We start from the raw sequence: 72,089 nt of genomic DNA, 5'->3' as shown, positions 1-72,089 counted from the left end.
ACCTCGCCGGACTTCTCCTCTTCACCGGCTTCTCCATCAGTGGAGCTATCACCTTGTCCGTCATTGGACCTATCTCCTGCCCCATCGGCTTCATCTTCGTGTCGCTCGACCTCCATTCCAACGTCCTGGTTTAGATATGACGACGTAGATTCAGCTGGTTCAACCTCGGGGCCGTCTTTGATTATATCTTCGAGAAGTTCTTCCTCTTCGAGGTTCCTGATATGTGGATCCTTAGTTCTGCAAAAAAACGGATTCTCTTAACCTTTGTACCAAAAAAGAATTATTCTATCAGGAACTCCGTTCCAAAACAACTTAAGTCCCGGGTCGTGGCTCCACCCGGGACTCCTAGATTTATGCATAGTATTCAAAGTAGGAGTAAAATAAAGTAGTATTCAATAAGCAAAACCAAATCGTTTGAGCATTCAATAAGCAAAACCAAATCGTAAAATAAAGTAGTATTCACATTAGCATGCATTCAATTATAAGCTAATACATCATCACTTTTGTCCATACATCGTCGAATATTATCACTAATACTCCTCGAATACTATCATACATATAGCATCACTGATACATCTAGAACCGTAGCGCCCGATGGGTATCGGCGCGGGCGGTGGACACCAAAAGAGAAGGAACCATCACAGGATCATAGCTCCAGTGAGATCCCCGAAGAACCTGCCAGGTATGCTCGAACATGCCCTCCAACGCAACCATGTAGCGACGGACGTGCTCATCCTCCTCGCTGACACGGTGACGTACCACCTCCGTGGTGTCCGGAAGCCTCGGCACCCTCACTGGCCCACGCGACCGCCACCAAACAAGGATCGGGTCAACGACGGGCTGGCTCCTCACCAACCTACGCCCCCCGGAAGGTAGCACCTCCCAATACCAGTCGGGCGGAGCCCAGTCCCGGACAGGGCCCCTCTCATCAAGCAGGTGTCGTCCGCCGAGTCGACGACGAGGATGCGGGATAGGCATCGTAAAATGAACTAAAAAAATAAACTAGTTCTATTAATTTTCTTGCTAAAAATAAACTATTAACACTTAAGCATATACAATAGCAAAATTAAACTCTTAACACTTAAGCATATACAATAGCAAAATTAAGCAATAATCTAAGAAACACTATTAACACTTAAGCATATACAATATACAATAGCAAAATTAAATGACAAATAAAATATATTTCTTCTTCTTGTAACCCTAAACTAATTTTTCCTCTTCTTCTACTTCTTCTTCTACTTCTACTTCTCCTCTTCTTGTAGTACTTCTCCTCTTCTCTTCTTCTACTTCTCCTCTCCTCCTCTTCTAATTTTTTCTCTTCTTCTACTTCTCCTCTTCTTCTATTTTTCCTCTTCTTCTCCTCTCCTCATCTTCTTATTCTCCTTTTTCTTCTTTTCTTCTCCTCCTCTTCTTATTTTCATTTTTCCTAATCTTATTTTCTTATTTTTGTTCATATTTCTTCTTCTTGTAACCCTAACCTAATTCTAAATATTACTAACCCTAATAATCTAGCACAAACCTAATAACAATAGGAATTAAATGAAAAAAAAATCTTTTTCTTTTTCTTCTTTTCTTCTCCTTTTTCTTATTTTCTTCTCCTTTTTCTTCCTTTTTCTCCTTTTTCTTCTTCTCTTCTCCTTTTTCTTCTTTTCTTCTACTGGCCAGAGTATTGGGGAGGAGGGGGCGGGGGGCTTACCGGCCGGAGGTGTCGACGGCGCGCGGCGAGGAGGGCGGTGCGCGGCGAGGAGGACGACGGCGGCGAGGAGGACGACGGCGACGGCGAGGAGGACGGCAGGCGGCGGCGAGCAGGACGTCGGGCAGCCTGACAGCGTCGTCGAGTTCGTCGATGTGCCGCGTCGGGCCGGAGAATGAGAGGAAGAAGAAGAGAAATGGACGATTTGGGTTGGAATTTTTCGAAGTCCCGCTTATATAGGTGGATCTTTAGTCCCGGTGCGTGGCTCGAACCGGGACTAAAGACCCCCTTTAGTCCCGGTTGGAGCCACGCCCCGGGACTAAAGGAAACGAGGGGCTTTAGTCCCACGGCGTGGCTCCAACCGGGACTAAAGGGGGTCTGTAGTCCCGGGGCGTGGCTCCACCCGGGACTAAAGCCCCTCCTCGGCTGTACGATAAGTTTAGTCCCACCTCGCCAAGCGAGGGGGACTAACACTTGTTTATAAGCCCCGTCGCAGCTTGTCCATCGAGCTCCTCTCTAAAGCAGGCTTACGGGCCTAAACTCACTGAAAATTGTAACTATATTAGAAATTATAGGGAAAATTCAATCTAAATTCAAATGAGAATTTAGATTGAATTTGCTCTATAATTTCGAATATAGTTTCAATTTTTTCTATTTTCACAATTAATAATTTTGACTATCCAAACTATTATCTATTTTGTTATTTTCAATTAAAAACTATGTTTATTAAAAATTCTTTTTGCATATTTGAGAATTTGACAAAACTATGATAATGAAAAGTGTTTCAAATTGAATAAATAATGCAAAACTATTTTTTATTTTCATAATTAATAATTTTGACTATCCAAACTATTATCTATTTTGTTATTTTCAATTAAAAACTATGTTTATTAAAAATTCTTTTTGCATATTTGAGAATTTGACAAAATTATGATAATGAAAAGTGTTTCAAATTGAATAAATAATGCAAAACTATTTTTTATTTTCATAACTAATAATTTTGACTCTCCAAACTATTATCTATTTTGTTATTTTCAATTAAAAACTATGTTTATTAAAAATTCTTTTTGCATATTTGAGAATTTGACAAAACTATGATAATGAAAAGTGTTTCAAATTGAATAAATAATGAAAAATTATTTTTTATTTAAATAATTAATAAGTTTGACTATCCAAACTATTATCAATTTTGTTATTTTCAATTAAAAACTATGTTTATTAAAAATTCTTTTTGCATATTTGAGAATTTGACAAAACTATGATAATGAAAAGTGTTTCAAATTGAATAAATAATGCAAAACTATTTTTTATTTTCATAATTAATAATTTTGACTATCCAAACTATTATCTCCCGAAGTAGTAGCGTTTCGAACGAGAACTCATCTCTTACAAAGGGATTTCATTTTTTTAACTTATTTGAACTACATACTTTTTGTGTGTTCAAAATGCACCATTCAAAGGCACATCACAAAATTTCAACAATTTCTGACTTCAGTTGGTATATTTCGTGCATTTACTTATTTTTTTGAGCTAGTTGACCCTGAAATTGAAAAGCACTACAAATGAACTCTGAAAATGTTGAAAGTTGGCATGCTATCATCATTTCACCCACATAGCATGTGTTCAAAAGTTGAGAGGGCTACGACAAAAACTGGATGCAGTTCGTGTACAAAACGGACAATCTTCCTCGAAGTAGCAGCGTTTCGAACGAGAACTCATCTCTTACAAAGGGATTTCATTTTTTAAACTTATTTGAACTCCATACTTTTTGTGTGTTCAAAATGCACCATTCAAAGGCACATCACAAAATTTCAACAATTTCTAACTTCATTTGGTATATTTCGTGCATTTACTTATTTTTTTTGAGCTAGTTGACCCTGAAATTGAAAAGCACTAAAAATGAACTCTGAAAGTTGGCATGCTATCATCATTTCACCCACATAGCAGGTGTTAAAAAGTTGAGAGGGCTACGACAAAAACTGGATGCAGTTCGTGTACAAAACGGACAATCTCTCTCGAAGTAGCAGCGTTTCGAACGAGAACTCATCTCTTACAAAGGGATTTCATTTTTTTGAACTTATTTGAACTCCAGATTTTTTGCGTGTTCAAAATGCAGCATTCTAAGAAACATCACAAAATTTCAACAATTTCTGACTTCATTTGGTATATTTCGTGCATTTACTTATTTTTTTGAGCTAGTTGACCCTGAAATTGAAAAGCACTACAAATGAACTCTGAAATGTTGAAAGTTGGCATGCTATCATCATTTCACCCACATAGCATGTGTTAAAAAGTTGAGAGGGCTACGACAAAAACTGGATGCAGTTCGTGTACAAAACGGACAATCTCTCTCGAAGTAGTAGCGTTTCGAACGAGAACTCATCTCTTACAAAGGGATTTCATTTTTTTGAACTTATTTGAACTCCATACTTTTTTTGTGTTCAAAATGCACCATTCAAAGGCACATCACAAAATTTCAACAATTTCTGACTTCATTTGGTATATTTCGTGCATTTACTTATTTTTTTGAGCTAGTTGACCCTGAAATTGAAAAGCACTACAAATGAACTCTGAAAATGTTGAAAGTTGGCATGTTATCATCATTTCACCCACATAGCAAGTGTTAAAAAGTTGAGAGGGCTACGACAAAAACTGGATGCAGTTCGTGTACAAAACGGACAATCTCTCTCGAAGTAGGAGCGTTTCGAACGAGAACTCATCTCTTACAAAGGGATTTCATTTTTTTGAACTTATTTGAACTCCATACTTTTTGTGTGTTCGGAATGCACCATTCAATGGCACATCACAAAATTTCAACAATTTCTGACTTCATTTGGTATATTTCGTGCATTTACTTATTTTTGTTGAGCTAGTTGACCCTGAAATTGAAAAGCACTACAAATGAACTCTGAAAATGTTAAAAGTTGGCATGCTATCATCATTTCACCCACATAGCATGTGTTAAAAACTTGAGAGGGCTACGAGAAAAACTGGATGCAGTTCGTGTACAAAACGGACAATCTCTCTCGAAGTAGCAGGGTTTCGAACGAGAACTCATCTCTTACAAAGGAATTTCATTTTTTTGAACTTATTTGAACTCCATACTTTTTGTGTGTTCGAAATGCACCATTCTAAGGCACGTCACAAAATTTCAACAATTTCTGACTTCATTTGGTATTCTTCATGCATTTACTTATTTTTTTTGAGCTAGTTGTCGTGGGTATAAGCCTGACAGTAGATGTGTAGGGTACGAAAAGGATGGGCAGAGCCATAGCTACGGCGAGGTTGTATGAGTTCAGGCCCCTATGCGGTGGAGGTAATAGCCCTACGTCTCAGTGCTCTCGGAGCTTGTTGTCGAGTGGAAATATGGAATACAATGAGTTGCCAACCCCTGCACCCGTGGGAGAGGGTGGCTTATATAGAGTGCGCTGCCCTCCACAACGGTTCGGTGCACAGGGGTGGAGTAGTGGCGAATAAATTCCTACGTTACAGGTAATGTACGTCTTAAATGCTAATAAAGGCGTGTGGAAACGTATGACCGTTTCCCCCCAGGGGGGTTACGATGCATAGAGTGGAATCCAGTCGGTTAGTTGATATACTCCGAATGCTCGTCTCCGACTGGATGGTCGAAGATCTGTTACCGAGTGGATGATGGGAACTTCTTAGTTTAGTCGGAACTGACTAAGGGCCTTGTCCCTTATGAAGGGTAGTCCTCGGGTAGGACCTATAGGACAGGCCTATGACCCTACCCTAAGACTATAACCCCATCATTAGTCCCCGAATGGATTGGGGTTGGAACGACGAAGCGATGCTTGAAGTTAGGATCCGACTGGTACGGATGTGACTTCGGCGTTGCTTGCCTCGATCCATTTTATCTTCTCTGACCAACGATCCGAGTGGAAGTATTTATGGAACAAACTGTCGAAAACCAAGTGCTTCTAGGGTATCTCTTGACGTGACCAGTCAACTGACAGCGGCGGATTTTCCGGGATCCTCAAATTTCAGTTACCGCGTGCTCAGCGGGGATGACGCCAGCGCACTCGAGTCGCGCCTGACGCCTCGATTCTCGCGCCTTCATCCTCTCCACTAATATCGCCGCAGTTGGTCGAGGGATAAGGTTTCGGGGCCACCTGCCAACGACCCAGTCGGAACCTTACTTAAATCCCAGTGGTGAGGGTTTTTCGTCACGCTCGCCGAATCTTTTGCCTTTGCTCGCCCCGTCCTTCTCGCCACCTCCAGCGCACCTAAACTCCTTCCTCCTTCTTCCCCTCTGCGGATCCGTAGCTTCCGCCATGACCAAGGGTCAGAACAGCAAGATGGAGGCGAGGAAGAAGAAGGGGAAGGCGGCGGCTCCTGCCCAGCGGCGGCAGCGACCGCTGCCGGCGGGGTGGATCCAAGGCGACTTCCTCCCCTCCACGTGACGGAGGGGGATCTGCTGCAGCTGGTGGAGCACGGGATGATCGTGCACAAGTCGTGGAGGCTGCCGGCGGAGAATGAGGTCGAGCCGGCGCCCCGGGAGGGGGAGCGCGTCCTGCTGCTCAGCCATGTCTATCGAGGTTTCTCTCTGCCCCCGCATCCTTTCTTCAAACGCATTATGAACCACTTCGGGGTGCAGCTTCACCACTTTCCCCCGAATGCTATAGCCCATCTCTCTGCTTTCATAGTTCTGTGCGAGTGCTTTATCGGCTGTCCTCGCCATTGGGGGCTGTTCAAGCATATATTCTCTACTAGATCCCAAACTATCAAACGACTCAGCCAGTCAGATGATAAAACACATCTTCTCCAGCTCTGCGGAGGCTTAGGTTTCCAGAAAAAGAGTCGGAGTAGTTATCCTGCCCTTAAGCTGAGTGAGTCGGTTAGGAACTGGCAGTCAACGTGGTTCTACTACCAAGACGTTGCCTGCCCGAATGCCTCGACAGGGTTGCCTCCCTTTAGCTTAGACCGACCCGCTCCGCCTAAGCAGCTTGCGCTCACGAAGGCGGAGAAGAACGACATCCAGCCTCTGGTCGATGCACTCGTAGATGTCGTCAGAAGGGGAGTCATCGGCATAGACTTGCTGGAGGTTTTCCTCGGTCGGCGCATCCAACCTCTGCAGGCTCGCGACCACGCCATGTGGCATTATACGGGGCCCGAAGATTCCACTCAGACCATCGTTGTGGGCGCGACTGAGGAGAAGGTGGCGTCGTGGGTGCTCCGGATCACAGGCACCTGCGAGAACCACAGAGGATCCCGGCGAGTGAAGCCTTTCTGCGCGGACAATCCTCCTCCGAATCAGGTTTGTGCCATTTGTCGAGTGCACGTAACTGTCTTAGTTTTATTGCTTGCTTGAATCTCTGTGTGACGTCTGATGTCGCCAACTGTATTTTGTGCAGAAGTGGACCAAGTGGTTTTCTCCCGTCTCGAACGGGAACCCGGCCGAGGAGGAGGAGGAAGGCAGCCAGGAAGGCAGCATGGAGAGCGCCGAGTATGTCTCCGACAGCGGGGAAACGGAGGAAGAGACTAGTGAGGAAGAGGAGGAAGACGGAGAGCAGGACTCGCCACCCCCGCAGCTAGAGCATCGGACCAAGCGCCGACATGAACCTGCAGTTCCCTCGGTCCCTCCGGCATCCTCGAGTGCTCCGCCCACTGCTCCCGTGGTCCCGAGTGCCCGGAGCACCAAGAGGGCCAGGGATGTTGCTGCTGAGCCTGCGGGTCAGCCTTCCAAGGCGGCCAAACCGAGTGGGTCTAAACCTCGGAAGGCTTTGCCGCGGATGAGGGTTACTGTTCCCGTCACCTCCACGTAAGTGCATTGATCTTCTAATTTCTTCTGATATCCGATTGGACTCCTGTTTATTGGTCGAATGAATTTCACTCGACAGAGTTGCTACCTCCGCCACCTCTCCGGCACGCCAGGAGGATGACCCCATGGACACGGACAACGTCGTCTCGTCCCAGCCAGGTGCGTTGTAGCGACTCCGAGAGTTTTATATTATCGCGTCGCGAATTCTATCTTAGGTCTTGCCTCTTTCTTTTTCTGAGATCTCACGCCGTTCGGTCTGTCAGGGGCGATTTGCGTGGACAAGGGTGACCAGGGGAGACCTGAGCAAGCTGCGGAGCCTGTTCTTGAGGCTGCTCCGCCATTTACTGCTCTCGCCGCAGACGTGTTGCCGACTGAGGCGGTGCCGCCGACTGAAATGGCGCTGGTGGCTGATGAACCGACTGGAGCGGGCCTTGGGATGCCTAAGGAGATTCCAACGATGCCAGGCTCGTCGAATATCGAGTTCAACGTCCAGCGCCTCCCGGAGGATCAGGTGGGAGCGGCCAAGGGGGCCATGGTGCAGGCGGAGCTGATGGCGGGAGAAGCCAAGAAGGCATACGACTCCATCGCATCTCTGTACCAGCGAAGCTTGGAGCTGCGGGATGATATCCGAGTAAGTGGGCTAGTAAGTATTTTCTTTTCTCTTGTAACCCACTGGGTGTTCTCGGATACCGTATGATGTTTGCAATGGGTTCACTCTGAGTGAACCCTGTGGGTGTAGTCCCCGAGACTTCTGTCGAGTGCTTGCACCAGCAGTTGTCTTTATACATATTGTATTTGACTTGGTCAGATCCGTAAATAATATGGTCGACTGCGAACAGTTGTGGCACTCGGGGTGCACTTACTGTAAGAGTCCCCGAGAGTAATTTTACTCAGGTCGGGTAGTATTAGCCTCGTAGGCGTAGGTGTTAACATGTATCTCAATAGGGCGGACCTGCTTGAGTTGCATGCCAGTGGGGTCACTCTCAGTGAACCCACTGGGTGTAGTCCCCGAGACCGCTGTCGGCTGCTTGCGTCGGCAGGGGTCTGAAGAACATAGACTTTTATTGTTGAATTGTCTGATTGTCTCTTGGTGCTGGCTGGCAGAAAACTTGTGAAACGGGGACAGCATATGAGACTCTCATGGCGGAGAAGATTCAGTTTGCCGGTGAGCTGGATGCGGCACTGCTTGCAATGGCTGGTATGAAGGAGGTTCTGGCGGAACGAGAGAAGCCGTTGGAGCAAGCTCGTGAAGCGAACAAAGTGCTGACTGAGGAAGTTGAGAAGATGGGGAAACAAAGGACTGCTCTGATGGGACAAATGGACGTGCTGAACAAACGGTGTATAGCCCAGGAGAAATACGTCAGTGACTGGGCTCGGCAGATGATGACGCGTCTGGCTGGTAAGTCCTGCTTTTTCCGAGTGCTTGTGGTATGTGCGTCACACTCGGCGCTTATTATTTGCTTGTCCTATTGTTGCAGATTTTTGCATTGACGCTGAAGCTGAAGCAGCTGACGTGGAGCGGTCGATTCGCGAGAACGTTCCACTCGGCGAGGACGCAATCGAGATCTGCTCCGAGCGCACATCCGCGTGGGCAAAGTTGGCCCTTTCATCGGTCGACTGAGAGAAGTCGTCGGCCGGATCGACAAGGAGCTTTGGCCTAAAGATGAGTCACGGGAGGAGATGGAAAACTTGATGACTCGACTGGAGGAGATCCCGAACCGAGTGCAGTCATGGAAGAAATCTGCGGCTCGTTGTGGTGCAGATGTTGCTCTGTCTCTGGTCCGAGTTCATTGCAAGGAGGTGTACGAGGAGAAGCTGAAAGCATTGAAGGTCGCCAACACGAAGAAACTTCGATTCGAGGAATTCATGGAAAGCTTCCTTGAGAGTGCCACCCGCATCGCCGACGGTATCGATCTGGACACGTTCGTAGAGCCCTCCATTCTTGGCGCTAATCCGGATGATGCGTAAGAAAACTTTATCCTCGGTATGCCGAGTGTCGATTTGTAAGGAACTTTGGCCACTGCTGTTGGCCGTCACATTCTTGGATCGGTGCGGGTAATCTTGATCCGCACCGAGTGAACTATCTTTGTTTGAACTTTTGAATCTGAATCAAATTGTTTGCTCTTGTGTTGCAATTTTGCCTCGAGTTTTTGTTTGGCGTTTCTTGGTGAAGCCAATGGCAAACATGCGTAGCATGTAAGTGTCAGTTGTCTTGACATCTGCATGAACCTCTGTGAGGGTCTTGCGGGGTCTCCGAGTGGATCTGTAGGGTACACTCGAAGGCAATAGAGTACTTAGGTGATTCATGATCGCAGCTAAGTCATCGAGTGCATCGGACAGGCCTCACTCGAAGCGAGTTGGTACTCATGTAATTGTCAGTAGTCTTGATATCCACATGAGCCTCAATGAGGGTCCGGTGAGTGTCCGAGTGGATCTGAAGGACACACTCGAAGGTCAAAAAATACTTGGTCGATACGGGATCGCAGCTATGTTGTCGAGTGCGACTATGAGGTCGCACTCGGTGTGATGTGTTAGTCATGTAGTTGTCAGTTGTGTTGACATCCACATGAGCCTCAATGAGGGTCTGCTACTCATGTATTTAGGCGATTCTGGATCGCAGCTAAGCCCCCGAGTGCACACTCGGAGAAAGTTGAAACTTAGGCGATTCTTGATCGCATCTAAGTCCCCGAGTGTGACGTGAAGTGCACACTCGAAGAAAGTTAATACTTAGGCGATTCTTGATCGCAGCTAAGTCCCCGAGTGTGACGTTAAGTGCACACTCGAAGAAGGTTAATACTTAGGCGATTCTTGGTCGCAGCTAAGTCCCCGAGTGCGACGTTAAGTGCACACTCGGAGAAAGTTAGAACTTAGGCAATTCTTGATCGCAGCTAAGCCCCCGAGTGCGACGTTAAGTGCACACTCGAAGAAAGTTAATACTTAGGCGATTCTTGATCGCAGCTAAGTCCCCGAGTGGGACGTTAAGTGCACACTCGAAGAAAGTTAATACTTAGGCGATTCTTGATCGCAGCTAAGTCCTCGAGTGCGACGTTAAGTGCACACTCGGAGAAAGTTAGAACTTAGGCGATTCTTGATCGACAGCTAAGCCCCCCGAGTGCGACGTTAAGTGCACACTCGAAGAAAGTTAATACTTAGGCGATTCTTGATGGCAGCTAAGTCCCCGAGTGCGACGTTTAGTGCACACTCGAAGAAAGTTAATACTTAGGCGATTCTTGATCGCAGCTAAGTCCCCGAGTGCGACGTGAAGTGCACACTCGAAGAAAGTTAATACTTAGGCGATTCTTGATCGCAGCTAAGTCCCCGAGTGCGACGTGAAGTGCACACTTGAAGAAAGTTAATACTTAGGCGATTCTTGATCGCAGCTAAGTCTCCGAGTGCGACGTTAAGTGCACACTCGGAGAAAGTTAGAACTTAGGCGATTCTGGATCGCAGCTAAGTTTTTTTTTGAGACCGGCGTCTGCGACCGCGGACGAATTTTGAATCTGCAAAAGCTCACTCTGCTTTATATTATTTCATCAATACTTGTTCTTTACATTGCTTCAGTCGACGGTCACGTGTAGAAGCGCTTCAGGAGATCTCCGTTCCATGCTCGCGGCTCGTCTATCTCCCTGTCGATGTTGTAGAGTCTGTATGTTCCGTTGTTCAGCACTTTGGAGATGATGAAGGGTCCTTCCCAGGCAGGAGCCAACTTGTGGAGTCTTTGCTGATCTACTCGGAGCACCAGGTCGCCTGCTTGGAACGTGCGACTCCTGACGTGGCGTGCATGAAAGCGCCATAGATCTTGTTGATAAATGGTTGAGCGAGTCAGCGCCATCTCGCGTTCCTCCTCTAGAAGGTCCACTCCATCTTGCCTTGCTTGTTCTGCTTCAGCTTCGGAGAAGAGTTCGACTCGTGGAGCATTGTGAAGCAAGTCACTCGGAAGGACCGCTTCTACCCCATAAACGAGGAAGAACGGTGATCGCCTTGTAGATCTGTTCGGGGTTGTGCGGAGACCCCAAAGCACTGAAGGTAACTCGATGACCCATGCGCCAGCGGCATGTCCCACCTCTCGCAGGAGTCGGGGCTTCAAACCTTGCAGAATAAGTCCATTCGCCCGCTCTGCTTGTCCATTGGATTGAGGATGTGCTACGAAAGCAAAATCCACTCGGATACCTTGGCTTGCACAGAAACCTTTGAATCTGTCCGAGTCGAAGTTTGTTCCGTTGTCCGTGATTATGCTGTGAGGCACACCGAATCTCGAGATGATGTCCCTGAAACACTTGATGGCTGTTAGGGCGTCGAGCTTCTTGATGGGCTTGGCTTCAATCCATTTTGTGAACTTGTCCACTGCCACCAACAGATGTGTGTATCCTCCGTGGCCTTTCCTGAATGGACCGACTGTATCTAATCCCCATACCGCAAACGGCCACACAAGAGGGATTGTCTTCAACGCAGATGTCGGCTTGTGGGACTTGTTGGAGTAGAACTGACAGCCCTCACATCGGTCGACCATATCTTTAGCCATCTCGTTTGCCTGCAGCCACAAGAAACCAGCCCTAAATGCCTTGGCGACGATTGCTCTCGAAGAGGCGTGATGACCGCAGGTCCCCGAGTGAATATCTTCCAGGATTAGCTGCCCCTCCTCTGGGGAGATGCATCATTGAAGAACGCCTGAAACGCTTTCCTTGTACAATTGGCCATCAATGACAGTGAATGACTTCGACCTGCGGACTATCTGCCTGGCCTGGACTTCGTCTTCTGGTAGTTCCTGCCTCAGGATATATGCAATGATCGGCACAGTCCAATCAGGGATGAAAGCAAGAATCTCCATGACCAGATCAACCACAACAGGTACATCGACTTCAGTCGGATCTGTTGAACTCTTTGGTTGTACTGGTTCCTCCGTGAAAGGATCTTCTTTAACTGAGGGAAGGTGAAGGTGCTCGAGGCAGACGTCACTCGGGACTGGTCTCCGAGTGGATCCGAGTTTTGCCAACACATCAGCTGCTTGGTTCTTCAGTCTCGGAACATGGTGAAGTTCTAGACCTTCAAACTTCTTCTCAAGCTTCCTCAATTCATTGCAATATGTGGTCATGGTGGGGTTCCTGACGTCCCACTCTTTCATCACTTGATTGACCACCCAATCTGAATCGCCGTAGACCATCAGGCGACAGACGCCGAGTGAGATGGCCATGCGCAATCCGTGGAGGAGAGCTTCATACTCTGCTTCGTTGTTGGAGGAATCGAAGTGTATCTATAGCACGTACTTGAGCTTGACGCCCTTTGGCGATATGATCACAACGCCAGCGCCGGAGCCATTCAACATCTTGGACCCATCAAAGAACATTGTCCAATGGGCCGAGTAGATGTGGGTCGGTTGCTGTTGTTCTACCCATTCTGCTATGAAGTCAGCCAGGGCTTGAGACTTAATAGCTTTCTTGGCCTCGAACTTGATATCGCAGTACATCATCTCCATTGCCCACTTCGCCACTCGGCCTGACGCGTCTCGATTGTGGAGAATTTCCGACAACGGAGCATCAGAAACGACAGACACCGAGTGGTCTTGGAAATAATGGGCCGCCTTCTTCGCAGTCATGTAAATCCCGTAGATAAGTTTTTGATAGTGGGGATACCTCTGCTTGGAAGGAGTCAGGACTTCGGAGACGTAGTACACTGGCCGCTGAACTTTGTATGCTTTGCCTTCTTCTTCTCGTTCGACTGTAAGAACAGTACTCACGACTTGATTTGTAGCCACGATATACAGAAGAAGGGGCTCTTTACTGAGCGGAGCAGTAAGAACCGGCTGGGTGGAAAGTAGGACTTTGAGGTCGTCGAATGCGACTTGGGCTTCGTCTGTCCACTCGAAAGTATCTGATTTCTTCATGAGTCGGTACAGAGGAAGTGCTTTCTCGCCGAGTCGACTGATGAACCTGCTCAAAGCCGCTAGGCAACCTGTGAACCATTGAACATCGTGTATTCTGATCGGCCTCTCCATTCGGACGATGGTCCCGATCTTTTCGGGGTTGACATCGATCCCTCGTTCGGAAACGAAGAAACCGAGTAACTTTCCGCTGGGAACGCCGAATGAACATTTGGCGGGGTTGAGCTTGATATCGTACCTATGAAGGTTGGCGAATGTTTCTGCCAAGTCAGTCAGCAGGTCGGAACCTTTGGGTGACTTGACTACGATATCATCCATATATGCCTCCACATTCTGACTGATCTGGTCGAGAAGGCATTTTTGGATCATGCGCATAAAGGTAGCTCCTGCATTCTTCAAACCGAACGGCATAGTGATGTAGCAGAAGCACCCGAATGGGGTTGATGAAGGCTGTTTTTAATTCATCGGGGCCATACAGACAGATCTGATGATAGCCCGAGTAGGCATCAAGAAATGACAAACGCTCGCAACCCGCAGTCAAATCGACAATTTGATCTATGCGGGGGAGCGGAAAATGGTCTTTCGGGCAGACCTTATTGAGATGCTTGAAGTCGATGCACATTCGGAGCGACTTGTCCTTCTTGGGCACCATGACAACATTGGTGAGCCACTCGGAGTGGTGAACCTCGTGAATGAAGTTGGCTGCCAGCAGCTTGGCCACCTCTTCCCCGATTGCCTTCCTCTTGTGCGCGGCGGACCAGCGCAGGCGCTCTCGGACGGGCCGAGCGGTGGGATCCACATGCAGTCGGTGCTCAGCCAACTCCCTGGGTACACCTGGCATGTCAGAGGGTTTCCATGCGAAGATGTCCCAGTTCTCACAGAGGAATTGGGTGAGCTCGGCTTCCTATTTAGGATCGAGGGTGGTGGAGATGTTCGTCGGGCAGCAGTGTCGTCCATCGGGTGGATGCTGACCTTCTTCGTCTCTCCCGCCGACTGGAATGCAGACTCTGAAGCTGGCTTCTTCGAGCGCATCAGGTCGGCGGGGTCGACTGTTTTCTTGTACTCGTCGAGCTCAAGGACGGCCATCTGCTGGTCGGCGATTCTTGATCCCTGTTGCAGACACTCTTCGGCTCGCTGTCGATTGCCTGTGATGGTGATCACGCCTTTCGAGCCTGGCATCTTCAGCTTCAAGTATACATAACATGGACGGGCCATGAAACGCGCATACGCTGGGCGGCCCAGAATTGCGTGGTAAGCGCTCTGGAAGTCCACCACTTCGAACGTCAGCTTTTCCTTGCGGAAGTTCTTGTCGGAGCCGAAAATGACGTCCAACGCGATCTGGCCGAGTGACTTGGCCTTCCGTCCAGGGACGACTCCATGGAACTGCATGCTGCTCTCGCTGAGTTTGGATATCGGAATGCCCATCCCCTTGATTGTGTCGGCGTACATGATGTTCAAGCCGCTGCCGCCATCCATGAGGACTTTGCGCAGTCGGACTCCTTCCACCACCGGGTCGACGACCAGAGCCTGTCTCCCTGGGGTGGGTACGTGTGCTGGATGATCCGACTGGTCAAAGGTGATTGCAGTCTGAGACCATTTGAGGAACTTGGGGTTGGTAGGGGTGGCCATGTTCACCTCCCTGTTCACCAGCTTCAGTCGACTCTTGCTCTCAACGTCAGCAAAAATCATGAGTGTTGCATGGACTTGGGGGAACGGATCCTCCTTATCCTCCTCATCCTGTTCGTTGTCCTTTTCACTCGGTTGCCCTTCGCCAAACCCCTGGATCAGGAGGCGACACTGTCGAGTGGTATGCTTTGGATATATGGGGTTGCCTTCTTCGTCCATCTTCGTATGAACCGGACATGGCTGGTCCAGGATGGGATTATTGAACTGCTTCTTCTTGGGGGTAAACTGCGCCTTCCCTTTGCCCTTGAACTTGGCATTGGTCACGGCTGCAGCTTCTGCCTGCGGAGTGGATGGAGCTTTTTCCTTCTGCTTCCGAGTGTTAGTCCCGTCTCCGTCGCCGACTGTCTTGTGCTTGCCGCTTCGGATGCGGTCCTCTTCTTCACCATTTGCATAGCGTGCTGCTATCTCCATCATCTTGCTCATGGAGATGTCACCTGTTCGGCCGAACTTTAGGTACAGATCCCTGTACCGCACGCCTGCCTTGAAGGCGCAGACTGCTTGATGCTCGGTGACGTTCTCTACTATGTGGTAGAGAGTTGTCCAACGCTGAATGAAGTCACGCAGGGGCTCATTCTGCTTCTGGACGCAATGCTGGAGCTCCACGAGACCCGCATGGCGCTTGCACGTCCCTTCAAAGGTCCTGATGAACACTCGGGCCAGATCTGCCCAACTGTAGATGCTTGAGGGGGCCAACTGGTTCAGCCATGCCCGCGCCGAGCCGTCGAGCATCAGAGGGAGGTGCTTCATGGCGACATGGTCGTCTCCTCCTCCGATCTGGACTGCCACTCGGTAGTCATCCAACCATGTTTCTGGCTTGGACTCTCCTGTAAACTTGCTGATTCCTGTCGCCAATCGGAAGTTGGGCGGGATGTCAGCCGAACGGATGGCTCGACTGAAACACTCGGGGCCGGACACGATGGTCCTGCTTCCACTCGGACGGTCCATATCGTAACCATCGCGGTGGGCTCGGCCCCTGTCGACCCTCCACTGGGCGATACGCCCTCTCGCGTCGGGCCTTGGGTCGTAAGTGTCACCGACTGAACGCCCATCATCATGATGTCGGGGACCGTCGGGCCCACCCCACGGAGGGGTGCGTGAACGGCGACGATCTTCAGGATTTATGGAACGGTTGCCTCCCCTGTGTCGCTGATGGGAACCAGGGCTGTGAACTGACCGATGCGTATTCGCATGAACAGAACTATTGTGGATCCTGTTGTGCGACTGGGAAACAGCCGAATTTTGCTGCTACGCCGTGTGCAGCAGGGCGCGGATTTGCTCGATCCCCCTGGCAGCCTCTGAATCAGTCGGCTGAAGGGAATCGGCTATCTTGGCAGCCGCAGCCAAGTTGAGGAGAGGTGTGCGGAACAACTCCACGTTGTTCCGCCGTGTGTGCTGACTGACAGAACGGCGAGGTGGACGGCGCGCGCCGGACGTTTTGCCGATCTCGTGCTCGTTCCAGCCAGCTTGACGGGGATCTTCATGGGAGTTGGCCATGTGTACTTCTGCTGTAGGCCCGCGACCCGCGTACTCGGAAGGAAACTCAGTCGGAACCGAGTTCGAGTGCTGGGACAGCGGGGCAACCACAACAGACTCTAGAACCGCCACTTGTGAAGACGCGTTCTGGCGCGCCTGGGCATGTTGCACCCAACGCTGGAGCCGTGGACGGCGAGACCGCTTGTTGGGCGCGTGACGGTGGTGAAGATTGACACCGGAGCCGACTGCTGGAGAAGAAGAATGCCGCGGGCGCCGGCACGGAAGTGCGTAGCCCCACGACGGGGAAGCGCCTCGACGTCGAGAGGAGCATCCCGAAGCCATGCCGAATCGTTGACGATGAAGGAGAGAGCGCCGAAGAAGATCTGGTGACCCATGCTCGAATCTCCACCGGACGACATGACGAAAGGAAGTAGTCGCAAACTCGCCAGAAGTCGCTTAGACGCCTGCCCCACGGTGGGTGCCAACTGTCGTGGGTATAAGCCTGACAGTAGATGTGTAGGGTACGAAAAGGATGGACAGAGCCTTAGCTACGGCGAGGTTGTATGAGTTCAGGCCCCTCTGCGATGGAGGTAATAGCCCTACGTCTCAGTGCTCTGGGAGCTTGTTGTCGAGTGGAAATATGGAATACAATGAGTTGCCAACCTTTGCACCCGTGGGAGAGGGTGGCTTATATAGAGTGCGCTGCCCTCCACAACGGTTCGGTGCACAGGGGTGGAGTAGTGGCGAATAAATGCCTACGTTACAGGTAACGTACGTCTTAAATGCTAATAAAGGCGTGTGGAAACGTATGACCGTTTCCCCCCAGGGGGGTTACGATGCACAGAGTGGAATCCAGTCGGTTAGTTGATATACTCCGAATGCTCGTCTCCGACTGGATGGTCGAAGATCTGTTACCGACTGGATGATGGGAACTTCTTAGTTTAGTCGGAACTGACTAAGGGCCTTGTCCCTTATGAAGGGTAGTCCTTGGGTACGACCTATAGGACAGGCCTATGAACCTACCCTAGGACTATAGCCCCATCACTAGTTGACCCTGAAATTGAAAAGCACTACAAATGAACTCTGAAAATGTTGAAAGTTGGCATGCTATCATCATTTCACCCACATAGCATGTGTTAAAAAGTTGAGAGGGCTACGGCAAAAACTGGATGCAGTTCGTGTACAAAACGGACAACCTCTCTCGAAGTAGCAGGGTTTCGAACGAGAACTCATCTCTTACAAAGGGATTTCATTTGTTTGAACTAATTTGAACTCCATACTTTTTGTGTGTTCAAAATGCACCATTCAAAGGCACATCACAAAATGGACAATCTCTCTCGAAGTAGAAGCGACCCCCACAATAAGAGACGCCATTCTTCTTCTCTCATATATGGTGGACACTAGCTCACCTGATTTTTCAACCGTCGATGATGGTCGCTACTCCTACTTCCCCTAGTGCATAACCAATATCTAGCACAAGGAGAAGAAGGAGAAGCGACCCCCACAACAAAAGTGGTTCCGCGGCACGCCACGTGGTTCCGCTGCACGCCACGTGGTTCCGCTGCACGCCACGTGGGACTAATGGTCTTTCATTTTTAAATGACTGTTTTAATCAAAACAGATCTGTTACAAAAGGGATTTCATTTTTTGAACTTATTTGAACTGAAGACTTTTTGTATATATATGTGGTCGAAATACATGATAACATGAAGTTAGAAAGGGCTAAACCATTCAAAAGTAGCAAATGGAGTTAGAAAGGGCTAAACCATTCAAATTTGGAAACTATAATGGCACAAACAGAAACTAGACATATATAAATTGGTCCAAGAAGTACATGATACTAGTCCAAACAGTACATAATAATAGCTACCATAGATATATATACAAGTGTTCGACGTTCAGAACACTACTCGTCTGAATCATCTAAATCAGAATGTCCACCTTCCTCGAGGTGACGCTGGCCATAGTGGACGACTCGAATCTTGCGGTACAACTCGTATGAAATGTATGCATCTTTTGCTGCATACTCAATGTTGATATCATCAAGTGGGCCCTTCTCCCAAAGTTTGTGCTGAGACTTTGGGAAACTGGTCTTCATATCAGCATATGAATTGTCGATCAAGGCAACTGCCATATGAGCCATCGAAGTCCTGTTATGTCGAAGCCTAAATATCGTTTGGAGATCAACGAGGCAACCAGCTGGTATCTCAATACCGAAGCTGTGCCTCATCTTCAGCTTGTCGTTCCTTATGTCTACGGAAGCAAAAGTGATGCCGCTGCGAAGGAAGTCCATGAGTTCTGGACAATGCTTGTCACTCCTGCAACAGAAACAAATTAAAATGGAACAAATGTTACATAGTGCTGCAATAAGGAAACATGTTTCAGTACAACTAAAGAGAAAATTATCTTTAGGATTCAAATAGAACATATGCAATGGAACCTAGAGAGATCACTATAGCTATCCAATGGAACCTAGAGAGATCACTATAGCTATCCAATGGAACCTAGAGAGATCACTAGCTATATGCAATTTTCATGACTATGACATATCATATTGCTATCCAATGGAACCTAGAGAGATCACTAGCTATATTCAATTTTCATAACCTTGGATCAAAGAACACCGCATAAAATTGTATCACTACAACTATGATTTCAATGGAACATATTGAACCAATCAGATTTTTCCGATTGTGGAACACTATTCCAATCAGATTGTGTTCCCTTCAACTAATCAAAATTGTTTCACTACAACTAATTGAAGCGAACCAACTATGATTCCAATGGAACATATTAAACACTAGTTGATTCTAATACGATTTTTCAGATTATGGAACACTATTCCAATCAGATTGTGTTCCCCTTCAACTAATCAAAATTGTTTCACTACAACTATTTGAAGGGAACCAACTATGATTCCAATGGAACATATTAAACACTAGTTGATTCGAATACGATTTTTCAGATTATGAAACACTATTCCAATTAGACTGTGCTCCCCTTCAACTAATCAAAATTGTTTCACTACAACTATTTGAAGGGAACCAACTATGATTGAAACAAATAAACTTACAATGTCATTATCTTGGATCAAAGAAAGCCTCAAAACTTACCTCGCCCATTGGAAGATCAAGACATGGCGTGTGAAGCATAGTTGGATGACGGCAACACCGCGTTGATCGGCCGTGTACTCCAGATCAAGCCCCAAGAACTTCTCATGATCCACTGCGTTGTCAAACTATCGTTCCTTCAACTGTTGAAGAAAAAACAGCACCTCCCTGCTCAGGTTCGTGTACACGACATGGAGCTTGGTCGTGCCATGTGCGAGCACCTCATGAAAGCTAGTTGGCATGGTGGAAGAAGAGAATGGAAGAAGAGAGGAGAAGAACAGAGAGGGAGAGCGAGAGAGAAGAAGAAACAGAGAAATGGCGACTGTACGCTTCGGTTCGTGCTTTTCATCGTCCGAAACGACGCGGGATGCAAACCGTTTGGGTCTTTAGTCCCGGGTTGAGCCACCAACCGGGACTAAAGAGGTATACCAACGGTCGCCACCACTACGGCAGGCCACGTGTTAGTCCTTTAGTCCCGGGTTGAGCCACCAACCGGGACTAAAGGGGGATACGAACGGTTGCCACCACTGCCCACCGCGTAGCCCTTTAGTCCCGGTTTGGGACACGAACCGGGACTAAAGGCTCCTTACGAACCGGGTATAAAGCCTCGAGGGAGGCATTGAGAATTGGGGCGACGTGGCCGGGCCTTTAGTCCCGGTCCAGAGACAGACCGTGACTAAATGGTCCCGGCCAAAGGCCCGTTTTCCACTAGTGACTTTATATGACATGGCAACTCCTTATAGCCGATTGTTGACTGTATTATTAACCATGCTCTAATAATTCCAACCCCTACGTCGTTCGCTATAGGGGCATCTTTTGCACCAGTAAATGGCCCGCAAGGCAGGAAGGGGCATTGAACCGAGGCGTGAGCCCTCACGCATTAAACCACGGAGCTGCCAGCTATTACACATTAAACCAACGATCTGCCAGCCATTATGCATCCTTGACGTTCGGTGTCTAGTCGCTGTAGCTCCAGAATTTATGCTCAATGGCCATGCAAAAGTTTCACATTTCCACTTTGTCACTTTACTTATTGTACTGTTGTGCAGAATGTTTTTTCCATGTACTATGGAGTGAACTCTTCCCAACACAAATTTACTGAAGTTTTAATCTTAAAGTAACTACTTTCTCCGTCTTCGTGTATAAGTCATCTTACGAAAATAAATAATACCGAAACACTTAGTCATGGTGCATTAACTTTCACCTCGTTTCTTGTTTTTTAACATGGATAAAAGAATCAACCAATAAGAATCGTGGGGTGTGTATATTTTTAATGACTTGAGACTAACTAGCACGACATGCAATTATCAATTCATTGCATGCAATAGTATTAATTAGCAAATTAACATTAATTTATTTTTGTTTTCACTCCGTCTTGGTCATATATAGTGCACAACCTAAGATGACCTATACATCGAGACGGAGGGAGTAAAAAATTTAGACACTTTCTCTGTCTCGGTGTATAAGTCATCTTAGATTGTGCACCGCGATCAAGACGGAGAGAAAAACACAAAAAAATAATATTAATTTGTTAATTAATATCATTGCATGCAATGAACTAGCCACTGCATGTCGTGCTAGTTAGTCTCAAGTCATTGAAAACATACACATCCCACATCTCTTATTGGTTGATTCCTTTATTCATGTAAAAAAACAAGGTGAAAGTTAATGCAACGCGCCTAAGATTTTTGGTATTATTTGGTTTCGTAAGATGACTTATACACCGAGATGAAGGGAGTGCTATTTAGACAACTTTTCCGCTATTTGTATATTGTAACGATGCCTGCTCAGTTCCGCATTAGGTACTACCTCCGTCACAGTTTAGAAGGCACGGTTAAATTTACTCGCAATTCCACAATAGACAAGGTTTAGGATGCGTTGCAATTACTCCTAGCAGCTAATTAGTACTCCATTGTAATCCTTCTATATGCATGCGTAGTGTGAATGCTATTTTTCAGCCCATTTCACAGGCAATCAACAACCATCTAGGTTCTAGAGAATTTTCAAGCACGCCTTTTAAACCGTGACAGAGTGAGTAATATATATTAATTAACTTCAGCACTAATAAATTAAATAGCATCTTTCCGGTGCCATGCTTTACTCGTATAAAAACCTTCCTGAAGAAATTTCCATGGGATTTCTTAATTAGTAATTATGAAAAGATAAAACTTCCTGGCGAGGAGAGCGGAGGCTCATAGCATCTACAACCAGACCCCTCAGCCCTCCTCAATAGACCGGGCAGGCCGCCCGGTCACTACCCGGTCATTTTCATTTTCATCCCAAATATGAGGCGGATATGGGCACGCCTGCCACGTTGGACTGATGACTTGGCACCACACGGACTCGCCGGGAAACCCGATGGTCTGACAGACGCCTCGACCGTCGGTGCAGTGTGAACGCCGTGTGGCGTCGCTCTGGCCACCCGCCCGAGGTCGGGGCCAGCTAGAATAGCCGGCCGGCAGCCCCAACCCTAGCTCATCCGCCTCCTCTTTCTCTCTGCCGCCATCCGAGCCCGTGTGCCTCCTCTTGCGGTTCCCTCTTCGTCAGTACGGTCCGGCGGCTCGTCACCACCTATGCGCAGCTCACTCCGGAGCGGCGCCTTCAAATCGAGGATGAGATCCAGGCTCGTTGCGCCGCCCGCATCGCTGCGGGTCTCCCTCCAAACTCGCAGAAGACAGAGGAAGAGGAGGAGGAGGAGGAGCAGTAGGAGGAGGAGAAGTTGGAGGCCATGGAGGAGGGAGCTCCCGGCTAGAGCATGGACAAGGCGGAGGCGGAGGCCATGGATGAGGCCGCGTTGGAGGCCAACCGCCGGCTCATCCGGTAGAGGCACGCGGAGGCTGACGCCCTTTTTGACGGGCTGGATGCGGAGATTGAGATGAAGGAGGCCGCAACGGAGCAGCTGGAGGCGTTGGAGGGGGCGGAGCTGCGGTATGCGGTCATTTATCCGTCGGGGGGCACCGAAATCATCGACATCTCCAACAAGAAGTAGCTAGGTTGTACGTAGTACGTAGGTTTCATTTCTTGCATGTTTTTGTATGAATTTGAGGATTTTAATATGAGATGTCCGGATGTAGACTGTACTATTTAAGACGTGATCATTGAGTGTATGGGGACTCGTTCGAACGCATCCGCGGGCATTTGGAGGGTCGGATTTGAAGTGTTCAACTGTAGATCTCCAAACAGAGGGGGGATAGGGGAGGGGCACTAGGTTTCACCGAATAGCCCCTCATCGTAGCAATGCGAGCAGATGTTTCCAACACAGGGCCTTGCGAAATCTCACGCAAGGTTACTTCTGATACATCACACATCGTAGTAATCCTGAAGCACCTTCTATGCTATTAGTATTAAATTCATTTACAATTCCAGATTCCAATCAATATTATACCATTTTGTTCGTGCATTTTACTTACCATCATTGTTTTTCTTGTGACACTTCTTTCATTTTCTAACTGAACTTTCATTTCCGCCAACTAAAGACGTGCATTTTTTGTTACTCCGTGCATATATATAGGAGTACAATTATCAACTTGGAATACAAGGCAAGGTATGACAAATCCTAGTCTGTTTCATATTTTCTAAAAAATAATATACTCAACACCCCCGCAGTCACAACGGTAGCGTCGCAGATGGTGAGACTGGAAAAGAATCCGAATGTAAGCCAACAGTCACCCCCCAGTCGTAACAGTCCATGCATCGAGAAAGTTGTGGTTGGACTGAAAACCGACGAGGTTGCTCAAGCAAGGCGGTACCCATTTGTGTCGATGTGGAGTTAACCGAGAGCGTAGGATGGTGTAGCCGTGGTCGAGGTAGCCGTGCGAAGAAAGACGTGGTCGATGTCGAGTCGGGATAGCCGGTGTCAAGGAAATCACCTTGGAGATGCGTGCGCAAGGAGGCACCGAGTTAGTCATGGACGCAGAGGTCCGCCGGAAAGAAGACGTAGTTGACGACGCGTAGCGCCGGGTTTGCCAAACCAAGGGATACATCATGGACGAAGGCACCCACCGGTGTTGCCAGCACCGTTCATGCATAGACGGACGAAGTCGATGTTGCCGATGTGCCGCCCCAGGCTTGCCAGGCCTAGGAGCACATCGGGGACGAAGGCACACGTCGGTGTTGCCAGTACCGGGCACGCGGAGACGGGACCAGCACACAACATGTATGCCATGTCGAGGAGGCTAGCAGAGAAGGACTCGACGACGATTGCGACGCAAATCGTCGGGGGGCGATGTTGCCCGCAGTGGTCGGAGTAGATGAAGTGATCGGGGAAGACGGCATCGACGCTGGTGATGAGCTAGTGCCGGACGAAGATGAAGGAGGTGGACGGGCGGTGCGGCTCGGGTGAGCGAGCTGGAAGAGCGCCAAAGGAGAACGGTGACGGCGGCCTGATGGCGGTGGCGACGGCTGGTTAGGAGAGCGGCCACGATACTCGAAGTAGGCGAGGAAGAGCCCGACAGCATGACGAAGACTGACACGGACAATTGTGCTCGGCGCGGCGCATACCACGGAAAGTCGACGCGCGGGGACGACACAGTGGACCGCGCGCCGCGTTTTTACGACCCGAAGGGGCGACGAAGCGGCAACGCACAGGTTGAGGCAATGGTGGGAAGACCTCGGGGGTGGCGGCATAGACCGTGTGTCGCCACACTACGACCCGAAGGAGCGACGCAATGGCGGTGCGCGGGTCGGTGCAGCCACGGGGACGACCTCGGGGAGAACCACTGGGCGGCGGCGCTGCAGCCCGACGGGTCAACGCAGTGGCAGCCCGTTGGTCGATCGATGGAGGGGCGCGCTATACTCGAGACAGCCTTCATAGGACCTGCGGAGGTGCATGCAACCGATTGATCAGGTCAGTCGCACGACGCGGATGGAGTCGATCGCGGCGGGCGGGTGATCAATCCGATCGCACGCGAGGTCGGGGCGCTGCTCGATGATGATGATGGTGTCATGGACGATGATGCGGGGTGACCGAGCATACCAAGGCGACGACGGCCAACTGGGAACGGCATGCCAGAGGAGGCCGGCGATGGGTCGGGGAGCCCGAGGCAGCCGGCAAGCCGAGGGTGCCGGCAGGCCCGGCAACCGGCGAGGGGGTAGGCAGCCGAGGCAACCGGCAGGCCCGGCGCAGCCGGCAGGCCTAGGGCATCCGACATTCTCGAGGCGCGGCCAACGAGTGTTGACGAAGACGAAAGGTGGGTGATGCAAGCAGCCCATTCAGCGCGGGGCGGCGACGACGGCGTAAAGTGACGGGCGCGCGGATGACGGGCCGCCACGTCGAAGTAGAGGTCGGCTGGTCCCGCCTAGGTCGGAGTAGACGACGCGGGTGTCGACGGCGACAGTGGGCGACGCAACCCGATCTTAGGAACACCAGAAAGGAAGAACGCCAATCAAGAGACCGGCAAAATAGACAAAACCAGGATCAGATCGGGAAAAAGACTCTCTAAGGCAGCCGGTCAACAAGACCGACGGACGAACCCTAAGTACGGGCGGCGCGGCCCCCGGTGGCGGTCATGGAGGCTGACCACCCTGGTGGTGACGCATGGTACGGAAGCGGCCGACAGCGCCTAGGTCTAGAAACTTGTGACTGATATCATGTTGAAGGGGAATAGAGGGATTGGTGGAATAGCTGTTGTATTATTTATGCCTTATGAATATATATATATAGAAATACAATGATCAATTTAGAATACAAGTCACGGTTGTATAAATCCTAATCGATCTCATTTTTCCTAATAATCAATATACTCAACACTAGGCCGAGCCACCCTAGAGAATCTGCGAGGCCATAGCTAATTTTAACTTACTTCATTTGTAAATATAAATCTTTTTTAAGACTTCATTATATCTCTCCCTAATAATAAAGCACGGAGTGCTTCCGTCGTCCGTCGTGGTCATTTTGTAGAAAACCCCGTGGAGTTTTTTAAAATCTACTCGCAGTCCGGATTTAAATGAGAAACGAAACTTTTTTTGTACTTTTACAGTAAACCCCGTGTGGTTTCCCGAAATCAACCCACAGTACATAATTAAGTTAAACAACGAATCGTTTTTTTGAATTTTTGTACAAACCTCCTTCAGTTTTCATAAAATAAACCCGCAGTACATACTTGAGTAAAAAAACAATCGTTTTCCGTATGTTTTCGAAAACACCCCTACAGTTTTTAATTAATTAATCTGTAGTTTAATTATAAGTGCAAAATACTTTAAAAATCATATCTTTCAAACGGTAACTCGAATTTTACATTATTATATATGAAATTTTATTAGAAAAATACGAAGAATCTGAATATAATGTTAGTTTATCTATTTAATTTTTTAAAATTCTGTTTATAATGTAATTTTAATCGATAATGATGCGCACAATCTAAATATAATGTTATTTTATCTATTTAACAATTTTAAAATTATATTTATGATGTAATTTTAATCAATAGCGTACAATCCATTTTTTTCATAACAAGGCCGATCCATGTTGTTAATTAATCCGCGTTCCAATTATAATTAAAAAATACTTTAAAAAATTATATCTTTTAAAATGTAACTATAATTTTAAATTATTACATATGAACTTTCATTCAAAAAATGTGTTGAATCGAAATATAATGTATCTTACCTATTTAATTTTTAAATTTTCTATTTACGATGTAATTTGAATCTATAGTGATGCGTAAAATCTAAATATGATGTTATTTTACTTATTTAACAATTTTTAAATTATATTTATGCAGTAAGTTTATATAAAGGTCTCAAGTCATGATTATTAGGTTAAGACGTGTTGTATGGTTTGCTCCCGTTGCAACGCACGGGCTCTTTTGCTAGTACTGTACATAAATGTATATAGACATATTTTAGAATATAGATTCATCGTTTTGCTTCGTATGTAGTTAGTAGTTTAATCTTGAAAAAAATATATTTTAAAAACGAAGGAAATAAAAGATAATTCTTCACAATATATACAGTGATTGTAGGCTCTTCCTCAAATGGTATGGGGTCAGCTGATCCCCTGACCCCCCACAGCCAACACATAGAGACGCCACTTCTAACTTGTATTGTTGTTTATATCACACTATTTTAGCAGCGTATAACTTGCTTTACCGTCCCAGCGACCTCACCTCATATCCATGTTTATTATATTCTTTCTCTTTCTTGTTTTTTGTCAATCACGTGCAAATGATCAAACGTATGAGAAAATAAATAAAAAGTATGGCTGTACGGACGAACGTATAAAAAACACGTTTGGTCAATTACCAAATGCATGTATGAACATTTAAAAGATCATATTTGTTATGTCCGGCGGTAGATGCTTTTAGAGGAGGCAAACAAAAGATGTTTTTGATTTGACGTATACGCTCGTAGGCGAATAAAACAACCAGATAATTGACTTGGATGGGCTAACCCGATCTCCGTCTGTGCGGAACCCATCTCCACTCCTCCCTCTGTTCATCGGCAGGGCGCGTACGCGCGTGTACAATGGAAGGCTTAGGGAGGTCTGCGGTGCCGAGAAACCAGCTATTATGATCTTAGTTATGTCCACGCAACAACAAAAGCAGTTATTTTCCATCGTCTGGCCGTTACGTGGACCTTGTATTCATTACGATCATAAATCAGGCGTGGGTTAATCCTATGGTGTATACCAAGGCGTATTCACAGAAGCTGGTACATGAATGGAAAATACAAGGAATAACCTACTCACGCCGCCCCCCTCAAGCTCACCATTCAGACTGCCCACAATAAAAATAACATAGATAATACTTTCTTCATCACAGTATATTGGATGTATCTTCAAAACGATAATTTTTCACAATTAAAAAGAAATAAGACGCATGACATTAATTAGTCTATTAATTGAGGTGTTTTGAAAACCGTCTCCACCAATGCATGCGAGGAAGTCGCTCGTTTAGTGGACGAGAGGTTACTAACGCGTCAATTTTGCGATTAATTAGGCGCTTTTACAGCTCGTCGGCTCGGTTTTTTCTATCAATAAAAAAACATCTAGGTCCGAGAGCCCTGTGAGATATGCTCAATATATTGTGATGGATGAAGTAACATAGATGTCATCTAAGTAAAATATATAATGTGACAACTAATTAATTATAAAAGAGAGAAATTAAATAACTTAGCCATTTACTCATACTATGATTACTCCCTTTGTCACTGTTTAAAAGGCATGCACGTATACCTAGATCGTCAATTTGACTTATAAAAAAATATATTGTTTAACATAATGCATACCAAGACAAAATAAGTCTATAAGCTAATAAATGAAAGGCTCAACGTTATTATTCATTGAGTCTATATGCATGTTACTACTCAGTAGTCAATGGTCATGAACAGCCGTCCATAACTAGTATCATCAAGAATTTTTATTGTGTATAACCATCACAACCTTCTCATAAACCACTGGTATTTGTGGTATTTGCATTCAAAGTGAGTCCACCTCACATCACCATTAGATAAATGCTGCACTCTCTGCAATATCCTGCACCACGACCGGGAGATAATCAGCAGTAGTTTTTTCTTCCGGGGACTATGCCCCAATTAACCTCTCTGGAGACTAGATTAATAGAGGGATTAACTCTTGCATAGTGAGTCCGTCACAACACCGACAATGTGTAAACGCTAATTAATCATCTTGCTTTTGTCCTAAGACTACTCACAATGAGGAGTAACAATATGCACTACCTTCAGAGTGGATAGTAACATAGGGATAGTAACATTAAGCCTTGCATTGATTTGCTTATAGACTCAACTTGTCTTGGTATGCATTATGTTACAACTAGTATGAGTAACTAGCTAAAAATAACTTAATTTCTCTCTCTTTTTATTAATTAGTTGTCACATTATATTTTTTGCTTATGTGGCATCTATGTTACGACTCCCTCCATTACGGTTTAGAATGCGTGCATGAAAATTCTCTGGAACCTACGTGGCTGAAAAATAATATTCACACTACGCATGTATACAGAAGTAGTACAATGAAATACTAATTAGCTACTTGGAATAAATGCAATACCCCTTAAACTTTGTTTATTATGAAAATACACGTAAACTTAACCGTACCTTCTAAACTGTTACCTATATTACTTCCATTATGGGTAGTCTAATTAAGGACCAGACTACTAATACATTCAACATGCTTTTATTTAGTTTTCCAATACATTCTTGAGCAGAAATATTTTTCACTAATTATTTTCCTCATTTTTGTTGTAATTAAGGATCAAACCACTAATACATTTGAAATTCTTTCATTTTGTTTTTTGAACCGAAACAATTTTGAGCCGAAATACTTGCACTAATTAATCGCCTCATTTTTGCTCTAATTAATAATCAGACGATAAGACATCTGAAATACACTCACTTTGTTTTTCGAACCAAGCCATTTTTAACCGAAATACTTGCAATTATTAATTGCCTCATTAATTCTCTAATTAAGGATCGAACGACTAATACATCCGAAATAATTTCACTTGTTTTTTGAACCGAGACATTTTTGAGCTGAAATACTTGCACCTATTAATCACCTTGTTTTGTTCTACTTTAGGATCGAATGACTAATACATCCGAAATATTTCACTTTATTTTTTAAACAAAATATTGTTATTGCTCTAATTAAGGTCCAGATGACTAATACACCGAAATACTTTTACTATTTTTTAAAATGAAATATTTTTGAGCCAACATACTTGTACTAATTAATCGTCTCGTTTGTCAGTCGTTTGATGCGGGTTCGTTCCTTGAATCCCGCAACAACAAAAAAAGACAGCGCGGCATCAAATGGCTTGTTAAATGACGACTTGAAGACGGAGACAGTGTGCAGCTTATGATTGACTGCACATTTATTTGTTTGACGTTGTACTGCCTGAATTGATACCGTATTTTTCTGTATGCAGATTTACATAAAGAATAAAAGAAAAGCATTGGAATAACGACTGACTTGATGACTCATCAGTCGCGTGGCCTGCCATTGGATCACGCATGATCAAGTGATCGAGGTTGCCTAGCGTGTTTATGCTGGAGTACTAGGTCAACTGATGGGCTCCATCCACGTGGGGAGCAACGTGCCTTCTTATTCGTATATAAGTTGAACAACGGACGAGGCTGCATATTGCTCAGTAAATCGGATTTTGCAGCAGTCTTTTAGGTGAACCGGTGGTCTTTAAATTTGAAATTCAAAATTTATGAAAATTCATATTTTTCTGTTTAAAAAATTCGGAAAAATAAATACAGAGACATGCGAGGGCGTAACACACATGTGTGTAAATTTTCAGAAAAAAATACGTTGAAAAAGACTTGTACAAAAAAGATAAATCTGAGGCTTTTTAACACCTGATACTATTCATCGTCCTAGGTCATGAATTTGTCTTTTTTGTGCAGATCATATTTCAAGGTATTTCATCCTAGAAATTTACACACATACACATAACATTCTTCTTTACTTGCATATTTCTTGCAGATTTTTTTGAAATGAAAAAAATGAATTTTCATTTTTTTCAAAAAATTCGAGCTTCATGGTGCTCGGCCTCCAAACATCCGTTCTCCAAAAATTGTGACCAAATCTTGTTCTAGCCAAAACATGCAACAGTTGTGATTTCCTGTTGTGTTGTTTTAGGGTACTAAGCCGGATTCTCTGTACAATTTTTCACTGTCATAACTCATATGTATTCTGTTTTTCAGGTATAATGACTAGAAGCACGCACACTCTGCAGAAGAATAATAGAGCCGAGCCCCTTGTTGACCGATCGATCGACGCCTGTTGTGCCAACGGTGCTCGGGAGCAACATGTACAGATAACAGATGCACATACTTGCTTCACATCCATTAGGCAAGGGTTCGACGAGCAACATTATTCCGTTGTTGATCAGGTTATTGACATTCGTCGTCGCCCTGCCTTCACGAACCTGGCGAGCTGAAGGTGGAAGGCAACTGACTCAGCCTGTTTCAGAGATGCTGTTAAATTATTCCTTACTGCCTTTTTCCTTTCTGAAATCTATTATTTCTTACTGCTAATCAGCGGATATTGACAAGTAGAAAACATATCTACCACCATTACTGCTCTCTATTGTGTATGCATGCATGGATTACAGTCGCAGCGGATATTAACCTTATGGACGGTTTAGTATACGAGAAATTAAGCTGCTGAATTAATGCGCAATCCTTTCGCATGAGAAGTTTGATGTCAGGTATATATTTCCTAACAGATAGTATCAAATATACTAATTCCTATTCTAAATTGACACGGATTCGTTTAGATACACATGATTCTACATACTAAAACACGTTCATGGGTGTCTAGATAAATGCGCCTTAATTAGGAAAGGAGGATACTGATACGCTTTGTTGGAAGCTAACATCCAATGGCATCTTTTCTATAAAGTCTATGTATTTAAGCCTCATCGATACAACAACTATTCCCAAGTCCAATTACATATGGAAAGTCAAAGTTTCCTTACGTATCAAAGTCTTCATGTGGTTTGTTTACAAGAAGGTCATTTTTACAAGTGATAATTTGGCAAAGAGAAATTGGGTGGGGGAGGGGGGGGGGATTAAACGTTGTTCCTTCTGTGAACATGATAAGACTAAGAAACAACTTTTTCTTCAATGTCCACTTGCTAAAATTCTTTGGCAAACAGTCCGTATAACTTTCAACATCATACTGCATTGATACGTTGTTCGGGACGTGGCTAAATGGGGTAGATATTTCTATGGCCAGCCATATTCGTATAAGAGTATGTGCATTACTTTGGGTTATATGGAATTGCAGGAATGATGTCACCTTTAACAGATTATCAAATGTTAATTTCTTGCGGGTACTTCACAGGGCGTCGGCGTTGATCCGTATATGGTCGTTACTCACACCTGCGGAAACCAGGGAGCCTTTGGTTACTGGGTCTATCCGACGGAAGATGGTAGCACGGGATATCTACAATCGGTTTGGATGACGGTCCAGTAATAGGATAGATGGTTAGGCATCTAGGTGTATTTTATAGCCGGTTGTGGCATTTTTATTATCCCTGTGTGGATGTCTTTGTTATTTTGGAGCTTGTTTCGAACCTATGGATGTTTATTTTCGATTGCTTAGATAAAGTGGCTGCATCGTTTTGATGGAGAGGCCGAAGGGAACCCTCCTTTTCTAATCCTTTTCTAAAAAAAAGGAAAGGAGGGAATGTCAGTTAATGGCTGATGAAATTCAACGATGAAAAACTCATCCCATGCACTATAAATAGACAAGGTTGCAGATCTTTTGGCTTACCACACCTCAGGTTATTCTATCCAAGCTTTCAGAAATGGCCCGCAAGATAGCACTGGTAGTCTTGTCTCTATCCGTGTTAGCATTCTTCCTCTGCCTTGGTAAGTAAATGGTCCATGTTTTGCGGTTGTACGAAAAGTTATACTATGTATATACTACATGGATTTTTAGTTCTAATGTGATGGTTTTGTAATTTACATCAGGTGCTGCGGAAGCTGATCCACCGTGCAAGTTGAAGATTAATCCTTAGTCCTTACTATCATGGTGGGTGCAAGACAGATTATGAGAACGATAAATGTCGAATTGCTTGTACCAGATTTGATGCACCAAAGTACAGGGATGGTGCCTGCGCAAATGAACTATGCTTCTGCTCTACCTGTTAATGATCATCGGACTCTTCCACCGCTGGGGAAGCCATGAAGATACATCACCATCATGGAAAGATTAGAGCTCCTAGGAAGTTTTTTTGTGATGTATCAGAATAAATTGAAAATGCATCTGACTGTGCTTTAGCAAGTATCTGTTTCTGAGGAGTTATGACGAAGAGTTTCCAATTGATTCAAAAATTTCGCCTAATATCTTGTAGGCACCACCTAAGAGGTCTCTGGTTCGAATGTTCGTTCATTCACTTATTTGAATTCAAAATTCAATTATAAAATTGTTCGAAATATTCTCGATATTTTTTGGTAACCGTGTTAACCACTTTTACCAGTTCCCCTCGGTAAAAATGCCTCATTCGGTAACCAAAGCCTTGCCGTTCACAATGCCTGAGAAGTCCGTCTTCCAAAGTACCTTATGTCTGCATTATGCACCCATTTGTACCACACGAAAATCACCGTACCTATTCTAATTGTCTGTACCATCTTTTCCACTCTAAATGTATTCTGTTTTTCAGGTTAATTAAACAAGAAGCACAATTTGCAGAAGAAGAATAGAGCCCCTTGTCGATAGATCGACGCTAGTTGTATCAGTGGTGTTGGTTAGCCACCATTAAATAAAGATGCACAAACTTGCTTTCTGTTCATTAGGCAAAGGCTTTGACGATATTTAGCCCTCGATCAGGCTGTCGGCGTTCATCATTGCTTGACGAACCAGGCTAACGGTAGGTGCTAGCTTCCTTAATGACAGTGCTGCCAGCCTGCGTAGACGCGACGAGCTGATCCTGTTTTTCAGAGACATGGTGAGAAATTAAGATGTATTCGTCCTTGCTGCTGGTCCTGTTTTGGTACTGCCCCTGCCCGTCTTGGCTTCTTTTCTTCCCGTTGAAACCATGTTCCAAAGTGGGTTTCAGTTTGAAACCATATTCACGCTGGCAGTTTTTGCATGCCCGGGTGCCTTGGATTGCCATGCTCCATGTAGGGGACGACGTGAGTGTCGCCGAATGGAAGTTGTAGAAATATCTTCCAAGTGTAGTACTTTTGAACAGCTGGGAGAGCAAAGGATGTGAATGCAACAAATGTAGTTCACCAAACTACTGTATGTTCTGTCTGTCATGTTTCAGAGTTACAACAAGCCTGTTTTTCGCTCAGTTTTGTGCTTCATTTATGTTTTCCATTTCTCTAAAACCTGGCAGTGTGTCTGCTACTTTTGTGATGGTCGACTGTAATTTCATTAGGCATGAACGCTAAAGACAACAAAAATACAAGGTGTCATAAATAAAAGGTAGAGTAAACATTGTTCAAAATGAGTATGTATTAAAAGTAGCTCAAAATGAGCAAGCGTAGCACTGCATGTGTGCACGTCTGCTTTCTAATTAGTCCCACCTCGCTTGTTTAGCCAACTCTTAACCAGTTTATAAGGCGAAGCGCGGCTTAGTGCAGCACGACCTTACTTGAACAGGATCTGTTCTATAGGCTTGTACCGCTGCATCCTATACCAATAAGGAGGCAAGCACTTTAGTTTGGTTGATGCAATCTCACCTCTAGGCCAGAGCGTGATTAACGGCATTGATGCACCTGATGGGTGTCATCTGATGGCTGTAGAGGATCGTTCCTGTCTGTGAGCCTCTGGCTCACACTAGTGCAGGGTGGCCCAGAGGTTGTCTGACAGACTACAAAATTCCTTTTTTTTTCCTTTTGCAATTCCTCTGCATCCAAGCGCGAAACAAACCACACATTCAGTGTTCGAGTGCGACCACAAGTAATTTCACTACTGAACTGGGAGACAAAATTGACCAAGATGGGTGACAAACATAAATAGACTGGTTTCCGCAGGAGTCGTCTTCGTATATAGGAGCTGAATACATATTTCACCACACACAAATTATTTTACATAGATATGTGTTGCATGAAGCTACTAACCCAAACTCTGAATATGTGGTTACTTGTGTTCTGGTTAAGAGTAATCGATTGCTTACTTCAGAGTTTGAAACATTATCCAAAAATCCATGCCCCAGATTATTGCTAGAGCTGGGTAGTAGGACCAACAGGAGCTACCAAACTGTCTGAAAAGAAGTCATTCATTGCTTCTTATGTCTGAAGTTCTTCGGCTGCAACATCATGGCTCTTCAATACTCCTTTGAGAAAACTGCAAGCATGTAAAATGAGAAAAAAGTTCCCAGTAGTGTGGCTACTTTTTTATGGCAATCCAACTGCGGAATTCAGAGCAAGGCTCCCTTTTTGCTTGTGGAAGGCTTATTGATTGCTTGCTTAAGACTTTGAAACAATATCATAAAAATCATATCCAAGATTAATGCAAGGTATAACTAGAAGTACACGTTTCATATCCAAGGCTGGCAGATAGCTTGCATCTCCTGCCATTCTTTGATAGTCTGATTGTACCACTGTCGGTCGGGATTCTGAGTTATAAGGTTGGTTCCACATGTTCGATTACTCAAATCGACAACCAAAGGATTCTACATTTTATAGAGTAATTATGTATTCAGTTAAGTAGCAAGAGGATTGACAACATGAGCAAGAAACAATATGGCTCTTGTCATGTCCTCAACCACGGCAAACATGAAGGGCCGATCCGCCACAAAATCCACCAAATGCGGTGGTTCCCTTTTCTCAAATGTACTAGCAGCATCTATGAGTAATGCCGTGGCAGCAGCGGCCACGGTGCATTGGTCGTCTACCTCGATGGTGGCCTTATGGTACAGTTTGGTAATGGAGAGTCGCCCATGCTCATCTTCGCCCCTCACCATGCGTGAGAAGTCGCCGCCTGAGGAAGCCGTGGTGACGAGGAGAGGAGAGTAGGCAACGGCGAGAAGGAGCCCGCGGCAAGGAGAGGAGCTTAGGCAAGCCAATAAAAGATTCATATTATACATGGTTGAGTTACGGTCACTCAACAATTTATTACAAACACGCCAATATTTATTATAGAGGCGGACATCTGATGTTGGACATAGTGGTGGTACTACTAACTTAGCAGTATGGCGGTAGTGGATATGTCACAATGGAGTGGATGACATGACTTTTATATATTACAGCAAGTCAAGCGTGAAGGTGAGGCTCGACAAATTTATTAATAGATCTACCGCAGTTCTTTGTTAAATAACGAGATCCAAGCAATGCCTATAGGGGTCGACGACGCAGTATATAGATGCTCGAAGAGCTCCGATGCTGCCCTAAGATCAAACGAAACCTAGCCATGGTTCCATCCATGGATGGGGACGCGGCCGCCGTCCCACCCCCGCCCTTGTTTCGGCATCAACGGCGTCGGGTCCTCACCAACAGCAGCTGAGGAGATCGGCGGGGGCAACTCGCGTGCGTGGTGAGGAGCAGGGAGATGCGATCCCGAGGAGAGTGTCCGAGCCAAGGCGAGCGGAGCAGACGCCATGAAGGGCGTGTTGGGGAACGTCGCATGGGAAACAAAAATTTTCCTACGCGCACGAAGACCTATCATGGTGATGTCCATCTACGAGAGGGGATGAGTGATCTACGTACCCTTGTAGATCGTACAGCAGAAGCGTTAGAGAACGCGGTTGATGTAGTGGAACGTCCTCACGTCCCTCGATCCGCCCCGCGAACAATCCCGCGATCAGTCCCACGATCTAGTACCGAACGGACGGCACCTCCGCGTTCAGCACACGTACAGCTCGACGATGATCTCGGCCTTCTTGATCCAGCAAGAGAGACGGAGAGGTAGAAGAGTTCTCCGGCAGCGTGACGGCGCTCCGGAGGTTGGTGATGATCTCGTCTCAGCAGGGCTCCGCCCGAGCTCCGCAGAAACGCGATCTAGAGGAAAAACTATGGAGGTATGTGGTCGGGCTGCCGTGGAAAAAGTTGTCTCAAATCAGCCCTAATACCTTAGTATATATAGGAGGGAGGGGGAGGGAAGAGGCAGCCTCAAACCCTCAAGGTTTGGCCGAAATTGGAGGTGGAGGAGTCCTACTCCAATCCTACTTGGAGTAGGATTCCACCTTCCCACTTGGAAACTCTTTCCACCTTGTGTTTTTTCCTTCTCAAACCTTATGGGCCTTAGTGGGAACTTATTCCAGCCCACTAGGGGCTGGTTTATCTCTTCCCATAGCCCATGAGACCCCTTGGGGCGTGACACCCCTCCCGATGGTCCCCGGCACCCCTCCCGGCACTCCCGGTACACTACCGATGAGCCCGAAACTTTTCCGGTAATGCACGAAAACCTTCCGGTAACCAAATGGGGTCATCCTATATATCAATCTTCGTTTCCGGACCATTCCGGAAACCCTCGTGACGTCCGTGATCTCATCCGGGACTCCGAACAACATTCGGTAACCAACCATATAACTCAAATACGCATAAAACAACGTCGAACCTTAAGTGTGCAGACCCTGCGGGTTCGAGAACTATGTAGACATGACCCGAGAGACTCCTCGGTCAATATCCAATAGCGGGACCTGGATGCCCATATTGGATCCTACATATTCTACGAAGATCTTATCGTTTGAACCTCAGTGCCAAGGATTCGTATAATCCCGTATGTCATTCCTTTTGTCCTTCGGTATGTTACTTGCCCGAGATTCGATCGTCAGTATCCGCATACCTATTTCAATCTCGTTTACCGGCAAGTCTCTTTACTCGTTCCGTAATACAAGATCCCGCAACTTACACTAAGTTACATTGCTTGCAAGGCTTGTGTGTGATGTTGTATTACCGAGTGGGCCCCGAGATACCTCTCCGTCACACGGAGTGACAAATCCCAGTCTTGATCCATACTAACTCAACTAACACCTTCGGAGATACCTGTAGAGCATCTTTATAGTCACCCAGTTACGTTGCGACGTTTGATACACACAAAGCATTCCTCCGGTGTCAGTGAGTTATATGATCTCATGGTCATAGGAATAAATACTTGACACGCAGAAAACAGTAGCAACAAAATGACACGATCAACATGCTACGTCTATTAGTTTGGGTCTAGTCCATCACGTGATTCTCCCAATGACGTGATCCAGTTATCAAGCAACAACACCTTGTTCATAATCAGAAGACACTGACTATCATCGATCAACTGGCTAGCCAACTAGAGGCATGCTAGGGATGGTGTTTTGTCTATGTATCCACACATGTAAATGAGTCTTCATTCAATACAATTATAGCATGGATAATAAACTATTATCTTGGTACAGGAATTATAATAATAACTATACATTTATTATTGCCTCTAGGGCATAATTCCAACAGTCTCCCACTTGCACTAGAGTCAATAATCTAGCCCTCACATCACCATGTGAATTACATTGTAATAAATCTAACACCCATACAGTTCTGGTGTCGATCATGTTTTGCCCGTGGAAGAGGTTTAGTCAGCGGGTCTGCTACATTCAGATCCGTGTGCACCTTGCATATATTTACGTCCTCCTCCTCGACGTAGTCGCGGATGAGGTTGAAGCGTCGTTTGATGTGTCTGGTCTTCTTGTGAAACCTTGGTTCCTTTGCTAAGGCAATGGCACCAGTGTTGTCACAGAACAAGGTTATTGGATCCAGTGCACTTGGCACCACTCCAAGATCCGTCATGAACTGCTTCATCCAGACACCTTCCTTAGCCGCCTCCGAGGCAGCCATGTACTCTGCTTCACATGTAGAATCTGCTACGATGCTTTGCTTGGAACTGCACCAGCTTACTGCACCCCCATTAAGAATAAATATGTATCCGGTTTGTGACTTAGAGTCGTCCGGATCTGTGTCAAAGCTTGCATCGACGTAACCTTTTACGGCGAGCTCTTCGTCACCTCCATACACGAGAAACATCTCCTTAGTCCTTTTCAGGTACTTCAGGATATTCTTGACCGCCGTCCAGTGATCCACTCCTGGATTACTCTGGAACCTGCCTGCCATACTTATGGCCAGGCTAACATCCGGTCTAGTGCACAGCATCGCATACATGATAGAACCTATGGCTGAAGCATAGGGGACGGAGCGCATATGCTCTCTATCTTCATCAGTTGCTGGGCACTGAGTCTTACTCAATCTCGTACCTTGTAACACCGGCAAGAACCCTTTCTTGGACTGTTCCATTTTGAACCTCTTCAAAACTTTATCAAGGTATGTGCTTTGTGAAAGTCCTATCAGGCGTTTTGATCTATCCCTATAGATCTTAATGCCTAGAATGTAAGCACCTTCTCCTAGGTCCTTCATAGAGAAACTTTTATTCAAGTAACCTTTTATGCTCTCCAAAAGTTCTACGTTGTTTCCAATCAGTAATATGTCATCCACATATAATATTAGAAACGCCACAGAGCTCCCACTCACTTTCTTGTAAATACAAGATTCTCCAACCACTTGTATAAACCCAAATGCTTTGATCACCTCATCAAAGCGTTTGTTCCAACTCCGAGATGCTTGCACCAGTCCATAAATGGATCGCTGGAGTTTGCACACTTTGTCAGCATTTTTAGGATCGACAAAACCTTCGGGTTGCATCATATACAACTCTTCCTTAAGGAAACCGTTAAGGAACGCCGTTTTGACATCCATCTGCCAGATTTCATAATCGAAAAATGCAGCTATTGCTAACATGATTCTGACGGACTTAAGCATCGCTACAGGAGAGAAAGTCTCATCGTAGTCAATTCCTGGAACTTGTGAAAAACCCTTTGCCACAAGTCGAGCTTTATAAACGGTCACATTACCGTCAGCGTCCGTCTTCTTCTTAAAGATCCATTTGTTCTGAATAGCCTTGCGGCCCTCAGGCAGTATCTCCAAAGTCCATACTTTGTTCTCATACATGGATCCTATCTCGGATTTCATGGCTTCTAGCCATTTGTTGGAATCTGGGCCCACCATCGCTTCTTCATAATTTGCAGGTTCATTGTTGTCTAACAACATGATTGATAAGACGGGATTACCGTACCACTCTGGAGCAGCGCGTGATCTCGTCGACCTGCGTGGTTCAACAGAAACTTGAACTGGAGTTTCATGATCATCATCATTAACTTCCTCCTCAACCGGCGTCGCAATGACAGAGGTTTCCCCTTGCCCTGCGCCACCATCCAGAGGGATGAGAGGTTCGACAACCTCGTCAAGTTCTATCTTCCTCCCACTCAATTCTCTCGAGAGAAACTCCTTCTCGAGAAAAGTTCCGTTCTTAGCAACAAACACTTTGCCCTCGGATTTGAGATAGAAGGTGTACCCAACTGTCTCTTTTGGGTAACCTATGAAGACGCACTTTTCCGCTTTGGGTTCCAGCTTTTCAGGCTGAAGCTTTTTGACATAAGCATCACATCCCCAAACTTTAAGAAACGACAACTTTGGCCTTTTGCCATACCACAGTTCGTATGGTGTCGTCTCAACGGATCTCGATGATGCCCTATTTAAAGTGAATGCAGCTGTTTCTAATGCATAACCCCAAAATGATAACGGCAAATCAGTAAGAGACATCATAGATCGCACCATTTCTAATAAAGTACGATTACGACGTTCGGACACACCATTACGCTGTGGTGTTCCGGGCGGTGTTAACTGCGAAACAATTCCACATTGTCTTAAGTGAGTACCAAACTCGAAACTCAGATATTCACCCCCACGATCAGACCGTAGGAACTTGATCTTCTTGTTACGATGATTTTCCACTTCACTCTGAAATTGCTTGAACTTTTCAAATGTTTCAGACTTGTGCTTCATCAAGTAGACATAACCATATCTACTTAGATCGTCAGTGAAGGTGAGAAAATAACGATATCCGCCGCGTGCCTCCACGCTCATTGGACCACACACATCGGTATGTATGATTTCCAACAAGTCACTTGCACGCTCCATTGTTCCGGAGAACGGAGTCTTAGTCATCTTGCCCATGAGGCATGGTTCGCACGTGTCAAGTGAATCAAAGTCAAGTGACTCCAAAAGTCCATCAGCATGGAGTTTCTTCATGCGCTTTACACCAATATGACCCAAGCGGCAGTGCCACAAAAATATGGCGCTATCATTGTTTACTCTAACTCTTTTGGTCTCAATGTTATGTATATGCGTATCTCTATCAAGATTCAATATGAACAATCCTCTCACATTCGGTGCATGACCATAAAAGATGTTACTCATAGTAATAGAACAACCATTATTCTCAGACTTAAAAGAGTAACCGTCTCGCAATAAACAAGATCCAGATATAATGTTCATGCTCAACGCAGGCACTAAATAACAATGATTTAAGTTCATCACTAATCCCGATGGTAGATGAAGTGACACTGTGCCGACGGCGATTGCATCAACCTTGGAACCGTTTCCTACGCGCATCGTCACTTCGTCTTTCGCCAGCCTTCGTCTATTTCGCAGTTCCTGCTTCGAGTTGCAAATGTGAGCAACAGAACCGGTATCGAATACCCAGGCACTACTACGAGAGCTGGTTAAGTACACATCAATAACATGTATATCAAATATACCTGATTTTTCTTTGCCCGCCTTCTTATCTGCCAGATACTTGGGGCAATTGCGCTTCCAGTGACCCATACCCTTGCAATAGAAGCACTCTGTTTCAGGCTTAGGTCCAGCCTTGGGTTTCTTCGGCGGATTGGCAACAGGCTTGCCGCTCTTCTTCGAATTGCCCTTCTTGCCTTTGCCGTTTCTCTTGAAACCAGTGGTCTTGCTCACCATCAACACTTGATGTTCTTTACGGAGTTCAGACTCTGCGACTTTCAGCATCGCAAACAACTCGCCGGGAGACTTGTTCATCCCTTGCATGTTGTAGTTCAACACAAAGCCTTTATAGCTTGGTGGCAGTGATTGAAGGATTCTGTCAGTGATAGCTTTTTGCGGGAGTTCAATCCCCAGTTCAGCTAGACGGTTTGAGTACCCAGACATTTTGAGCACATGTTCACTGACAGACGAGTTTTCCTCCATCTTGCAAGCATAGAATTTATCGGAGGTCTCATACCTCTCGATCCGGGCGTTCTTCTGAAAGATGAACTTCAACTCCTGGAACATCTCAAATGCTCCATGACGCTCAAAGCGACGTTGAAGTCCCGGTTCTAAGCCATACAAGACTGCACATTGAACTATTGAGTAGTCCTCCTTACGCGCTAACCAAGCGTTCTTAACATCCTGATCAGCCGTAGCGGGTGGTTCATCTCCTAGCGCAGCATTAAGGACATAATCCTTCTTTCCAGCTTGTAAGATTAGCTTAAGATTACGAGCCCAGTCTACAAAGTTGCTTCCATCATCTTTCAACTTAGCTTTCTCTAGGAACGTATTAAAATTGAGGATGACACTTGCGTGAGCCATGATATACAACACAAATATATTCAAAGTGGACTTAGACTATGTTCAAGATAATTAGAGTTCAACTTAATCAAATTAGATGCTAAACTCCCACTCAAAAAGTACATCTCTCTAGTCATTTGAGTGGTTCATGATCCACCTACACTATCCCAAGTCCGATCATCACGTGAGTCGGGAGTAGTTTCAGTGGTAAGCATCCCTATGCTAATGATATCATCTATATGATTCATGATCGACCTTTCGGTCTCATGTGTTCCGAGGCCATGTCTGCACATGCTAGGCTCGTCAAGCTTAACCCGAGTGTTCCGCGTGCGCAACTGTTTTGCACCCGTTGTATGTGAACGTTGAGTCTATCACACCCGATCATCACGTGGTGTCTCGAAACGACGAACTGTAGCAACGGTGCACAGTCGGGGAGAACACAATTTCGTCTTGAAATTTTAGTGAGAAATCACCTCATAATGCTACCGTCGTTCTAAGCAAAATAAGGTGCATAAAAGGATTAACATCACATGCAATTCATAAGTGACATGATATGGCCATCATCACGTGCTTCTTGATCTCCATCACCAAAGCACCGGCACGATCTTCTTGTCACCGGCGCCACACCATGATCATCCATCAACGTGTCGCCATCGGGGTTGTCGTGCTACTTATGCTATCACTACTAAAGCTACATCCTAGCAAAATAGTAAACGCATCTGCAAGCACATATGTTAGTATAAAGACAACCCTATGGCTCCTGCCGGTTGCCGTACCATCGACGTGCAAGTCGATATTTCTATTACAACATGATCATCTCATACATCCAATATATCACATCACATCATTGGCCATATCACATCACAATCATACCCTGCAAAAACAAGTTAGACGTCCTCTAATTTTGTTGTTGCAAGTTTTACGTGGTGACCAAGGGTATCTAGTAGGATCGCATCTTACTTACGCAAACACCACAACGGAGATGTATGAGTTGCTATTTAACCTCATCCAAGGACCTCCTCGGTCAAATCCGATTCAACTAAAGTTGGAGAAACCGTCACTTGCCAGTCATCTTTGAGCAAAGGGGGTTACTCGTAACGATGAAACCAGTCTCTCGTAAGCGTACGAGTAATGTCGGTCCAAGCCGCTTCAATCCAACAATGCCGCGGAATCAAGAAAAGACTAAGGAGGGCAGCAAAACGCACATCACCGCCCACAAAACCTTTTGTGTTCTACTCGAGAAGACATCTACGCATGAACCTAGCTCATGATGCCACTGTTGGGGAACGTCGCATGGGAAACAAAAATTTTCCTACGCGCACGAAGACCTATCATGGTGATGTCCATCTACGAGAGGGGATGAGTGATCTACGTACCCTTGTAGATCGTACAGCAGAAGCGTTAGAGAACGCGGTTGATGTAGTGGAACGTCCTCACGTCCCTCGATCCGCCCCGCGAACAATCCCGCGATCAGTCCCACGATCTAGTACCGAACGGACGGCACCTCCGCGTTCAGCACACGTACAGCTCGACGATGATCTCGGCCTTCTTGATCCAGCAAGAGAGACGGAGAGGTAGAAGAGTTCTCCGGCAGCGTGACGGCGCTCCGGAGGTTGGTGATGATCTCGTCTCAGCAGGGCTCCGCCCGAGCTCCGCAGAAACGCGATCTAGAGGAAAAACTATGGAGGTATGTGGTCGGGCTGCCGTGGAAAAAGTTGTCTCAAATCAGCCCTAATACCTTAGTATATATAGGAGGGAGGGGGAGGGAAGAGGCAGCCTCAAACCCTCAAGGTTTGGCCGAAATTGGAGGTGGAGGAGTCCTACTCCAATCCTACTTGGAGTAGGATTCCACCTTCCCACTTGGAAACTCTTTCCACCTTGTGTTTTTTCCTTCTCAAACCTTATGGGCCTTAGTGGGAACTTATTCCAGCCCACTAGGGGCTGGTTTATCTCTTCCCATAGCCCATGAGACCCCTTGGGGCGTGACACCCCTCCCGATGGTCCCCGGCACCCCTCCCGGCACTCCCGGTACACTACCGATGAGCCCGAAACTTTTCCGGTAATGCACGAAAACCTTCCGGTAACCAAATGGGGTCATCCTATATATCAATCTTCGTTTCCGGACCATTCCGGAAACCCTCGTGACGTCCGTGATCTCATCCGGGACTCCGAACAACATTCGGTAACCAACCATATAACTCAAATACGCATAAAACAACGTCGAACCTTAAGTGTGCAGACCCTGCGGGTTCGAGAACTATGTAGACATGACCCGAGAGACTCCTCGGTCAATATCCAATAGCGGGACCTGGATGCCCATATTGGATCCTACATATTCTACGAAGATCTTATCGTTTGAACCTCAGTGCCAAGGATTCGTATAATCCCGTATGTCATTCCTTTTGTCCTTCGGTATGTTACTTGCCCGAGATTCGATCGTCAGTATCCGCATACCTATTTCAATCTCGTTTACCGGCAAGTCTCTTTACTCGTTCCGTAATACAAGATCCCGCAACTTACACTAAGTTACATTGCTTGCAAGGCTTGTGTGTGATGTTGTATTACCGAGTGGGCCCCGAGATACCTCTCCGTCACACGGAGTGACAAATCCCAGTCTTGATCCATACTAACTCAACTAACACCTTCGGAGATACCTGTAGAGCATCTTTATAGTCACCCAGTTACGTTGCGACGTTTGATACACACAAAGCATTCCTCCGGTGTCAGTGAGTTATATGATCTCATGGTCATAGGAATAAATACTTGACACGCAGAAAACAGTAGCAACAAAATGACACGATCAACATGCTACGTCTATTAGTTTGGGTCTAGTCCATCACGTGATTCTCCCAATGACGTGATCCAGTTATCAAGCAACAACACCTTGTTCATAATCAGAAGACACTGACTATCATCGATCAACTGGCTAGCCAACTAGAGGCATGCTAGGGATGGTGTTTTGTCTATGTATCCACACATGTAAATGAGTCTTCATTCAATACAATTATAGCATGGATAATAAACTATTATCTTGATACAGGAATTATAATAATAACTATACATTTATTATTGCCTCTAGGGCATAATTCCAACAGGGCGACGCCGTCACGAGGGTGGAAGGAGGCGGGGCAATGGCGGAGGCCGACGCGGCGGCGGCAGAGGAGGCGGAAGCGCGGCGCTGATCGAACGCGACGTCTGATACCATGTAAAACAAGATAGGTTTGAAACAATGTTCGATACCCTAACTGGGTACGACTGTCATATATTTATATAAGGGAATGTACATGATACAGTCATATTACAACACGTATATGCACAATAGTAGCACCGGAATAGTGGTCAGTCTAGCCAGAGGTGAGTAAGTGATAGTAGCACCGGAATAGTGGTCAGTCTAGCCAGAGGTGAGTAAGTATCAAAGAAGTCTTCACCTCCTTTCTACGTATAACCCTTGGTCACAAGCCGTGCCTTGTACTTTTCAATCATACCATCAGGCCTAAGCTTTTTCTTGAACACCCACTTACATCCTACAGGTTTGCACCCATAAGGACGTCAGTAATTTCTGAGGTTCCTTTAGCTAAGATGGAATATATCTTGCCACGAACAACTTCCTTCCATTAGTCAGCATCAGAAGGTGCATAGGCTTTTGAAATAGTCTTGGGTGTGTCATCCACGAGGTACACCATGAAATCGTCGCCAAAGGACTTTGCAACCCTCTTTTTCTTGCTCCTTACAAGAATTTCATTGTCATCCTTCATAGGATTCTCAACGTGTTGTATCGCAATGGTGGGTTCAGAAACTACAGCTAATTCCTCACTAGATAGAGTAGTTATCTCCTGAATTGATGAGCTAGGCATATCCTTCATGGGAAATATGTCCTCAAAGAATGTCGCATCATTCGACACCATTATTCTATCAACATGCATGTCAGATACCTCAGATTTTACTATCAAAAAGAACTTTAAGAGCAAGTTTTGAGGACTACCACTCCAAAATCCTGATTATAGGCAACATAAGAAGTGGCAACATAACATCGCCGTAGATACTATTCATCGTTCCAGGCCATGAATTTGTTTTTTTATGCAAATCATATTTCAAGGTATTTCATCCTAAAATTTTACACACATACACATAATATCCTTCCTTACTTGCATATTTTTTAAGATTTTTTTGAAACCGAAAAATTTGAAAATTGAATTTTCAAAAATTTCAGCCACCATGGAGCACGGCCTCCAAACGTCCATTCTTGTGGCAACATAACATCCCCGCAGGCAGATACTATTCTCGCGTGACATCAAGCAAGTATAAAGACACGGAAGCGGCTGTAAGACTTTTAATATTACATTTCTTTCTAAGTTGAAAAAGAGAGAAGAGAAACCAGAGATGGATTTATAGTCACCCGTGGCACGGGCTCCAAAAAGCTTTGTAAGTGTGTAACATCAGCCATTAGTAATAAAGTAGAACTTACTTGTAGCTAACTACTACACATATTGATTCTAGATGACATGACAACACTCCGTGATCAGTAATTTGCTATATTATTAGACATCCTTTAATGGTTTTCGTCCCATTGCCACGTCAACGTGATTACGGCACATCCGTCAGATTCAATGTCAATAGTTGTCTATTTGATCTATCTCTGTGTTTTGTAAAAATAATATTGAATATCGAATATGTTTTGCAGAAAAAAAAAAGTGATGGTTTTTAAATATTGCGGGAGTAATTGTAGCGGTTTTTTCCTTTTCCAATTTTTACTTATACTCTAATAAAGTAAATATCTAGACTTGTGAGAAGAATATCTAGCGCGCGGACCAGCTGTACCAACTCCGAGTTGGACCGCGCCAAGAAAAACCGAGGTGTACTCGGATTATAGTGTTCTCCTTTTATATTTCGGCAGCCCAAATACAACTGATACATACACATATATATAATTAATACGCACGCGGCACAAACTATTATAGTGTGTGCGGCCGTCGTTGTGGTGATAGAATAGAAGAATCAAGGGAATTCTCCGTCTAGCCATGGCGTCTATGGCAGACCAGGAGAGTACCGTCTTCGGAGACGAGTTCGTGGCCGACGAGATCATTGCCCGGCTACCGGCCCGCTGCGCCGTGCGCTGCATCGGCCTCTCGAAGCGCTTCCGGCAACTCGTGAGAAGGCCGTACTTCTGGCTTCGCCACCGCCGTCTTGGCGCGCCAGGCCTGGCACTCCCTCATGCCGCTTGCCTCTATACGCGTGCTTACTGCAAGACCATCTACTTCAACGTCGTCGGCCCCACGTTCGCCTTGGAGCACACCGTCAACGTCGAGCACGGTAGCTGGTACGCCAACACCTGCAACGGGCTAGTCCTCCTTGCCGCCCGATCATCCCTCGACGGCGTCGTTTTCAACCCGGCCACCAAGGAGGAGGTGCTCCTGTCCGTGCCGTCGTTGCCACCAACGCAGGCTCCCAAGGACGACGACGGCTATGTGCTACGCCGCTTCCTGGGGTTTGGGTACGCGCCGTCGAGCAAGGTCTACAAGGCTCTCATATGGGAGTTCACAGATGACGGCGCCGATAGCACAACCACAACGTTGATGGTGGTGTCCTTGGATAGTACCGGCTGCCATCAAGAGCCGAGGACGGTATTCTCATGTGACATGGAGATGCTGTGTGAACATAGTCTACACATAGCGGACGGCAAAGTCTACTTCCTTATATACACGTCTTACTTCACCGGAGAGGAGGGACGTCAAGTGCATTGTATCAGTGCGACATCGGTCCTTGTTTTCGACGCCGACGATGAGGTCGCCACAAGCGTTGCTCTCCCAAAAGGGCAAGACGACATTCAACCATGCCACATGTTACAGGTAGGTGGTCGTCCGTGCGTCTACACGTGCAAGGGCCAAGACATGGTGCTCTGGCTACTCACTCCGGATCACCAATGGGAGAAGACATACACTCTGGTCAAGCAAAGCTCTCGGTCAAACGATTATTTGTTGGGCGCCTGGGACTGCGGAGAGGGCCTTCTGTTTGCTAAGTTCAAAATTACTGGTGCCTACTTATACAACCTCCATCAGGCCATTGCTGGGGAAGAGGAAGAAGGCGGCTGCGATGGTGACATCAGGCTGGAGGCTGTCTGCTCACTCAAGAATGAAGACGAAATGCCAGAGCCACTAAAAAATATCGGGGGCGTTCCGACAAATCTCTTGGATTACCATCCGACACTCGTATCACCAGCGAGTATCTTCGGCGATGTTGTTGCTTTCTCAGGTCGTTGTGAGCTCGACGGTATCTCATCCAAGCATGAGTTGGATTGGACTTTGGTGGAGAGAACGCGGAAGTTATTCGTAGAGCCGGCGATGCAAATGCTCTCAGCTGCATCAGGTGACATCTTGTCAAGCAGAACGGACAAATGTTGTTACCGCCGTTGGCAAAAGAAGGGAGATGGGAGATGCGCAGGTGACGTCGTGGGTGCACTTGAAGAAACCCTTGCCGGAGGCGCCCCGCGCGTGCACATGCTTGGGGAGCAGACCTGCCCAAACGGGCCGCGCTAGTCGGGCCGGCCAGACAACCCGCAGGCCAGGCACGACACGGGCCGAGCCCGACATGACTTAAACGGGCTATGCCAGGCATGCGGCACGCCTCGGGCCGTGCCTGGGCCTGGAGGCTGGACTCGACCATCGACAAATTCGACAAATTCTACTCCACCTCTAGATCAACAACCTCTGAACAACCTAACTCATGATACCACTTGTTAGAATAATCCGAGGCTTTTCGTCGATCTACCGAGGACCAAGCAATCATACAAGCATGACACCGAGATTTGTTAACGAGGTTCACCGATATGGCTACATCCCCGCGGCATGACTACAGGCGCTCCTCCCCGTGGCACCATCACAATACCGCACCTCCGCCGCCCGGACGCCGGCTCCCCCGCGTGTCTGTGCTATTATGTTGGTATATGTTACATCGTGTATCTACCCCCGCTATATATGAGAGGCCTAGGATACAAGTGTCCTATCAGGACACAACTCCATATCCTGTCTAAACACAATACTACTCAGAGTCCAACTGTAACCTACCTTGTACAATAATATTCGACACAACTCTAACAATATATATATTGAAGCTGCACATTTTTAAGTGTACAATTAAATATAGGTGATCAACCGTTCTCGAAAATAATAATTATAGGTGATCGACAATAAGGCGACTTTGAAACGGCAGAAGCAAAGGGAATACAGTGGTTCATAAGCTCGAAGCACACACTTTAGTTTAAGCTAGAGTACATGCAGTTTACTGTAACAAAAGATGGTAACTTATTAGTAGCATGGTAGCTAATCGACCACATGATCCACAGTAGCTGGCATGCATGGTCCCTTATTGCTGGCTGGTTCATGATATAGCACAAAGTTTACACAGAATGGTCCATCCATCATCCATGGCAGATCCATCCATCACATGCTTGGCTTCACGTTGAGGCGGTTCGCCACCTTCATCCCGCACGACTTGTCACACTGCATCGTCCATCCACAGATCAATCGAGATAATTCTCAATGACAAAAGAAAATTGAGCGTAAATCCATCGATTCAACATCTGCAAGTTCGACATCCAACCTCATGGAGGTATCTGTATAAATGTCTTGGTCACTGTCATCACTGAGCTTGACTTTACAGGAAAAAATTTCCACTATAATTACGAATGTGGTGGTAGAACCAGAACCTCCCCTGTTTTGTCAATGACGGTCAGCGGCAGTGTAAGCTACAGTCACTACCAAATCGAGTTTGATAACAGCTAAAAGAGAAAAGAGGAAGGGGCGGCATTACCGATTTGAAGCAATGTCTCCTCGCTCCATCTAATTCAGCCCCCACGCTCCTATCCAATCGAGATTTTAAATCGCCAAGAAATAGAGCATGAGGCCACAGATCTATCCAAAATTCCGAGAAATGGGACTAGGGTTTTGAAAATACTCACTCGCAATAGCTCTGCCGCTGCCGAGAAAGGCGCTCCACCACCGCGGAGAAGAAAATGATGCCTCTGTCGGAGAAGATGTACACGACGGTGCCGCTCGCCCAGTCGTGCACGGTCGAGTCGAGTATGGTCACACAGTCACCGGTCGAGTAGTGGACGGTTGACTCTTGACGACGTGGCCCTAGGTGGACCCCACCAGTCAGAGCACATTACTAACCAAATCTCAGCCTAACTAACAGCCAGCTAGCCCCGTAAACGGGTTGTGTTGCTTGAGCTATTTCTGCGCTGGGAGATGTCGCTTGAGAGCCATTACAATCAACGACGTCGCATGAGAGATAATTCAACTCAACAACGTCGCATGGGAGCTAATCGCTCCTCCCCCATAGTCCTTAAACAGGCAAAGTCCATGCATCTTTTTTTAGGAGTCACATGAATCTTCGCTCACCATCTAGCCGAGACAAGAGTATGGTTGAACAGAGTCATGGTGGCCCAACATGGGGTGGATCACGGCAACGGCATGGTTTCCTATATACACAGATAGTTGATTCCCTTCTCTCTCTCAAAAACAAAAAGGAAGTTGCTTCCCACTATTCTATTATCTTAATATGCACATATATCACCTCACCACAAAGGCTAGCTAATCAATTATTATTTTCTTTTTCTTAATTACATCCCTCACCCAACGAGCATACGTAATGAACTTGCAACCATGCATGCATGAAAAAATGTTACCTCAATACATAATTATGCATGATTTTTTTTACACTATACAATAACCACAATGATATTATTAATTCACACATCTACTCCCTCGTTCCTAAATATAAGTCTTTTTAAAGATTTCACTATTGAACTACATACGGATGTATATAGACATGTTTTAGAGTATAGATTTATTTATTTTACTTCGTATGTAGACCCGTAGTGAAATCTTTTAAAAGATTTATATTTAAAAACGAAGGGAGTATGTTCCATAAAACCAGCCGCAACGCATTCCCGCCACAACGCGCGGCGTGTCATCCAAGTTTTTCTGTGATCAAGGCCGTCTATCGTAGTCATCCAAGAAGCCATCAGTTCCAGTGGTCCAGACTCCAGTATCACGACAATCTACATGTCCCAGTCTTCTTCGCGTCTTCAACGTCTTTGTTTGTTTGTTTCTTTTATATACTGTAGGAAGCGTGCAACGTACGTGCAGCAGCAGTCACACTGACTGACTACTAGCTAGCTAGCCAGCACACGCGACACTGACCGTGAGACTTGCATGCCATCGACAGGGATGCGAACCACCTGTCCACACCGCATCCCGGGCGGCTCGTCCGAGATCAAACGGCCGCCCAGAGCCCGGGCATCCGAGTTATTTTATTTTTATGCGATGACATCTGAGTCACTTCGATCTTGCTAAGGTCATCTCCAATGACTGTAAGATTTTTATTGATAAACTTTATCATCTAGGATATATGATGATGTGGCAATAAATAAACGAAAAGAGAGAAAAAAGTTGTATGTAGATTAACCAACAACTCTTGCACAAGCTCCAAGGTTACATGGAGAGCAATTGCATTTCTTCCCTCTTCTTCTATTGGATAATTTAGATGCAACCACTGAAGTATAGTTATATGATCCCTTTTTGATTGATGATATATATGGACAATTTTATCATCAAGACTACATACAAAATATTGAAGATGCCCTAAGAAGGAAGAGTGACCGACCATAAAACCTATATGGTCTTCTTCAAAGAGTACTGTTGAACGTTTTTGGCACAGTAAATCATTGAGTTGGAATCTCAAACATGGATAAGTATGTGTGTTTCTTGTAAAGAAAAATCCTGATGATAGGAAGGACATTCTTTTTTCTTTTCATCCGGGAGCAGCCGCACTTCAGTGGTCACTGTTCTCACATCATTTTGTGCAATGCCAACTTCATGTAGCTAGGAAACCGAAAACACACTCATCTTGCTCCATCCAAATCCAGAATACGAAAATATGGTTCTGTCATCCCCTCCAAAATAAAGAACTTGCACGGAAGCTACGTACTTGTTGTAAACATATTCTCGAAATAAATATCTTTAGTGGCCTATCATTCATAAGCTGTTTGAAATTTTCTTTTACTGTCGTGTCATATATATATTGAAGCTGCACATTTTTAAGTATACAATTAATTATAGGTGATCGACCGTTCTCAAAAATAATGATTATAGGTGATCAACAATAAGGCGACTTTGAAACGGCAGAAGCAAAGGGAACACAGTGGTTCATAAGCTCGAAGCACCCACTTTAGTTTAAGCTAGAGTACATGCAGTTTACTGTAACAAAAGATGGTAACTTATTAGTAGCATGGTATCTAATCGACCACATGATCCACAGTAGCTGGCATGCATGGTCCCTTATTGCTGGCTGGTTCATGATATAGCACAAAGTTTACACAGAATGGTCCATCCATCATCCATGGCAGATCCATCCATCACATGCTTGGCTTCACGTTGAGGCGGTTCGCCACCTTCATCCCGCACGACTTGTCACACTGCATCGTCCATCCACAGATCAATCGAGATAATTCTCAATAACGGAAGAAAATTCAGCGTAAATCCATTGATTCATGCATAAATAATTATTGGGTCCAATCACTTGATGAATCATTAGTTACCTTGGAGAGGAAGTCGATCCAGATGACACGCAGCTCGTGGCTGACCTTGGGGTGCGCGAGCGCGTCGGAGAAGCGGCGCACGAACCTGTCCTGGCGGTCGGGCGCCCAGCTGCGGTACCTCTCCCCGGGCTGCACGAAGTCGTTCTCCTTCTTGATCCTCGTCTTCTCCCTCTTTCCAACCACGGGCCTCGTCGGCACGGGGAAGCTGGCCGGCTCGGCCTGCCGGAGCGGCGCGTGGCGAGACGGGTAGTAGTCCACCTCCTCATCGCGGTGCATGAAGTTCATGGCGCCGTCGTAGTGGTTGTTCTTGAAGCCGCACTTGGGCGCGTTGACGGGGAGCATCAGGTAGTTTGGCCCCAGGCGGTAGCGCTGCGTGTCGGCGTATGCGAACACCCTGCACTGCAGCATCTTGTCGTCGGAGTAGTAGATCCCGGGCACGACGAGGCCGGGGCCGAAGGCGAGCTGCTCGTTCTCGTTGAAGAAGTTGTCGACGTTGCGGTCGAGCACGAGGCGGCCCACGGGCTGGAGGGGGACGAGGTCCTCTGGCCATGTCTTGGTGTCGTCGAGCGGGTCGAAGTCGAAGCGGTCCTCTTCGTCGGGGTCGATGACCTGCACGAAGAGCTTCCACTCGGGGAAGTTGCCGGCGTCGATGGAGTCGTAGAGGTCCTGCGTGGCGTGGCTGTGGTTCTTGCCGCCAACGAGGGTTGCCTCGTCGTCCATGAGGCAGCTGACGCCGCAGGTGGGGCGCCAGTGGAACTTGACGTAGTGGGACTTGCCGGCGCGGGAGACGAAGGTGTAGGTGTTGACGCCGAAGCCGTCCATGTGGCGGTAGTCGGTGGGGATGCCGACGTCGTCGAAGAGGAAGAAGAAGGTGTGGAGGCTCTCCGGGTGGTGGGAGAGGAAGTCGAAGACGCGCCAGTACTCCTGCACGCAAAATTTCTCATATTTTAGTGAGGTCTGAAATATTTTGATTCAAACTGGTTTAAAAATAAATTTAAGTTGTGTTAGAATTCTATTAAAGTCGAGCGAAATTAGAAATTTCAAAATCCGAAACAACTCTTTTTGAAATTCCGCATATATTTTGGTGAGGTTCGAAACTATTTTGTTTCCGAAATAAAATAAAGAAAAAAAGTAAACCATGCCTGCACGTGGGACTTTGGGTTGGGCTTGAAGGCGTGGATGACGTCGGGGAACTTGATGCCGTCGCGGATGAAGAAGACGGGGAAGTTGTTGCCGAGCAGGTCCCAGTTGCCCTCGCGCGTGTAAAACTTGACGGCGAACCCGCGCGGGTCACGGATGGTCTCCGGCGAGCCGCGCTCGTGGATCACGGTGGAGAAGCGGACGATGACCGGCGTGCGCGCCCCGGGCGCGCGGAGGAAGTCGGCGCAGGTGAGGCCGGTGACGTCGTGGGTGCACTCGAAGAAGCCCTTGGCGGAGGCGCCGCGCGCGTGCACGACGCGCTCCGGGATGCGCTCCCGCGCGAAGTGGGCGATCTTCTCCAGCAGGTGATAGTCCTCCAGCAGGATCGGGCCGCGCGGCCCCACCGTGAGCGCCTCGTTGTCGTTCCACACCGGCTGCCCGGCGTTCGTCGTCGTCGTCTTGGTGTCGAAGCTGCTCGACGGCCGGAACTGCGCGCCATGCACACCAAACCCACACCCACGCAGAGCGCGTGTCAAAAAGATTATAGTAATAAGTACTCCCTCCGTTCTGAAATATAAGATCTTTTAAAGTTTTGACTATAGACTACATACGGAATAAAATGAGTGAATCTACACTCTAAAATATGACTACATACATCTGTATGTAGTATATAGTGTAATCTCTAAAAGGTCTCATATTTAGAAACGGAGGGAGTAATTAACACTACAAAATCTCTAGTATAATCGACATAGTATCTTTGTGAATGGATTCAGAAGAGCATGCTAAAGATGATGATGAATCAGTTAACTATTGGAGTGTGCATGATCTGCTGATGTGTACCTTGCAGGGATCCATCCTTCCTCGAGTGAGTGAAGTAGCGTAGCTAAGCTGGGGGTGGGGAGTGTCGCTCGCTCACTCACTCACTCACTCTCACTGCACTGATCTGCTCTGCTTGGAGCTCCATCCTGGTCTTCTTCTTAAATAACGGCGGGGGCGTGAGGTGGCGTGCCGCTCCGGCTGCCGTGACCACCCTCTGACAGGTGGGTGGGCCTGCATGGAGACAAGAGAGGATAAGGTGTGGTGGGCCCGCCACGTGTGGAGAAGTCTGTAGCTGGGACGGGTGCACCGCATCGACCGATCGTCGCCCCATCGTCATCTGGTTCCGTGCAAATACAAAAGAGGCTGCTATGCGTGCATCAGTGCATGTGTCTCCTTCTGGACAATGATCTGTTGCACTCACCCACCGCGACGCAATGCTCGGAACGTAGTGCGTGTGTGTGTAAAAATCGCGACTTGTGTGCGTAAAAATCGGTGATCAACGTTGGGGTGGATAATGATGATCTTGTCTAGCTCACTGGGAAAAAAAAGAGATAAGCTTGTCTATCCGAGGTGTCCTTACATGTTAATTTATTTTTCAGCTGAGAATTTTTCTGTACCTAAATATATATAGTTGGAAAGAACTAGATTGGTTTTTCCCAACATAATTATTTAAATACAAAAGGAGTATATTTTTAGAATTTGTTGAGAAGGTAAACTTTTTAAGCCGCAAAAATGATGCAATTGTTGAGAAATCATACAAGCACGTCTTCTATTTTGTTCACCACACAAAAACAATATTGTCACACTCATAAAATGTTACTCATTCATTCCATTTTATAATATAAAAAACATTTTTTTACACTAGCATGCAAGTTTGTTTCATCAATGAATTAGAAAACTCAAATGAACACTGGTAACCAAATTCCTGATAATAGCAACAATCGCACGAAGCTCTTCCAAGAACACACAACAAACTTAATAAGCACAGCCGACGTTGATTAGTGGCCGCTCCCCACCTTCTCGCTTCACAAAACACGCGGGCACACTGGTGAGAAAAGAACTACGAATATGGTCTTTTTGTGCTAACTCTTGGTTGGACTAAAATTTGATCGCGTGTCACAACATTTAATAAACAAAGCACATGGCTATGGTGCTTTGGTGACTCAGTTAGTGATAATCAAAACACCTCGCGCCTCTCTGGCTGATTTACTTATACAGATGGAGCCACTTAATTATCAGCTGAGAATTAAACAATGCTAACGACTATGCATCTTTCAGAAAGTAGGAAAGCTACTTGTCGCCACGTGGCAAAACGTAGTTGTTCAATTACTCTACCCTTATTACTTGTCAATATGCCCTCTTTAGCCAAACAAAAAAGCATGGTCGAGGATGTGTAAGGGCTCATTGCTTATTTGGAGTATATATTTGAACAAAAGCATCATAATTGCTGTTTTTTCATTTGCGCGGCTGAGCTTGTTTGTACCACAAAGTAATTCATAAATGAGACAAGAAGTGTGTTGCAGATGGAATGCATCCTCGTCTATCCTCATGGATTTGTGAGCAGATTTTCTCTACGTACAATGAACCCACTAGTTCATCAAGTGATATAAGAATGGCTTCTCCTTTTTATATTATGCTAAACATATAGATGAATGTTTGCCCTAGATAAATAATTGCAACAGTGGATCGAAAAACTGATTGAAATGAACACTAGAAACACATCCTCTTGATAAAAAACAACAAAGACATGAAGTTCTTCACACAGGAAACTTCATACGCAGGTCATACATTTATCATGGACTCTCACACCTTCTAGATGCTTGAGGGGAAGAGAACCAATGTAATTATTGACGAAAAGTGCCATCGAGTAAAATTTAGTCACGTATATCAATCAAAGTACAATAGTTAACAAAGTAGACGGTACTCAATCTGCTTATGACTAGTTAATGATAAACAAATCACCACGCGCACCTTTGGTTGATTTTCTTGTACAGATCGAGAGCCACTTAATCAGGCAAGAATTAATAATGTTATCGGTCTCCCAAATCTCTACACAACTTTAAGAAAAGTTGGAAAGGTATATTTCCGCTCCGTGCCAAATTTAGTTTTCAAATTACTCTACCTGAATGAATTATCAAAACGTCTTCTTCTACTGAACATAAATGCAAGGGGTCAAGGACAAGGGAACATGGCTTAATATCCACTCCTTTTCTTCGTGAACATGACATATTTCGAGAGGAGAGTAACTAGTACTGAATTTAAGCAACGCACCATGCATGAGTAGTGTTAATTTAAGGAGCTTAATTAAATTGAAGGACAAGTGCGCACATGTCTCGGTGCTAATATTGCAATAGAATTTGTGGACACGCGGAAATGAGATTCATATATTATTTCTCTTACAAAACCCTGTTCAGGAATGCTAGGTATATATGACTATGTTCATATATAATTTGATTATTCATTGTATTAGGTGTCCGCTTTATTATGTTCTACAAATTAATACAGTGAGTATGAGCATCAAATTATCCATGGTTACTGATAACGGTGAAGCTTGAATCAAATAATAGATGGAGCTATTTTATAAAAAAAGACTACAAAATCCTGAAAGTAAGTCGCTTGTCAATTTACTCTATGATCGTATGTTTCTCCATTCTCCGAAACAAATATACGATTGTCCTAGAAACTAGTTAGCGGTATCTATCGATAGAGGAATATTAGTTCAAAAGGAGGTGAGACACGGCCTATAGGACTTGGACGGTGCACCGAATGGAGCAGCACATGACATGAATAGTGGAATACAAGCTGTCAAGATCTGAGTTTTGATGCATACACAAGCAAACGTCAATAATGGAGCAAGCCACCTTTGGATCTTATATGGGGAAGTATCAAGCTAGCAGGTTTCATTTTGTGAATGTCACTTCATACATATATGTCTTGTTCAGCTAAAAAAGTAAGTTTTGTTTTACCACTCATTCAAAGAGACGACTAATTATTTGGTTCCAATGATGCAGAGGCCGAATGAGTTATCTTTTTTTGTTTACAATCTTAGAAAAGCTAATGCAGCCCTGAAAAGTAATGGTTGAATACGTACCTTCTTACTGAAGCATCAAAAAGAAAAGTATGACGAGGCATTACATTGCCATCATTCGACAGTGAATTGACAGGAATTAGAAAGAAACTAAGGATAGTCGGTATCAAGTAGGCGCACGAGCTTGACTGAAACTTGACGAGGAACAGGAGAGGTGCTGAGATTCGTCTCAGCCAAAGTGCATCGCAACAAAACTAAACCCATCCATCTAGATCGATGTTTCCCGCTGTACTGCATGATGTGATAAGGTCAGGGAGGCAGGATCAGTAGGACCAATTAGACCCTCAAGGAAAATATCTCCTCCACGCTGATTGGTTTATTCCAGTATTTGATTCCATCTAGAACAGTGTACCTGTTTCTCCCATTCCACAAGATCAATTTTGCTACAGTTTCTAGAACTATTAATAAGCAGAGGTATAGAAATTATGTGTGCAAGTAACAACGAATAGTATATCGTAAACTAGATAGGCATGTGTCAGGCTAAATGATGGTGAATCTTGAAGTTGGTGGCGTGTTTCATCTCCTATGGGACGCTCTACTCACTTGAGTTGTTTGTGCCCGAGTTCTACTATATCAAGCATAGGAGGTTTTTCAAGCTAATTTTATTCTACTTTATATAGTTTGTAGAACCTGTCCTCTACATGGTTCATCAAAATTTGTATGTAAAACTTCCTCAAAACTCAAAAAAAAAAATTACACGTAAAGATTGTTTCCATTTCCAAGTGATGATATCCTCTCATAGGATTTGGATTCTTAGTGTTATTTTCCTGTACAAATAATTTGATTCACATGACTAGGATCCTGAGGAACATCTTTTTCCTAAGGAATATTTTGCACTTTATTTTGGACAAAAAAACTCCTTCTACTCGAATGTCATGTTATTATTATTTTTGTTCTTTTCAGAAAAGAAGCAGATTCCCATAGTTTTCCAATCATGTAGGACTGATGAGGAACGTGATAAGGATCTTATGGTTCAAAGGAATTTCATGAATTGTTTTTTGTATCTCGATCCTTAGGATTTTTTATCTAGGTCATTTGATTCATATAATTCAACGCTTAGAACCGTAAGGGAAGTTTCCATCAACAAAAATCATAATGATCCTTAGGATTTTTATAGCTAGATCATTTGATTCATAGGATTGGAAGACTTAGGGGATTTTCCTTACGATTCCTTCGTATTTTTCTTTTGGAGGAAATTTTCCATCAACCAAAAGTTCTTGATACAACTTATTTGGGTTTTTCCATGGTGTCAAACACTTATCATCCAAATTCATGTTTTTTTTAGTCCTATAGGGTTTAAGAGGACGCGGTACACTCCAATACTACATTTATTCTATTCCTGCGCTTTTTGTGATGGGTGATTGATAACTTCTTAAAAATGATGGTTGTGTGCATCGCAATGATGGAGAGGCTGTGGGTCACCATACCTTTAAACAAAAATATAATATTCCTGCATATAGAGATAATCCTTTGACGAAATTTTCAATGCGAGGAGTAAAATTCAAAAAAAAAATCATACAAATTGAATTTGTCTCGAACATTTATCTGTGAGAAAATCCTGATGTAAGATTCTTTCCAACTCGAGAACCAAAAAGTCCACAATTCTAGTTTCTTTAAATTCATATATAATATGGTTTGAGAGTCATATGAAACAAAGAGAATATGAACCTATATCTTTTCACATGTTTGTGTTTGGTGAATCCTAGATATTTTGGACTGGAAGAAGTATGTGTTTTGCTTGATTCCAATAATTTCGGGTTGGGATCCTCTCCAGTAATGCACCGTGCAGTACCGTCGATCTACTGTGGACTCTACCCCACAAATTATTCTTTTTTTGCAGGGAATTTCAGAGAGCTTTATTAAGTAAAAGCATTCGGGGGGCAATCAGCCAGAAGACTGCTGATCAGGAAGCTAGGAGTGGATTCCAGACAGCTTTCAGTCACATTAAGCGTACATGCACGCTTAGCACACAGGTGTACAGGACCGTTAGCGGTTTTTATTACATGAGGAATATCAAAAGACAAGAAGTAGCAGAGAGCTCTCTAATTACAGCAATGATCGGTGCTACTACCGATCGGTCGATGTAGCTATAGTTCCAGAGGATAACTGACTCAAGACAATCGGATTCCAGTTGCTCGTGCAAATAGCCTCGAAGCTTGGCAAAGATGACACCCTCGCGCAGCACGAGCACCTCGGCAATGAAAGGATCCGTTATCCCCAAATGGGGTTTGCACCATGCACCCAGGAATGCTGAGGAAGAGCGGGCTACACCCCCATATCGACAGTACCATCCCTACTCAATAATTTTACGTGAGACCAGTATTCCTGGACCTACATTAAAGACATGCATGCATTAGAATATCGCCGGAAGTCATAAAACAAAATAATCCTATAGTAGTAGAGAATGGCGTTTGGAGGCCGAACTTCATGGTGGCCGAAATTTTTGAAAAATTCAAAATTCAAACTTTTTTGCTTTCAAAAAAATCTGAAAAATGATATGCAAGTAAGGAAGGATGTTATGTGTATGTAAGAAAAAATTTAGGATAATATACCTTGAAATATGATCTGCACAAAAAAGACAAATGTATGACCTGAAACGATCAATAGTATCATGTGTTAAGAAGTCTTAGATTTGTCTTTTTTGTACAACCTTCATTTCAATGTATTTTTTTCTGAAAATTTCCATACATGTGTGTTACGTGTTCATTTATCTCTATAGTTTTTTCAGAATTTTTTAAAATGTAAAAATATGAATTTTCATGAAATTTGAATTTCAAATTTAAAGACCTTCATGGAGGCCGAGCTCCGTATAGTAGCATTCTTTTTTTTGTTGAGGAGTAAATAATCCTATAGTATCCTTGTTGTGCTTCCAGAAACCTCCACATTTTGGATCGGAAGAAGTATGCGGCCTGCTCGATCAATAATTTCACGAGGAGTGATCCATCTATTCCTATGCCTAAAACAAAGACATGCATGCATGTATTCGTATGGCAGGAACTAAAGTGGTGAGGCGAAATTAAGTGGAATCGCACAAAAAAGAGGATCTTATCTATTAAAGTACAGAGGCAGTGCCCTCCATACGGGCGAGCTATGGATCGATGATCGCTAGCCGTTGGATACGCGCTAGTTAATTAAGGTCCTTGCATGTGTTCATGGCCGTCGTTGTCACGCGTGATGGTCCGTCGTAGTATCCTGGTCTGGCTACTACTACTACTCCCTCCGTTCCTAGATATAAATCTTTTATGAAATTTCACTAAGAGTCTACATACAAAGTAAAATGAGTGAATCTATACTTTAAAATATGTCTATATACATCCGTATGTAGTCTGTTAATGAAATCTCTAGAAATACTTATATTTAGAAACGGAAGGAGTACTAGTCAGTGCGTCCGCAGCACGCGTCGGACAAAAAAAACATATACGTACGTAAAGATGAAAGATGTCGATCGACAACATGTCGTGTCACCACCTAGCTGGCTATTCACTGCGGCCGGGGACCGCTACTAGGAGTACTTGCTAACTTCCACACGATCGATAATGGCTAAGAGCATGGTTAATAGTATAGCCAACTGCTGGCTATCTTATAACCCATCTTATAACTAGTTTGTATAATAGTTAGCTATAAAAAAGAACTACTTTTATCATATATAGCTCACCTTTCATTCTCATAAAGCATCTAGGAGCACGTGCTAGAGCTAGCTCTTCATGAAGAGCCCGCTTCCCTTCTCTCTCCTCTTCTCTCTCATCCAACTCAACAAAAATATAGTATTTTAATCCTTACAGCCTGCTGACTGTACCTTATTGTACTTGCTTTAACGAGCTAGCCAGCTAAGACATCTCCAAAGCCACCCACAACCCTTTCGCATGCGGGCACCGGCCCGGACCGCGATATCGGAACCATAAGAGTCATTTAATGCGTGTGTGTATTTATTTAGGCTGGTCATAGTGGGAAGTATCATACAATACTACTTTCATAGTGCATAATATTATAAAATAGTATCATAGATGTCCTTATTTATTGACATGCGTGACACATAGTAGCATAACATTTAACATGTTACGGTATCGTATGTTACTACCTCCGTCCAAGTGTATAGGGCATGCGTGTAGTTTTAGGTTATTAATTTAACTAGCTAAATATGTATTATATGCGATAAAAATTATATATTCGAAAACTACATCTTTGCATGAATCTAATGATATATTATTTGTTACATATAATACATATTTAAATAGTTAAATTAACGACCTAGAACTACGCGTGTGCCCTATACACTTGGACAGAGGGAGTACTTTAACCCTCTCTCTCTTCTTTAATTGTCTGCTACATAAGCATGTTTGCTAGTCCCAAGTATATGATACTACCTTAGTTACTCCCACTATGACCAGCCTTATGGTTTTATCTTAAATCAAAAATAACAATTACTAATGGTTTTGTAAGAGTCCAAACACGAGAAACGTCCCTATTGACATTCCTGGCTCACCCAGAACCTTTCTGGATCCCGCGACTACATCCTCCTGATTATCTTTCTTTCTTTCTCTCTTGCCTTCCCAGCCGCTCCACCACGCAACACCCTGCCGGAAGTTTGCGTCTCTGTCACCGCCAATGCTCTAGCAGGACTCCCCACTGCTTCTCCTCTGTCTCTGTTCAACCGCTGTCCTTCAACTTTCAGAATATAATCGGGCCACATTATTTTGAAGAGTTTATTCAAATGTATCGACCATTTCGGCATCGACCAACTCACGAGCAGTTAAAGGAAGATCTGATCAAACAACAATGGATGGTGAAAGAGGACAACAATATTGAGATGTAACATTTTTTTTTAATTTGAACTAGTGTTGCATGCGGTTATTTGAACGTACATACCCTTTGCATGCGGCTATTTGAACATACATACCCTTTGCATGCGGCTATTTGATCGTACGTGCTTGAAAAAAAATGAAAAGGCCGGATGTACGACTATGGTTGGATGGCGTCCTTTCGCATCCGTATCTACGGACTGATCTCTTTATCCATGAACAGATGCAGGAAAATATTTACGAGTTGCCGTTAAAGATTCTCTAACTACTCCTATATGAACTTCTGCGGCCATTAGAGGTTCCCTAACTACTCCTATATGTACTTCTGCGAAATACTGAAGTCACTGAAATACGTTCTCCTATATGAATTTCCATCCACTCCGTGGCTCAATCCATCAGTTAATCTCACCTACACTTTGGGAATCAGTTACGGAGGTCGCGGATTTATCAAGGGGCAGTCGATCAACAGTTCAACACGTTCAGAAACCTCGACAAAGAACTTTCATGTGTCCTGCATTTGAAAGAGAAAGAGAAAAATTCACCGAAGAGTACCCCTCGGTTTTTCTTGGCGCCAGGGCTCTTGGTCCAACTTGGAGCTGGCACAACGCTCGATATTTTTTTTCCAGAAGTCTATAGATCTTTATTTTATGGAGGCTGCTACGCGTCGAAAGGCACGCGAGCCATTGAATTTAACAAGATCCACCGCCACGCGAGCCGTTGGATGTAATGAGATGTACGTCTTTTCTTTACTTTGCAACAAAGACCCTGTTGCACAAACATTTATAACAGAATTTGTGTTGCAGAATTATTATGCAACATAGGTTGTGTTGTGATTTTTTTTGTAACAAAGATTGTGTTGCGATTTTTTTTCCAGCAAAGATATTATTGCAAATATATTTTTTGCAACAAAGGTGTCGATGGAAGAAAGTTTTGCAACATTAGTGATGTTGCAGAGTCTTTGTTGTAACATGGAGTATGTTGCAAGAAAAAAAATCAGCACTCGTGAGGGAGTATGTGCGCCGCCCATCACTACAGCCGACGAGCGCCAAAATCTCTGACCAGGTTGGTCGTCGCAACCTCCTCTTGGAGGTCGATGCACCGTGCTCGGCTCATAACTGTGATGGAGGTGGGCGGCAACGACGACTAGGGCGCCCGACCCCGGCTACAACTCGCCTCCTCATCCTCCTCTCCGGCGAGGTGGGCGGCTATCGGCGCCGGCATCAAAGCGTCAGGCAACGAGCATCTCTCGTTCAGTGCTGCAAGGATCTGGATGTCGCTACCACGTCTTTGTCTTCCTTGGTCTACAACAGACTAGTTGTTGCGGTGGTAATAATGCAACAAAGGATCAGTTGCAAATATAGTAGTCGTGCTCTATGCAACACGTGGCGTGAGGGGAATGTGGCAGACGCGGGAGCTGCAATCTGCCGGATGTGTACAAGCTTTTCCCTTATTGTATTAGAGTATAAGTAATAATTGGAAAAGGAAAAAACCGCCACAATTACTCCCACAATATAAAAAACCATAACTTTCTTATTTTTCTGCAAAACATATTCGATATTCAATAATATTTTTACAAAACACATAGATAGCTCAAATAGACAAATATTGACATTAAATCTGACGGATGTGCCATAATCAGGTTGACGTGGCAAAGGGGCGAAGGCTACTAAATGATGTTTAATAATATAGCCAATTACTGGTCATAGCGTGTTGTCATGTCATCTAGAGTCAATATGTGTAGTATTTAGCTACAAGTAAGTGCTACTTTATTAGTAATGGCTGATGTTACACTCTTATAAATCTTTTTAGAGCACGTGCTATAGGTGACTATAAATCCACCTTCGCTTTACTAATGGTTGTTGTTATATACTCCCTCTTTTTCGGTTAATAGGGCTCAAATCTGAAATCTCATCAACCAAGGTGAATTGCAAGTGGATGACACTAGTTTAAACTAGTCAATGAAATATTTCTCACATATGCAATTTCCAAGGTAATAAATGTAGCATCCTTCCTTTCATTGGACTTGCATGGTGGATGTAGAAAACGATGCATGCATAGCCACTCATCTCCTTTCTCTAAACTCTATGAATTAAATATGGCGTGAGACTCAAAGCACTTTAACTCAATTAGACTCAAAATGAGCCTAATATAATGGAAATCTGAAAATTTTGAGATGAGCTCTATAAACCGGAAAGGAGGGAGTATTGCGAGTTAGTAGTACTACCACCATCTCCGCTGTTAGATATCCACCTTAAATATTGGCGTGCTTGTAATAAATTGTTAAGCGATCGTAGCTCAACCATGTTTAATATGAAATACTACTGGATTTCTATATCAAGGATTGTCTTCCAGTGTGAATTTTATTTTTGTGTTCGAATGACATTAAAGGGTTATTTCCAATAATTATTTTATTCAAAACCAGTGCTGACACTGATCTTCTTTAATGAAACTTAACGAGCTCGTTTGTCTAATGGTCGTAGACGGTCATGAACAAAATAAAAAGGCCGTAAATTTTACAACCAATTATTTTGGTCATTGGCAACCTGCCCACACCACGTCAGATCCAACGTGGCAAGCTAACGTGAAAAACTTATGACCAAATGAAATGGTCATCGATTAGAAACAGCTCGGTCCATTTCAGTCGTCTATAATGGGCTGACCTGAATATTTCAGCCAATTTATTATATATTTTTATATTAATTATTATCAGCCACATGAGCCTAGCCCAACAATTCAGCCTTTTATTTTCTGGACCACAACCTTTTACAATCAATTTCTTTTTTTACAATTCATTTTTTTGTAGCCTCGGCTTTTTTACAGTGCAATCCATGCCCCTACACAACCCGAGGATGCTGAACCTTGGGCAAAATATATAGTTTTGCAGCCAGTTCAAACGATTGACACCTTAAGTTTAGACTAGACTAACTGACAAATAAACTAGAGGGCAAGGCTAATGCCGTCCAGTTAGTTATGCTTCAGGGCACCTGGCCTGCAAATTTTTAGCACTTAATTCTTCACCAACGTGAACTCACAAGTTCTCACTTGTGGAGAAGGGTGCATTTGCATGTATATGTGCTAATTTAGTCAAGCAAACCCAAAACATATTTAGCTTGGGAGAGAAAAAGTTCACCAAGGAAATAATGAAGATCCCGTAGATCCCTAAATGCAAAATCAGCACACAAATCTTGCTAGAGGTTTTCTGTGTGAATTTGAGTTTGCTAACACATGTCCCATGCGGTCTTTCAAGAGGTCTCTGATTGCATTTGTTGATGAGCTACTGATAATAATATAATCCATATATATTAATTAGAACAATATAGTCATACCAGATCTGCTAAGTATAAGTACATTAGTGTCTTATTTCGCTGGAATAAATCCATGAAAAATGAAACTGAAATTCAATCTAGAGAACTATGATCTTTGGGTCTGTTTTAGATCATATAGTGCTTTTGTCAAGGATGCACACAAAATCAGGGTTCTACTATCCTCATAGATAGTAGTGCATAGACCGGGCATCGCACAAATTTAGCTTCATGCACATTGTAAATTATGCAATTGCAAAGCAAAAGTTAGTTATGAAACTTACACGGATAATGATAATATTAACTTATGTAGACTTTTTACAATAAAAAAAATACTTAGAACATTAGAATGTTTTATGCTTGTGCACGGCCATCTAATAAATTTATAGCACAACTTCCGGTACAGCCGTCCTCCAAGCTATATTCATTAGTCCATTGTATGCTCAAAGGTGGTCAAACAGGCCGAGATTGACGTGCTGGGCCGATAGCCAGTATGCCCAGCCCATGGTGGGCATGGCACGATACATTTACAATTGGGTCATGCCGACACCTGGTCCGCCTAAGGCCTGGTCTGCGAGAAGAGGCATGAGTGTCGACACCACACATATCGTTTATTATTTATCTTCTCTAAATATTTCTTTTATTATTTTTATTTTTATAGGACAGAAAGATTTCTTTTTTTAATAAAAATATACATTATTGGTTTTTGAGAAAAATAAATTTATTACATATAGTATTAGGCTCATAAAACAATCCCAAATGAGACAGAGAGGCAAAAATAGATAGTAGTGCATTGGGCATCTAGCACTGCACGGCCGGCGTGATAGTGCCTAAAGGCCGGCCCATCTGGCCACGCCTGATTTATGCTGCAAACCCTAGCCCCCAGGGATCGACTGCCGCCGGCCGCCGATCGTCATCTCTTCCCCCGTCGTCTTTAACATCTGATAGTCCGATGGACACCAGCATGATCCTGTTTCAACCTTGCCGCCATGGCGCGAACCCACGGCAAACCCATTCCGACGATGTCGCGCTTCGGGAAGGCCGTCCTCCTCTGCTTGGCACTGTTCGCCGCATGGCGCCTCTGCTCGACCCTGTTCGACGCGGCGCCTCCTGCTCCCGGAGCCGACCCTGCGGAGGAGGTCGTGGTAGGCAGCGATGACGACGCGTCGTGCCTGCCTCTCGCCAGGGAGGCCGGCGTCCGGGCGGCGGCCGGCACGGGAAACAACTTCGTCTTCTCGCCGCTGTCCATCCACGCGGCTCTCGCCATGGTGACCGCCGGCGCGCGGGGCGACACGCGTAGGGAGCTCCTTCGGTTCCTCGGCGCGTCGTCGCTCGACGCGCTGCACCGGGTCCCGGCGAATGAGCTCGTCGGCAGGCTCAATGGGCTAGCGCAGACGTCCTTCGCCTGCGGCGTGTGGGTCGACCGGAGACTGGCGCTCAGGCCGGAGTTCGCGGCCACCAGCGCGTCGCGGTACGCCGCCACGGCGGAATCTGTGGATTTCGTGTCGGGGCCCGAGCAGGCGAGGCAGCGCGTGAACGCCTTCGTGGCTGACGCGACGAAGCAGCTCATCCGCGATATCATCACTCCCGGCTCCATCGACTCGTTGACGGCGGTCGTGCTCGCCAACGCGCTCTACTTCAAAGGAGCCTGGCCTGAGCCGTTCGACGTCTTCACCGCGCCTTTCCACATCCCCGGCGGCACCACCGTGCGCGTGCCGGCCATGACAACAGGCCGGTCGCAGTACATCGCGCTCTACCAGGGATTCAGGGCCCTCAAGCTTCCTTACAAGAACGATGCGCTGCGACAAACTGAGGCATTCTACTTGCTCATCCTTCTCCCGGAGAAGGGCACGCTCAGTCTATCCGATCTCTATGACAAGGCGGCGTCGACCCCGGAGTTCATCAGGAAGCACACCCCGGTGGATGAGGTTCCTGTCGGGCAGTTCATGGTGCCCAATTTCAAGTTCACGGCTGAATTCGAGGCGTCGTCCGGCATGCGAAAGCTTGGTGTCACCAGGGCTTTCTCAGGCGGCAACTTCTCAGGCATGGTGAGGGGCGAAGATGAGCATGGGCGACTCTCCATTACCAAAGTGTACCATAAGGCCACCATCGAGGTAGACGAGCAAGGCACCGTGGCCGCTGCTGCCACGGTAATACTCATGGATGCTGCTAGTGCATTTGAGGAAAGAGAACCACCGCATTTGGTGGATTTTGTGGCGGATCGGCCCTTCATGTTTGCCGTGGTTGAGGAGATGACAAGAGCCGTATTGTTTCTTGGTCATGTTGTCAATCCTCTCGCTACTTAACTGAATACATAATTACTCTATAAAATGTAGAATCCTTTGGCTGTCGATTTGAGTAATCGAACATGTGGAACCAACCTTATAAACTCAGAATCCCGACCGACAGTGGTACAATCAGACTATCAAAGAACTATGTGCCAGCCTTGGATATGAAAACGTGTACTTCTAGTTATGCCTTGCATTAATCTTGGATATGATTGTTATGATATTGTTTCAAAGTCTTAAGCAAGCAAACAATAAGCCTTCTTTCTTTGAAGGAGTGCAGAGAAGTGTTGACATATAAGCACTGAACTTAGTTTTCCGCAAGAAAAAAGGGAGCCTTGCTCTAAATTTCGCAGTTGGATTGCCATAAAAAAGTAGCAACACTACTGGGAACTTTTTTCCCATTTTCCCTCCTTAACATGCTTGCAGTTTTCTCAAAGGAGTAGTAACTAATATTGAAGATCCATGATGTTGCAGCCGAAGAATTTCAGACATAAGAAGCAATTGATGACTTCTTTTCAGACAGTTTGCAAGCTCCTGTTGGTCCTACTACCTAGCTCTAGCAATAATCTGGGTCATGGATTTTTGGATAATGTTTCAAACTCTTAAGTAAGCAATCGATTACTCTTAACCAGAACACAAGTGACCACATCTTCAGAGTTTGGGTTAGGAGCTTCATGCAACACATATCTATGTAAAATAAATTGTGTGTGCTGAAATATGTATTCAGGTCCTGTATACGAAGACTACTCCTGCGGAAACCAGTCTATTTATGTTTGTCACCCATCTTGGTCAATTTTCTCTCCCAGTTCAGTAGTGAAATTATCTCAGTGCTACTCTGAATCTCAGTAGTGGCAAATTTCAGATGATCCATCCGCTGGACTTGCGGTCGCACTTGAACACTGAATCTATGGTTTGGTTCGCGCTTGGATGCAGAGGAATTGCAAAAGGAAAATAAAAGGAATTTTGTAGTCTGTCAGACAACCTCTAGGCCACCCTGCACTAGTGTGAGCTAGGCAAGAACGATCCTCTACAACCATCAGATGACACCAATCGTGCATCAATGCCGTTAATCACGCTCTGGCCTAGAGGTGAGAATGCATCAACCAGACTGAAGTGCTTGCCTCCTTATCGGTAAAGGATGCAGCGGTACGAGCCTATAGAACAGATCCTGTTCAAGTAAGGTCGTGTTGTAGTAAGCCGTGCTTCGCCTTATAAACTGGTTTAGAGTTGCCTAAACAAGCGAGGTGGGACTAATTAGAAAGCAGGCATGCATACATGCAGTGCTGCGCTTCCTCATTTTGAACTACTTTTAATACATACTCATTTTGAACAATGCTTACTGTAACTTTTATTCATGACACCTTGTATTTTTGTTTTATTTAGCATTCATGTCTAATGAAATTACAGTCGACCATCACAAAAGTAGCAGACACACTACCAGGTTTTAAAGAAATGGAAAACATAAATGCAAGCACAAAACTGAGAGAAAAACAGGCGTGTTGTAACTCTGAAACATGAACAGACAGAACATACACTAGTTTGGTGAACTACATTTGTTGCATTTATATCCTTTGCTCACCCAGCTGTTCAAAAGTACTACACTGGGATGAGTTTTTCATAGTTGAATTTCATCAGCCATTAACTGGCATTCCCTCCTTTCCTAATTGACGCGCATTTATCTAGACACCCATGGATGTGTTTTAGTATGTAAAACCATGTGTATCTAAATGAATCTGCGTCAATTTAGAATAGGAATTAGTATATTTGATACTACTATCTGTTAAGATTAATATCCGCTGCTGCGATTGTAATCCACGCATGCATACACAGTCGAGAGCAGTAATGATGGTAGATATGTTTTCTACTTACTTGTCAATATCCGCTGATCAGCAGTAAGGAATAATAAATTTCAGAAAGGAAAAAGGCAGTAAGGAATAATTTATCAGCATCTCTCAAACAGGTAGTAAGGAATAAGTCGCTACAAAACATTTGAAGGAAGCAACTTTCAGCCCCCTTGGTTCGTGAAGGCAGGGCGACGACGAATGTCAATAACCTGATCAACAACAGAATGCTGCTCGTCGACGAATCCTGCAAGTATGTGCATCTGCTATCTATACAGGTTGCTCCGGAACACAGAAATTCAGGCTCAGTACCCTAAAAACAACAAATTGGGGAATCACAACTATACAGGTTACTCCGGAACACAGAAATTCAGGTTCAGTAATCCAGAACAAGATTTAGTTTATTTATAAAACAAGATTTAGTCACAATATTTTGTTGCTAGTTAAAAAATAACATCCCGTGAAACAAAACAATACATGCACCAGCCGGGAATCGAACCCGGGTCTGTACCGTGGCAGGGTACTATTCTACCACTAGACCACTGGTGCTTTGGATGAGCCGTCAATCGAGGGAGCTCTACTAATATTGATTAGTGCGACTGTCTTCAAAGATTTAATTACGCAAGTGTACCACAATTAGAGCTGGGTTAATGGATTGAGTACCGATTCTGCTTCAAGTTGTCACACATTGCCCTGATGTTCATTTGACCATATTTTGACAGAAAAACTAACCGGTGCATCCCGGCTAGTAAGGATTGATATGGCAAATAAAATTCCACGTGGTCATCTCTCTCTTTTTCCTAGTCTGCTTTCTCCCATGGCACCCTTCCATGGAGCCACCATCAGCCCGCTCCTCCTTCTTCCTTTCCACCTTTGTGCTTGCCATCCTCCCATGTTCTCTTCATCCACTCAAATGTCTCGTGTCTGCCTGACTCATCACGACATCACCCAAAGGGTCACAGTTCACACCTGCTGCGTGTGTCAAGGCATTCTTCTATGATGATCCCTCGGCACCTTCAGTTGTGGACACTCTCGTCTCAAATTGGAGTTATGTGTCGATGTGTGGAGTCTCATAGAATTCGAGAGGGAGAGTAATTAGACGAAGAGGCTTCAAATAGCTCGCGGATGCCAAGCTGGCACCGAATGAGAGGAAGGAAAGCGTTGTGGCTTGATTCCTTGGGCTGGCCGGATCAGGAGAGGGAAGGAGGGAGGGGTCTTGGTTTTCAATGGTTCTCTTGGAGGCTTAAATAGCCACACCGAACGTGGTCATTGCTTACGCTCGCCAATGTGATCGATGGCCATGGAAGGGATGTGGCGCTTCTCGTGCAACTCGATGGGCCACATGTGAGAGGTGGGGCATGCTCATCGTCGGCATGCACTTGAAGAGGAGAACGAGGTCAACCAACATCGCACTAAGGCTCGGCGGACTCGAGGATCATCTCCTCCACTTGCTACCATGATTCCGACGAGCCTGGCACTCGGGGTAGCAACATCTCGACGATGGCAGTAACAAGGGATCCCGATTGCGTGGTTGTCTGGAAATCCGCCGGAGACGAAGCGGGCATGCGCGTTGCGTCAAGCAATTGTGACGCTACTTAACACGGACACTAGTAACTTCTGTGACATGGTGTATTAGGTCACTCGCATCCTCAGATCTGACAACACATATGCTGAAGCATTGTGTAGGGGAAACGTGCTACTAAAAAAAAAGTAAGCTACACTATCTAACCTAGGAAAACTATGAAGAGGTGAGTAACAATCGACCTCACCAACTAGCTGAGTAGCCGGCCGAAGCAGTGTAGATGTTGGTGAAGTGCGACGATTCCAGTAGCTAGCTTATACCTTCCCACCACAAAGGTCGGTCGATATAGTGTCGAAGTAGACGACCCCTCCAAGGTATCCACGCATTCTGAAGTAATGATCCAGCAACACTTAGTTTTCCGGGAAGAATGGCTCATAGAAAATTAGAGAGAAATTAGCCTATCGACGTTCTATAATAATTAGAAGTCTAATTGCAAAGTTAGACTGGAGGAGAGATAAGAGCTTGTAGGTATGTGGGAGGCCTCCTCCAAAGAATTGTTTTGTCTCTAGGAGAGCCCTCCCAACATATTTATAGGTGGAACAATGGCCAAAGGGGTGGCCAAGTTAGGGAAGGAGATGAGTCCCTTCCTTGGTTAGGTCAAAACCTGTCCAGTACCCCCCTAGGGCCCCTCCTGCCCCCAATGAGTTTCACCCCTTCCTTATATAAGAGCCCCCCCACCCCATAGGCCCCCTTTTGGCTCATGTGTGAGCAATACCCTTGGGCCCAGCCAAGGTTTTTTGCATCCTATAACATTTTGGAGGTTTTCAGGAACCTTTCAGACCTTCCATAAATAGTCTATACTATTGGATTAATCTTGATATGTGTTATACATGTTCAAGTGTGCATGATGGGTCTGTTGCATGTCACGTTAGAACTAGTGATATATGGTAGTTAAGATAAGTATTAGGGCATGTGCATTGGTTCAGTCGGACATCATATGTCCCGATCTGTTTTCAGGATCGTGGAAAGGAGGGAATCAGTTTCTGAAGCACAGGATCGATCGATCCACCCACGATAAGCGACGCACTCGTACAACGGTAAAAAGTTCGTCCGTAACCAGAGATTTGCACGGATATAGATCGTCTTTATTTTTACAGACAGCATCGATTATTTTTATCTTTCTCTCCCTTCCACGTCATCTCTTTTCGTATGC

The 72,089-nt window shown here is 45.2% G+C and overlaps 2 protein-coding genes and 3 non-coding genes across 7 annotated transcripts; 2 read left to right on the top strand and 3 right to left on the bottom strand.

Moving 5' to 3' along the window:
- The first annotated feature begins 33,684 nt into the window (after nucleotides 1-33,684).
- On the top strand, nucleotides 33,685-33,915 carry LOC123406705. Its single transcript, XR_006612364.1, has one exon. It is a non-coding gene; the product is annotated as a small nucleolar RNA U3 (small nucleolar RNA).
- A 12,583-nt stretch (nucleotides 33,916-46,498) lies between these two features.
- LOC123402405 (putative serpin-Z12) lies at nucleotides 46,499-67,736 on the top strand. The gene is made up of 2 exons (XM_045096327.1): nucleotides 46,499-47,149; nucleotides 66,266-67,736. The coding sequence occupies exons 1-2, from the start codon at nucleotides 46,499-46,501 to the stop codon at nucleotides 67,529-67,531; spliced, it is 1,917 nt and encodes a 638-aa protein (XP_044952262.1). The 3' UTR covers nucleotides 67,532-67,736.
- Nucleotides 48,711-54,180, bottom strand: LOC123402406 (catalase isozyme 2). 3 transcript variants are annotated; one of them, XM_045096329.1, is made up of 4 exons: nucleotides 54,058-54,180; nucleotides 53,220-53,705; nucleotides 52,078-53,001; nucleotides 48,711-48,976 (listed from the first exon to the last, which is right to left on the bottom strand). In XM_045096329.1, the coding sequence occupies exons 1-4, from the start codon at nucleotides 54,070-54,072 to the stop codon at nucleotides 48,917-48,919; spliced, it is 1,485 nt and encodes a 494-aa protein (XP_044952264.1). In that variant the 5' UTR covers nucleotides 54,073-54,180; the 3' UTR covers nucleotides 48,711-48,916. The 3 variants fall into 3 exon arrangements, with proteins under 3 accessions (XP_044952264.1, XP_044952265.1, XP_044952263.1); XM_045096330.1 differs by having other exon boundaries at nucleotides 48,816-49,052; nucleotides 52,031-53,001; XM_045096328.1 differs by lacking the exon at nucleotides 48,711-48,976 and adding an exon at nucleotides 51,689-51,954.
- A 744-nt stretch (nucleotides 67,737-68,480) lies between the features above and the next one.
- LOC123406695 lies at nucleotides 68,481-68,699 on the bottom strand. Its single transcript, XR_006612354.1, has one exon. It is a non-coding gene; the product is annotated as a small nucleolar RNA U3 (small nucleolar RNA).
- Nucleotides 68,700-69,832: 1,133 nt separating this feature from the next.
- Nucleotides 69,833-69,903, bottom strand: TRNAG-GCC. Its single transcript has one exon. It is a non-coding gene; the product is annotated as a tRNA-Gly (tRNA).
- Nucleotides 69,904-72,089: the final 2,186 nt, after the last annotated feature.

This window comes from Hordeum vulgare, chromosome 6H (assembly GCF_904849725.1).
Source record: "Hordeum vulgare subsp. vulgare chromosome 6H, MorexV3_pseudomolecules_assembly, whole genome shotgun sequence".
Lineage (NCBI taxonomy): Eukaryota > Viridiplantae > Streptophyta > Magnoliopsida > Poales > Poaceae > Hordeum > Hordeum vulgare.
The sequence above is the reverse complement of the archived record's forward strand: the minus strand, read 5'-3'. Positions and strand labels throughout refer to the sequence as shown.

What these genes read in the sequence shown, in the direction of transcription:
- LOC123402405 (XM_045096327.1), top strand. Translation starts at nt 46,499, where the DNA reads ATGGCGTCTATGGCAGACCAGGAGAGTACCGTCTTCGGAGACGAGTTC. An exon ending in GTGAACATAGTCTACACATA is followed by an intron (nt 47,150 to 66,265) that starts GCGGACGGCAAA and finishes CGCTTCGGGAAG; the next exon opens with GCCGTCCTCCTCTGCTTGGC.
- LOC123402406 (XM_045096329.1), bottom strand. An exon ending in ACCCAAAGTCCCACGTGCAG is followed by an intron (nt 53,002 to 53,219) that starts GCATGGTTTACT and finishes TTTTGCGTGCAG; the next exon opens with GAGTACTGGCGCGTCTTCGA. An exon ending in GGATCGACTTCCTCTCCAAG is followed by an intron (nt 48,977 to 52,077) that starts GTAACTAATGAT and finishes TGGACGATGCAG; the next exon opens with TGTGACAAGTCGTGCGGGAT.